This window comes from Amphiura filiformis, chromosome 10 (genome assembly GCF_039555335.1).
Source record: "Amphiura filiformis chromosome 10, Afil_fr2py, whole genome shotgun sequence".
NCBI lineage: Eukaryota > Metazoa > Echinodermata > Ophiuroidea > Amphilepidida > Amphiuridae > Amphiura > Amphiura filiformis.
In genome coordinates, this window is record NC_092637.1 from 22,727,621 (window position 1) to 22,780,936 (window position 53,316).

The 53,316-nt window shown below is 37.3% G+C and overlaps 1 protein-coding gene across 1 annotated transcript; it reads left to right on the forward strand.

The window, feature by feature from the left end:
* The first annotated feature begins 3,177 nt into the window (after positions 1-3,177).
* LOC140162160 (uncharacterized) lies at positions 3,178-29,539 on the forward strand. The gene is made up of 8 exons (XM_072185434.1): positions 3,178-3,475; positions 7,241-7,445; positions 9,839-10,000; positions 14,796-14,969; positions 19,289-19,391; positions 25,814-25,953; positions 26,787-27,027; positions 29,004-29,539. Exons 1-8 carry the CDS (start codon positions 3,301-3,303, stop codon positions 29,484-29,486), a joined length of 1,683 nt encoding a protein of 560 aa, XP_072041535.1. The 5' UTR covers positions 3,178-3,300; the 3' UTR covers positions 29,487-29,539.
* Positions 29,540-53,316: the final 23,777 nt, after the last annotated feature.

The following is a 53,316-nucleotide window of genomic DNA, read 5'->3' on the forward strand; positions in this document are numbered from 1 at the left end:
TGGGAAAAACCCACAGGAAGTGATGTAATGTTAAAGGTGAATGTCTATTATTAGAACATTGGGAAAATCCCAGATTGTTTGGTATAAAACATCTTGCTGGATTTAATTCTAGGCAGACCTGTATCGATATGATTGTAATGTGAATGGATGTAGCTACAGCTCTCAAAAAGAGAGTATTTAATGTTAACCAGTTATTCTGGATACTCAAGGAGTATTTCAAAGTGTAGCCATGGAGGATTCCTACAGTGCTACAAGTTCAGCCTTGCCTGAAATATGGTTATTTCAAAGCTACGAAAATGGACCAAAGTAAGACATCAGGGTCTACTGCGGATTGTAGAGGCGACTTTATGAAATTTTGTTACAATTATTATCATCTGGATACAGATCTGACAGGCTGCAATAGCCTTTATTATTGTCACAGTTGATAGTGTTGATCTGGGCTATGCTTACAGTCCAATTCCTTCAAAGAAAGGAAATTGCAAACCAGAAATATTTTATGTAGTCAAAGTACTACTATTTACCAGTGTTGTCGGAGAAGATCTAGAATACGTCAAAGAACGTTATTCTTCCAAGAAAGGAATATATATTCTTCTGTCGACTTGCTGAAGTCTGGTGTTTTGATTCAACACAACTGTCAAAATAAGTGGGGACAACTGCATCGCAATCCTGCTTCCTGAAGATATTGTGTGAAAGGTGGAAATAGCACCAAGTTTGGAGAAAGCAGCGCAAGGAGTTAAATTTGGAGAACTGCGCAAGGAGTTTAATATTGGAGAACGGCGCAACTGCGCAAAGAGTTACGAATGTGTTTGGAGAACGACGCAAGGAGTTTAGTACTTGGGAGAAAGTAACACCATTTTCGTATGAGGATTTTATACGCAAGGATTTATCAATGCAAGTGTACAAAGGAATTCGCTGATTTTTGCAGGACAAGTGAATAAGGATATATTACATCAGTAGTCCAGAACATTGCAAGAACTTTATGATCACCAAGAAGAAGAATGCTGGCTAAGTACTAAGTAGATAAAGAGTGATTATATTTGATTATTGTGTATGTGCATTGTTGTCATATCCTATTGTACCAATAATAACGTGCTTTCAATTAAAGACTTAGATTTTGTTAGCATAATCAAACAGTGTATTTGTGTTGTGCATTCGTGTGAGTTCGGGTAAAAGGTGATTTTGGCCTTGAGTCAAGTACGACTCGTAACAATATCATCAATGCCCTATGTACTGCTGATAGGAAGAAGATCATCAATGCCCTATCTACTGCTGATAGCAAGAAGATCATCAATGCCCTATCTACTGCTGATAGCAAGAAGATCATCAATGCCCTATATACTGCTGATAGCAAGAAGATCATCAATGCCCTATCTACTGCTGTATAGCAAGAAGATCATCAATGCCCTATCTACTGCTGATAGGAAGAAGATCATCAATGCCCTATCTACTGCATGCTAATAGCAAGAAGATCATCAATGCCCTATCTACTGCTGATAGCAAGAAGATCATCAATGCATTCCCTATCTACTGCTGATAGGAAGAAGATCATCAATGCCCTATCTACTGCTGATAGGAAGAAGATCATCAATGCCCTATCTACTGGTGATAGGAAGAAGACCATCAATGCCCTATCTACTGCTGATAGTAAGAAGATCATCAATACCCTATCTACTGCTGATAGCAAGAAGATCATCAATGCCCTATCTACTGCTGATAGGAAGAAGATCATCAATGCCCTATCTACTGCTGATAGGAAGAAGATCATCAATGCCCTATCTACTGCTGATAGCAAGAAGATCATCAATGCCCTATCTATACTGTTGATAGCAAGAAGATCATCAATGCCCTATCTACTGCTGATAGGCCTATAGCAAGAAGATCATCATGAATGAATGAATGAATGAATTAATCATTCATAATTCATTCATTCATTCATTCATCCATTCATTCATTCATTCATTCATTCATTCATTCATTCATTCATTCATTCATTCATTCATTCATTATATTTGTTCAAAATATCATTATAGGCCTACCTTTTTCCTTATTGAGAGGAATTTGATATTGACTATACTGTTTTACGGAGTTGCAGAATAAATCTCAATCTTTTTTTCTCGCAATGTTTACAAGTTTTCTTATTTTTTGCCAGCCCAAAATTAAATAGTCAGTGTTTTCTTTAAGCATTTTGCTGAAGGAGTATTTTGAAATTTTTGGACCCTTTCAATTGTCAAAAGGGGTAAAAAACATTGCCCAAGGGGTCACAGTATTTTTATAATATTATTTTTGAAGACATTTTTAATAGTGTGTGTGTTTTGGAGCAGTGACGGATCTAGATCAGTCAGAAGGGGAGGGGGGCAATTTTAGAAGCAAATAATAAAATGTAATTGGAAACTGAAGACCTAATTGAAGCGATTTGGTGGACCATTTTGACAATATTAATGTGTAAAATTTTAGTTGAAAAAAGCCGAACATTTGTGAAATGAGCAGTCCAAGAAGCCTTTCGTGAACGACAAGTTTTCCCTATTATGGTAGGCCTATAAATTGTGTTAAACATACATTGGCAAAAGTCGAAAGCAGAAGTGAAAGTGGCCATTTGTTTATCCACCACGCAGAAGGATGCCCCCCCTCAGAACTTTTGCAAAATGAAGACCTACCGGTATATAATTGAAGTGATTGGTGGACGAGTCCGCAATGTGCCTGAACGCGTAAATACGCGTGTTTGAAAGAGGTTGTCATTTGTAACAAAAATATTCACAACATTAATTATTTTCACACATTTATAAACACGTTTTTTTTTATAACAAATGATGTTGCTTATCAAATTAAAATTTGAATTTCGATACGCTTTTACAAATATAATTACATGCAAAATGTTTATCATCAGAAAAAAGAATATTAGCCAAAGAAAACGGCGTAAAATTAAAACTTGTCTAAAATTGAGTGATTGTACAAAGTTGGTAAAGCTAAATTTATACTCCATCGCTGAGCGACAAGCGACTGGTTTCTAGCCAATGAGCTAGCGCGCTTTTTGTTGCGTTGAGAAAAGCACGCAACCTCATTGGTGATGAAGTGATGAGTGGGAAAGTCAGCTTTAAAATTCTTGCGTAAACAGGTGCTTGCAGCTGGTGTTGCGGTTTTGATATTGCAGTGCAGTGATTTTGTAGAGACGCATGCATGCACATGAACTGTCAAATTTACAACCAATTTTGTGAAAAACTCTTAAATTTTGTGAATATTATCCTCGAACTGGTGATTTATGCTTGGATATAAGTTCCGTGGAGTTATGTGAAAAGGTCTGAAATGGATTCAGCGGGAAAAGAGGAGAGAAAAATAACCAAATGGTCGCGTTGGGCAGATAATCAAGATGATGATGAAGATGACGATTATGGAGAAGGAATGTGCTGCCGTATTGTCAACGAAGCTGCATTGCTTGGTACAGCAGTCCCCGTTAGGCCGTTCAGTAGACCTTACATAGGTGAGATTAAACCATATAGCAATTTAAAGATTTAGTCAATAGTCATATATTTAGCTGTGGGCTATTTAGTGGCTGTTCACAAACACTTGTTGGTGGGGGGGGGGGGTGGCTGATTATTTAGCTGTGGGCTATTTAGTGGCTGTTCACAAACACTTGTTGGGGGGGGGGCTGATGCAAAAAGGGGGCCCTTAAATTTGTGACCCTCCTAAGCTAAGGGGGCCCTGAAAAAAATGACCACAAATTTTCCTGGGAAAATTGAGTTTATATGCTTTTCTAGGGGCCCTCCCCCCTTAGGAGGGTCAAAACTTTTCAGGCCCCCTTTTTTTGCATCCCCCACCCAACAAGTGTTTGTGAATGGTCCCTTATACTGCCGTAGGTAGTCCCTGGTCCCGGGCAGACCATCATAAATTCATTACCGTATTGCAGGCGCGTAGCAAGGCGTCTAAAGGTGGGGCGCCCCATAGACGGATCCAATATGACACCGAAAAAAATGTTTTCAAAGTGGCCGCTGTTAAACATAGTGCCTAAACTGGCAAATGCTGAAAGCAGACGTGAAAATGGGCACTTGTTTACCCACTATGCAGGGGGTGTTTGAGGGGGATGTTCCCCCTCAGAACTTGTGAAATTGTGCAAAATAAAGGTCCAATTGAAGCCATTTTGGTGCATCATATTTACACTATTTAAGTTGAGACTCGCAATTAAAACATACATGGATCGATGTTGAAGTTGCTAAAAATAGGGGTGTTTTATCCTGAAAAGTTCGCGAAATGAGATTCAAAAGGTGGTGTTTTCAAAGTTCCCTGATGAGCATGAGTGACCCGCGGTATACACTGAGTGCTGGAACCGGGACCCGCCTTCAAGCAATGCCTAAAATAATTGCAGGCCTATAGCCTATATCATAAGACCTACTTCCGATCGACCCGACTGCATTGTTTTTGGGCATGTGCCTACTATCATGACTATACGCGCAATTTAACTTTTTTCTCTCCTCCTTTTCTCCCTTTGCTCTTCTCTTTTTCTACTTTTTTTTCCCTTTCTTTTTCTCTTCTCTTCTTTTCTTTGCAAAAAGACGCGCCTGATTTATTAGGCTCCTGACCTTATTAAAATGTTCCTGTGCTTTTGATGCTTGCAATTTCCAACCATGCAACAGTCTGAACAGAGCTCCTTGTTGACAAATAAAAGCTAATTATAAAAGTACTTACCTTGGGGGGGGGTCACTGCCATTGTGGCCTGGACACCATCCGCGATAATCAACTTTTGAAAAGCATCCTAAACAAGGATTTAACCCTTGGCTAAAACGATACCCTACGCGCCTGTTTTCACACCCTAAACAGGGAATTTATTCCTTGCATTAAATTTCATACCTTAAATACCATTTTCGCGTATTAGCAATTACAATTTTGCTACGTGGTCCTTTTTTCCATTTTTTCATGTTTTGACACCCTAACTACCCTTTTTACGCGTTTTTATTATCGCGGATGGTGTAAAGGCCACAATGGGAGTGACCCCGAGTACTTACAAACAAAGAAGCTCCACCACCAAATTCTAGATGTGAGGACCTGCCATAGTAGTCTATCAGCCATTGACATTGTCAGTGGCTGACTGGCACCATGACCAAGGTGGTGAGGACATTGTTTGGGGAGCCCTCCCATCTTTTGGGCTTCTTTTGTTCTGCTTCCAGTCCTCAGTCATATTATTTATTTAGCACATCATTTGCAATCCATGACATCTGGCATTTTTGTATTTATTATATTTTTTACTAGCAAATGACTCCAAAAATTCAGCAAAATTGGTAAAATATTGGCATTATTGCAATTTCTTCCAATTATTTCCCCTCACTTTATAGCTTGCAGTATAAAATCAATCAACTCTTTGCCCAAAACAGTATACCGTACAATCTCCTTTTAGCCAAATGGTGAAATTTTTGTACTTCAGGGGTACCTGTGTGGTAAAAAAAGGGAGGTTTACTCTCCCGTCCCCCAGCCCCTACTCAACACCCCAACATGAAAGTTGGTAGGGGAAGGTGGGGCATATAACGGACCCCCGGGGCAAAACGGACCCATAGGAAAAATAGGCCTTGGCAATACTGTCGTCTATGCAAATTATATTGAGGAACACAAGTATAGCCACATGAGATTTACAACAAAATTTGATCTGAAACAATCTACTGACATCCGAGCAAGATCGAGTCAAAAAATTACAACCTGTCTGACGTAAGATATGTAGATGTTTAATGTGCGGAAATTTTACTTCATTAATATCGGATTCCCAAATAATTGTGTATATTGTAAACACTAAGGTACCGGTACTAGCTTTGAGCTGTATGTACTGCATGGTCTATGCTACAATGTATTATGCATGCAACCTAGTCCTAAAAAATCGGGTATGGGACAAAACGGAACCCCTAGTGTGGGGCATAACGGACCAGGGTTCCGTTTTGCCCCGGGCGTTTTGCCCCACAGATGTGTTCCGTTTTGCCCCAATTGGACATAATATGTTTTCACTCAAGGAAATGTAGGCGTTATCTAGGGGCCTACTCGAGCATGGTAAACACTTTGCTGAAACATAGGCATATTAAACTAGGCCTACAGATAGAATTAATGATTAAAAGTTAGCTTACTCCACAGAGATGGGTAGGCCTACTTAATATTTCTTTCTAATCAAATATTGGTCATACATATTATAGGCCTACTAGGTCTATAAGAAGTTACTCACTCCACAGAGATGGTAGGCCCACTTTATTGTAACTGAATATAGGCCTACATATAACTAGGCCTAGGGCCTACCGATGGAACTGCTGATATAAGTTTACACCCAGGGTGCCGTTTTGCCCCATAGGGAGGTTCCATTTTGCCCGATAGTGGGGCAAAAGCAGATTTATTTTTTTGAAAATATTTCTTCATTTTTATAAAAAATTGTAAGATTCAAGTTATATTGGTTAATGGTATATTAAAGGTAAATACAATCTTCAACTGAACATATAATTTTTATAGTCATATTACTTATGGTGACGTCACAGAGCATCCTCGAAGTTAAGTGTTCCGTTATGCCCCACCTTCCCCTACTGGTATAAATCATGCATGCATGCTTTCATGTTTTCAAATAATTGCAGAAAAGGGGTATTTTTTTACCAGTAATAAGGGGCTATCATTTTCTTCGAGGGGGCTGGTCAAAATAATTATATAGGGGAAGATTGTCATAAATTTTTGGCACTTTCAAATTCTCAGCGGCACACCCCTAGTCCCCTACCAAAACCAAACTTGAGTAGGCCCCTACCCCCAGGCAAAAATTAAGTAAGCAAGCTGATAATGCTACAAATAAAAAATGTCTTACTGTCCAGCACTGCTCCAACCCCCTACAAGGATATTTGCCTTGTCATATTTCTCATGTTTTTATATTTTTCAACCCTATATCAACCCTCTATCATAGTCAGTACCATATTTAAAACATGAATCCTGTTTTTGACTTCTGATCCCAATCCTGTAAAAGTGATAAGATCTGATACACTCAGACCGAAGGAATCATAGCAATCAGTGAAGCCACCAAGAATTTGTTCGGGGGCACTGGGTAGAGGAGGAAAATAATTTGACATACTGTGGGGATACATCAGACAAATTTTTTGCCCCAAAAGTAGAATTGTTAATGATTTTTGGATTTTTGGGTTGACTGGGGGACCCATGTGGGCAGGTGGTGTAAAAAAATATAAAAAATTCTCTACATTTTTGACCAGGTAATTTTCTATTGTAACTTTAAATGAATTTCCAGTGCAAAACTCACCAATGCCTTCCACACTATCAACGCCTTCTCCACCACCACCAAGTGTGTCACCTAAACCAATCGCTGAAATACTCCGTCTAGTCGAAGACCCTCCACCCCCACCACCGATGGAAAACATAGATGAGGAGAGGAGGCCCGGAGGATGTTGTCCATCGATGGAGAAACCTTTGTCTGATCCTCCAAGGATTGAAAGGTAAGGGAAGGCGCAGTAACCATGGTAACTAATGCGATATTTAGTTCGAATGAAAAGCGACTATCTTTTCATGTTCATTCACCTGTGTAGTAACAACATTGTGCAAATAAAATAGGGAAAGATTTGATCAGAACCACAGATCAAGCTCCAAAATCCTGTGTAAAGTGTAAGACTTACTCTGCATAACACTTTACCCTTTATAGCAAGTTAATGTTCAGCTGGTTCCTCATGATAGGGAAATCAATTTCTGGTAGGGGGATAACTTGAACAAGCTGTTTTGTTGTTTTTTGCAATATTTTAAACTAATAAAACCTAATTATGCAACAGTACAAAAGTCATCAGTGTTAATATTAGTTTTTTCCTAATGTGTACGCACAATTGCTTCGTTCAACAAAGCTAAAAGGTTATTTCGATGAAGGAATACTTCGTTCGATGAAGCTAATTTTGTAATATGTACGCTCACTTCGTTCGACGAAGGAAACTGATCATGTGACAATTAAGTGACCTTCACCGGCTTTAATAATAGCCGGGCGTTAATAGCTTCGTTCGAGCTTCGTTATTTTTCATGAAATGTGTACAATGCAATGTCTTCATTTGATCTTCGTTCAGTTTAATGTGTACGCATGCTTAATTAGTTATTCAAGATTAACTTATCTTCGTCAAATGAAGAAATTTTCTAATGTGAACAGGGTCTATCTTGAGCTTTGTCCCACCAGTTCTTCATCCAAACCAGGCCTTCTCAACTGGCGGCGCGCGCGCCACTTGTGGCGCTTGGAGTTAGTCGAATTGGCGCATGAAGTGACGCACGGTAAATTTACTAGTTTTTTCCTCATAAATTGCTTACAAAAAAAGGGGTGAAAATACCACATCTGAGCCTTTAGATAGCCTTAAAATCTCTGAGCTTCCAGGGGCGCTGCCCCCTGGACCCCCGCAGCTGGGCCCTACAGGGGCCATAAGGCGTGCGGGCCTCCTGGACCCCATCCGCTATATATGCGTTCGATCGCGCGCACGCTCCTTCACAAAATGCTCCCTAAACATGTTGGCACTTCATTAAATGCTCCCTAAACATGTTGGCACTTCATTATCACTAAAATTTCCCAGTTGGCACTCCAAATAAACTAGTTGAGAAGGCCTGATCCAAACTCATTCACTCACCCCTCACCATTCCATTCATTCACTCACTAACTCTCAGCAGGCCGTGCTCAAGAACAAATTAACGTTATCCAGAAAATGCAATAGTAAATTGAAAACTCAGTTCTGGGAGAGAGATGTGTTTAGTTAAAATTAATAAATTATTCATTCCTTTATTTATTCATTCCTTTCTTTCACTTATTCTTTCTTAGGCCTACACTCTATCACTCTCAAGATTTCTCTCCTCATCTTTTCCCCTTCTCCCTCTCTCCCCTTTTACCCCCTCTCCTTCTCTGCCCCTCCCTTCCTTTCTTTTCACCCCTTCCTCCTTTCACTCCCTCATTTTCCCCTGGCTTTAAATGGAAATGAACTTTATTAAAGAGTCCTATATATAAAATCAAGATAAACTGTGAAATATTTAGTTGTTAGAAAGCAACAAAGATATGGACCTATACCTGGCAGCCACTCCACGTTGTTACGGGTAATCGATCAGCAACTCTATTCAATTTATTTGTGATGCACCTCAAATATGGTGGGCAGTAAATAACTATACATCAACGTCTAAAGTGTACATTTTTGCGCTTGTGGTGACCGTGGACTAATAAGAATGAAAGGTACCACTCGCTCAAGTAAGCGCTCAACCAGTGACATAACTTTCTTTTGATCACTTATTCGCATGTCTGGAAAGCATTAATACGCAAAAGTCAGTTACCAATTTAATGGCGGCACCCTTTTGTCCGAAACAAAAGATACCACGTACTGGATGAATAGCTTGTCTGCAAATCAAATTGGCATCAAAGGAACAATGTGTTATGTAATCTATGTGTACCAGTATCCCTGATTATTGAAACCTCCTTGATTGAGACATTCCCTGGTATGATCGATGAAGTCTGGATTGTGTGAATTATCGTTTTTTTTTGGGTACGTACCATGTTCATTGGTGTATCAGGGTCAATCACCTGAGGGGGCTACAACAACAAATTCCCTGTGGGTTTAGGCTCTAAGTGACTGTTGAAAGGTGAAATTCTGTGTTTACCATTCCAATTTTCAATTTTACACTATGTGTGTGTGTGGGGGGGGTGGTTTTAGGGAGTTGAGATAGCAAACCAAATCTTGGGGGGGGGGGGAGTAAACTTCCTCAACACCACACTGAATCGATCTCCCTGCTTTGACCCAAAATGAAGCTAGTGGCATATGTCATTGAGTAATTTTAATAGTTTTTATTTTGTGGCAACAAAGATACAAGATTTATCTTTCCACAGTGCTCCTACTGCCAGTGAACAAGCAGCAGATGTTCTCACTGTCTTCTGTGATGAAAGTGAAATACCAGATCTCAATACTGTAGACAATACTGTAGCTAGTAGACCAGAACAATCACCATCACCTGATATTGAGATCATTGCTGTCACCGCAGCTAGGCCAAGGTGAGCAACTTTTATCCTTTTATCCCCTTCCTTTCCTCCTTGATCTCTTTACCACCAAGCTTTGCTCCCCTTCCATTTCTCCAACCCATCCACCTACTCCTAAAACCGATCTCAATACAGCAGGCAGACAATACTGTAGCTAGTAGACCAGAACAATCACCATCACCTGATGTTGAGATCATTGCTGTCACCACAGCCAGGCCAAGGTGAGCAACTTTTCTCCCCTTCCCCTCCTTTCCGTTACCACCAAGCTCTGTTCCCATTTCATTCCTCCATTCCACCCACCCACCCCAGAAAAATCTCAATATTGTGGACACTGTCAGTAGACCAGAGAACAATCACCATCCCCTGATAAGATCATTGCTGTCACCACAGCTAGGCCAAGGTGAGCAACTTTTATCCTTTTATCCCCTTCCTTTCCTCCTTGATCTCTTTACCACCAAGCTCTGCTCCCCTTCCATTTCTCCACCCCATCCACCTACTCCTAAAACCGATCTCAATACAGTAGTCATAATGTCTGACACAGCTAGTAGACCAAAACAGTCGACATCCCCTGATATGAGATCATTGCTGTCACCAACGCTAGGCCAAGGTTTCTCTTGTTACCCCCTTTCCTTCCTCCCCGATCTCCTTTACTACCAAGCTCTGTTCCCCTTCCATTCCTCCACCCCATCAACCCTCTCCTTACCGATCTCAATCCTGCAGACATAGCTATGTGGACCAGAACAATCAGCACCCCCTGCATGATTATATTGAGATCATTGTGGTCACAGGGCATAATTTAGTGTCAGAATTTTGCATGGCAAAATTATGAAGTTTTATTTGTATAGCAATAATTATGTACAGCAATGCATTGTGTAGCAAAATATGATGCGATACCGGTTATATTATGCCCTGGATGGTCACCAAAGCTAGTCCAACGTGAGCAATTTTTTTCCTTTCATCCATCCCATCATTCTCTCCTTTACTGCCAAACTCTGTTCCCCTTCCATCAGGGGTGTCTATTCTTCCAGAAAATTGAAATTATTCCCTCACCCTACCGCACTGTGTCACATCCGTCCCCAGATTCTTCCCCAACTGAGATTCACAAAAATGGACCCAAAGGGAAAATTTTAGGCTGGTTGCTATCTACATGCACTTTTTCTTATTTTCTTATACCCTCCCTTCCCTGAATATTGGTGTGTTGTCAGACCCAGAAACTTCTTTATACAACTGTTAGGCTAAGTTGTGAGTTGTTCTATTCTGTCTTCCCTAAAAACATCAAATTCTTTCCTAGATGGTACAGTTTGGACACTGAAACATTGCAAGGACTAATGGTTCAAAGGGAAGACAGGCTGGCAAACACCTCTAGGCTCTTTATTATTTTCAGAGCTAGCTGTGATTTATTATTTACAGGGGTGTGAGAGTTCAGCTTTTTTGTTTTGATTTTCAGCTTTTTGTACCAGTACACTTGCTCTGTACAAAAGTATAGGATCTTCCCAAATTGCAGCTTTTTGCTAGGTGTTTTTAACTGTTTGCTAACTGTTTTTAGCATTTTAAGCTCTTGTATGTGGTGACTGGTGACTCATACAGACCTGCCAACTGTCCCGCATTTTGCGGGACAGTCCCCCATTCCGAAGTTTAAAACCCCGAAAATGCGGGACGTCCCGCATTCCCGCATTTCCGTCCATTGAAAAAAAATCATTAAAAAAACCAACAAATTGTCCGATATCGTCTGGCACGAAAGAATTGCGGCGGCGCTATACCTATTTAAATGCATTGAAAATGTGGTGGCGCTATTAAAAGCCTGATTAGCACGTGCTTGCGTGTTAAATTCACGTTGCCCATTGTAATCCATTGGATATGTATGAACGTTGCCATTAAAAGGAGGCTATAATTTTCGCCTCATCGCTCGGTGCATGGTTCATTGATGCAACATTGTATAACCGATGAATTGCGTATCTTTTTCGGATTGGTGAAGAGGTTATTTTCAGCTTTTCACTGTGTCAATGTTTCCGAATTCGGAAGGTTCGTCGTAATTTCGTTGGAATTTTGGAAGAAATTTTTAGTGTCCCGCATTTGGACTTTCAGAGGTTGGCAGGTCTGCATATGCCCCTGATTTATAAAGCCTTAGAATTAAAATTCTTCTGTAGCAGAGTTCGATCTATTGCATCCAGGCCTATGTGGAAGGATGATCAAGGATTTGGATCTGAAGCTGAGGTTTAAAGGGAAGATAAACTTGGACAATTAGAGCTGTTAACTAATTGATTGTTCTGTCTTCCCTTAGAATCCCAAATGCTTCCCTAGATAGGCAGATGTCCAAACAAAAAAGAAAATGGATTTTGTATGAAATATGTAAAGCAGAACCCCTTAATCTTTGTGTGCATATTACCTATGGTATGACCACTAGTCACTATTGCCCAGGCAGGGAAGAATTAATGACCCAACTTTTCCCTGTTTTATGTATAACAAGTCCATGGTTTCCCTTAAAATAGTTATTTTTGGGATGGGAATAGGTAAAAGCCAAGGGACCACTACATGTATGCTAATGCTATGTACGCATAATTCTTCCCTAAATGACACTTGATGAATTCACCAACCCTGTAGTGGTGTAGAGCAGTCACTCTGCCAGTGACCATCTGTTTCATTCAAAAAATAGCCACAAAACATAATAATACATGTTCCAGTTATACAATTTTTCCCAAATTAGTTAATTTTATTTTTAATCTTCCTTGAATCCTGTTGACTTTCTTCTGTTTTTCCCCTTCTATTTTTTTCTTTTTCAAAATGCAAAATTCTTCCCCAAAGGGGTAAAATGATTCCCTCCCCTTTGGGGGCGATTAACGGAAGAATAGACGCCCCTGCCTTCCATTTCCCCACCCCACCACCCACTCCAAAAACAGATCTCAATATCAGTACTGGGGACCTAGCCAGTAGACTAGAACAAATGGCCATACCCCGATATTGAGATTATTGCTGTCACTACCCAGCAAACACAAAATGTTAAAAAATACCCATTTAAATGTGGGGTTATAAAGCTAGCTATAGGCCAAGGCAAGCAACATTTCTCCTTGGATTATCTCGATATTCCCTCCTAGATCTCGTTTACTTAACTGTCTTTACTAATCCCCCTTCCTTCCAGTCCCCTTGCCCATCATACCCTCTCTAAAACATCTCTCAATACTGTTGATACAGCCATTAGGCCAAACCATTCACAACATGGATTTGAACAAAAACAAACAGTTTTTTAAATACCAATATCTCAAATCAGTATCGTTACCTTCTGTTTTCCTTTCAGATTTATTATCTATTATCTATTATTGTAGAGCCAAAAAAAACCTTTAAAAGCGTTGATCTGTTTTGACTTTTATCAACTGCGGTGATGTGAATTTATACTCAGTGTGCTGGCCATAGGCTTCAACATAAAAGTTTTGAGATATTAAGTTATCTTAACAACCACTGAACCAATACTAGGCTAGCTTATACTCATTTTAATGCATTTTTCATGCTGATTTCAAATATGGTCATGAAAATGTACAATTCTGAAATTTTTGAATTTTTGAAAGAAAAAAAAAATTGTCGTCTACAGTCGACACCCCTTGGAGAGAGTTAATAAATTTCCTTTCTTGTTTCTCATGATTGTGTGACCATAATGGGATCCATTCAACCATGGTTTGCTTTTGTCTTTGTTTAATTAGAGCCCCAGGGAAGATAAAAATAAATATATATATGCTCACAGGAGCAGAAAGCTAATAGCCTGTCACTATATGCCTTGGATTGGGCTATTTCAGTTGAAATCCATACATTCCAGTTGAAATCCATACACCCTCTATCTCTCATATGGAAGACATAACCTTACTCTCCCACACAGGCGGTGTAGATTTCAAATGGAGTCACCCATTCAGGTAACTCCATTTGATAGTCACACCCCTTGTGTGGGAGCTTAAGATCATGTCGTTCATAGGGGGTGTATGGATTTCAACTGGAATAGCCATCTAATGAAATCAAATCAAATATGGCCGTTGGAAGTTAATTAACTGAAATCAACTAAATATTACGATGGCTATTTCTTATGATATTTTTATGAAACTGGCTATAAACCAATAAATTTTTAAAATGTTTTAAATTACTGCATGCTGATAATGTTGGTTACTTTTACTATACCACGTTGTTCAGGAAGTTCAGAAATTTGGCCCAGAGAAAGTGGAGAAAAAACAAAAACAATTGTTTCCAAAATAGTGGCATTTAATCACTTTGGACCAATTTTAGTAGGTATTGCTATTGCTATAATAGGCCTAGCTAGAAATAATATGTAAATATATGGAGAGTAATTCAGATGAAAAAAAACAATCAATTTTTCTCAATTTGAGATATAGGCCTATAGGTAAATATAACTGGTCCAACATCAAAAAAAATAATAAGAAAATGTGTTCTATTTGAATTGGAATTATAACAGAAGGGTGTCAATAAGCCAGCATTACAGGGCATATTTATGTTAAATGACCTCAACTGAAAATGGCATATCGCTTTTTTACCTCTGAATTCTTCATTTGATCTTTAAAGTCAAACTCCAACTCATAAAATACATTTCCTCATTCAAACTATAGCAGAAATTAACCAATGCCTCAGGACAGTAAACCGCATATTACATGACAGATGAAAGTGGCCTCAACTGAAAATGACATACCACTTTTTTACCGCTGAACTCTTCATTTTATCTTTAAAGTCAAACTCGGAACTCATAAAGTACATTGACACATTCAAACTATAGCAGAAATTAACCATTGTCTTCTTTTCTTTTCATAACATTAAACAGGTCAACCACCAAGCCACCCGATCTGAGAGAAAGTTTGAACAAGCGAAGCAGTAGGCCTTGCAACACCTCAAGAGATAGGCCACGCATTCAAGTTACAGGGAGAGATTATGCGTCGGGAAGAGAGATTGTCCCACGTCGTCCGTCCCGGGAGAATCCAAACCGCGTCAGCAGCAGGTGGTATTGGTTATAGTGTCATTCAACTTGGCAACACCCTTTGCAACAAATCCTTTAGGCTGGCAACCCAGCCAATCTTTAATACTGGCAATCTATGTTATAGCCAGAAATCTCTGGGTGTTTGACTAATTTATTTTAAAATGTGATGTAAAATCAGTGTTTATCAATACAAAGTGGAGAGCATAATATTTGCAATCGAACATGCTGTAATGTAATTTGAGTGCAATATAATATTTTTGTTTGTTTCTTGGGAGAGTTAGACAGTTGCCTTGGTAACAGGAAGGCTTTAAATTTGGAACTTTTGGCAATCAGTTGTTTGACTTGATGTGACCATGATGTGATACTGAAGTGAAGAAATTAAAAATAGTCCATTGGAGGAGGTTAGAAAATCGATTACTAACAAATAAATCTGTGGATATCGACTAATCGAGAAAGTACAAATTTAACAAAGTTCTCACGACTTACATTGTGGAGGTTGGTGGCCTGCGACCAGCATCCACTGGTCTTCAATGCCGACTGATGATTTGGTTGGTAGCGGGAAATTGGGTCATCTGACCGGAAGTAGCAACTGATGTTGACCTCCGACGGTCAGATGAATGGATCTGAAATTAAACAATCTGTGGATGTTTGACTAATTTATTTTTTAATGTGTACCGGTACATGTAAAATCAGCGTCTATCAATATAAAGTGGAGAGTGTAATATTTGAAATCAAACATATATAACATAATTTGAGTGCAATATTTTTGTTCAACTTGTTTCTCATGAGAGGTTTACAGTTGTCATGGTTTTGGGTAATCTGAGGAGACTTGAGAAAGGCTTTAAATTTGGAAAAAAATTGCACCTGTATTGCTTGACTTGATGTGATATAAAGTGAAGGAATTAAGGTGGTATTATAAAGGTAGCTTGGAGGAGGTTAGAAACTTGATAACAACAATTAGGCTTAAAAAGGTTTGCTTTCTGTATTTGGCTGAAAACCAAAATGTGGTTTGACTTGATGTGATACTAAAGTGAAGAAATTTTAATTTCAATATTTTTATTGTTTAAAAACAATAGTCCATGGTGGGATTATAAAGGTAGCTTGGAGGAGGTTAGAAACTTGATTACAGCAATATGGCTAAAAAAATTTGCTTTCTGTACTTGGATGAAAACCAAAATGTGGTTTGACTCAGTTGGTGTGATACTAAAGTGCAGAAATGAAAAAAAAAATAGTATGGTAATATAATATTATAATTTTATTGGTAGTAGATAATGGCAGACCAATTTGAAGTTCTTGCTTCACAAATACAATTATGTTTTCAGATATGCCAAATGAAAATTAAGCTTTAAAATTAAAAAGGGTCTCTGGCAGTAGTTGGTCTATGGGAGCTATAGCAACAGAGAAGTGGTCAAGTGGTATCCATTGATTGAAATAATAATTTCATAGATAAAATCAACCTTTGATATTTAACCCTCTCCGCGTTGGTGTTGGCTGCAGATGACAAGTTTCAGTCATATTTTAAAAAAAATATCGGAATTGTACATTTTCCATGACCATATTTGGAATCAACATGGAAAATGCATTAAAATGAGTACAAACTCATTTTTATGTTGTCTATAGTCTATGGGGGAACATTTTGAGAGATAGCAAATATAATCACAATAATATGTTTAGTGTTGGCAATATGTTATATTCTTGGGTGACTATTTCAACCTTTGGCTACAGTTTGACTCTGTAACTTGAACCACTGATTTTTTGGTTGTTATTCTATCGTAGGTGAAGAAGAACTTGGGCTCAAGTCTAAGACCTTAGAATTTACCAGGTCTATAAAGTGGGTTGCTCTATCCTTGCTCAAATTTGAAGTAAGGATCAGTATGCTATATACTGTTTAAAATATTAATGGTTCAGCATGTTGTGTTGGTTTCAGCTATAAAACAACTGATTGTTTCAAATGTATATTTTCTTTAGAAACTAAGATCTAGGTATTCATAAAAAAAGTATAACATAAATAGACACTCGATAGTCGTTTCACAGTGCTCAATACCAATTTTTAACTAGGTAGAGCTAATTTTAAAATAAAACAATTTTTGCTAAATATTATTCAGCATAGTAACTAGTAGTTTTACGCCTATCGGCGATCGTCAGACTACACTAAAAAGTATATATATTATTATTGGGCTAAAATTTTGAGATACAACCTATTGAATGGAATCAATATTTTACAATTGCCCGGGCCTGAATTCCACATTCAATATTATCATGTTGTATCTCTAAAAAGCTGCAAAATGTTTCCAAAAATACCACAAAGAAGATAATTTCAACTCAAATAATCCTGGAATAGGCCTTATGATTTGATAACAAAATTGCACCAAAACACTAATTTTCATAGAATCTGATTTTTTCGCAATTTGACCAGGGCAACTGTTGCCAATTTCAACAGGTGGTGGTCGCCGTGCATTCTCTAAATTCAGTAAATTTTCATCATCATCCGTGTAATTGAATGGGATTATTTTGAAATTTTAAAACGCTTATCACAAACAAATAGGCCTATGTCAATAAATAATATAAATACAAGCTAAAACCGTTGGGGTTCGATAATGAACCCCACAAAACCAAGTGAGTACCGTATATGGAAAATATGGAAAAGGCAAAATTTTGCCCTAAAAATAGACCAAAAATGTCCATTAACTTTTTTAATATAGTCCAAATTAACTCGAATTTCTTTTTATTATATTTAGAAACATGGCAGTGTATTTAAAACTGCATAAAAATACCACATTGATGTACTCATACACTTCAAAAATGTAAATCAAAATATTTTTTCACCATATTTGTCTATGAACTCAATTATTCATGAGCTAATTTGCATAAAATTTACATAATTAATTATTACACTTGTTTTTCTAAAAGCTTAAGGTCCAAGCTTACCAATGGTATGCCACTTACTGGTTTTTACCCAACCGATAACACTCCACACCACTCAAATATACCCCTTTTGTGGGGGTAATAGAATATGGTTAAAACGGGACCTTCATCTAATCAATTGCTTGTAACTTTACTGTCACATTGGATTCAGTGGGGTGTCATAATGTGCAGGGTTATATAGTGCATCTATTGAAAAAATAAATTTACCCACATGTGGCTCAGGTTTAAAATTAGGATTTTGTTTCGAAGTGCAAGGACAATTTTTTGGCGCAGTGTAGATGTTACAATGGTAGGTGAATGACACTTCATACATCATTGGAGGAAGCTGTTTTGAAGCATGTCAAAAGAAATTTCTAAAACTGTGCTTGCTGTGATGCTGCTTTAGGCTACAAATCAGACTTGCGATATTTTTACCAAATCAAGGAGGTGATACTGCCTGGTGGTGGCTTATAATATATATTCAGGAAGAGTAAATGAATGAAATGTTGAAGTTTTGTCATGTGTGTGGTTTGTTTGTTGGAATGAATGATCACTTTTTTATGGATTTGATTTAGTTTTGAATTTGATATTATGAAAATGTATTGTTTGTGTTTTCAATCTATGTAAATTGAGTTTTGTGGGTGCGCTTCGGATGTTTCATTTTGTTTTGCTACATATTGTTTTGAAAACTAATATGCTTGGCAGGATAAAATGACATGGGGTTTATGATGATATGTTTGGTTAGTGGTGATGTCAAGTTAGCTCATTCGGTAAGGCATTAGACTGGGTCATTAGTGTGTGGCGATGCAAGTTCAATTCCTGGTGAAGTCTCTAATTTATTTATCATTGAGCTAATTATTTGAAATTCTTCTGGACAAGGAACTAACTAATCTTTACTGTCTTGGTGAACGGCACCAGAGCTCTGTAAGCTGAACCTGGGTGTGATATGATGTTTTTTGTGTGGGATGTGGTATGTTTTTGGTGGTATGTGCTTCTTAGCTGCAAGTCCCTCATTATTGCTACTGGTTTATATAGTATGTCTTGGGTATTACCACCAATTTGGCTTGAAATGTGGGGAGGGGGGACAATCGGCCTAAATTGTCAAAAAGTTGCTGAAAAGAACAAAAAATGGGTCATTTTGCTGAAAGGTGGGGGAGACCTGTACCCCTGATTAAATAACAGGCAAGGTTATCAGCATTTGGTTCTGATGTACCTGAGTGGTATCTTTCCCCCGGATCTTGCCCCCCCCCCTGCATCAATCCGTCTTCGAAATTGTTGTGGGCAGTTAGCCCGAACTAAAAGTGGCTCATTTGACCAAAAAGTGGCCGGGGGTAGGGGGGATGATGCCCTTTTCCCAGGATTGATGCCTCTCCCCCCTATGTGCTAAGTAAATTGTTGCACACCTTTTTATTACAAGTTTTCTCCTATCACACTAGTTCTGGCAGCTATCACCATGGTTACTCATCACATGGTAATAGGTTTGCTCCATACAATGGACCAGGGCGTGGTTTCAACAGGGACAGGGATTACATGCCGAAGGTAAGTGCAATCAAAGTCCATACAGCCTCTATGGAAGTCATAACCTTAATCTTCTACACATGGGGTGTGCATTTCAATTGGAGTTACCTGAATGGGTGACTCCATCTTTATTTAGATTATTTTTTTATCTACATTAGTATTCTCTAGTTTAGGTGACAAAAACGAAACAACCCAGATTTTGCATTTTAGGGATTCGTTTTCGTTTTTTGCAATGAACAACAGCTCTGTTTTGGCCAAAGTGGATTGATTGTAACTGAATTCTTTTGAAAAGGTTTTTCAAGCTTTTGGTGATTTTTCCAGAAACAAAAAAACAACCCCCCCCCAAAAAAAAACTCCACCAACCGACCCATCTTGACAAGTCTGTCTGCCTGCCACCCGCTGAACAGGTTTTTTCCACCGCCTTATCCCCTGTTGGCTGCAAATGTATATCTCTTAATGTAAATTGTGAGTGAATTATGAGTGACTGATCTTTTTTTGGGTGCTTAAGAATTTTGCAGTTGTCAAATTAAATAATGTAATGAATTTGCACTCAATTTAAATTAAACATTTCATTATAGAAAGTTAGTTGCTTATAAAGTAAATCTTTATTAGTGTTTTTCATTTGTTTACATTTTGAGAGTACACTTCAATAGATAGCAAGTTTTGATTAGTTTTCCGACCAATATTTACCGATATGATTTGTCAGCAGATGGTAATTTTTCTGACCAGTACTTCTATCTTCGGTATATAGCAAGTATTCTGATATGATTGTTTCCATTGGGATCTTCAGCAGATAGCAACTTTTCTGATCAGTGTGTACCAACAGCATTCAATTTAGCTGGTGCAACAGGGCAGCTATTGCACTTACTTCTGGCACTGAGCAGTCAATATCATAACATCACCTAAATAATGTTTTCTGTAAAAATTTTCTGCTATTTTTTCAAGTATATCAAACTCTGTGCTCCATCTGTTATCTCCTCTGTTATCTTCAGTAAATAACAATTTTCTGACAATGTTCTGAGAATTTTCTGACAATGTGTACTTCTTATCTTCTGTATGGCAAGTATTCTGGCATGTGTCCACTGCTATCTTCAGAAGATAGCAATGATCTGACTGTGTGTACTTCCTATCTTCAATAGATAACAAATATTCTGACATATGTCCACTGCTATCTTCAGTAGATAGCAATGATCTGACTGTGTACTTCCTATTTTCAGTAGATAGCAAGTATTCTGGCATGTGTGCACTGCTACCAGTATACCGGTAACAATTTTTCTGACCAATGTTTACTGCTATCTTCGGTAGATAGCAATTTTTCTGACTATTTTTTATTGTTATCCTAAGTAGATAGCAATATTTCTGACAAAGGTGTACTTACTTCTTCAGTAGATAGTAAGTATTCTGATGTGTCCACTGCAATCTTAAGTAGATGACAAATTTTTTGACAAATTTTTACTGCTATCCTAAGAAGATAGCAATTATTTCTGACCAATGTGCACCTCATCTTCAGTATGCAGCAGATATTCTGATGTGTCTACTGCTATCTTCAGTAGATAGCAACATTTCTGATCAACAACGTGTACTTTTATCTTTAGTAGATTATCTCCAGTAGATAGTGTTGATTAGTGCATATTCTGATATATGTTCTCTGCTATCTTCAGTAGATAGCAGGTTTTCTGGCCAACAGGTACATTGTTCTTCAGCAGATAGCAAGTATTCTGACCAATGAATAGCATCTTTTCATACTGTGTACTTCTATCTTCAGTAGATAACAAGTATTCTGACATATCCACTATTATCTTTAGTACACTTTCTTCAGTAGATAGTGTATATTCTGATATAGGTCCACTGCTATCTTAGAAGATAGTTTTCTGGCCAGTGCAGCTGATATTTCGTAGCAAAATGTTACAAATTAATACAGATATTGCAGGGTAGATGTTGTTTTGTTGATTCTCTTGTATTTCAAAACTGCATTTCACAATCCATTATTATGGCATGATGTGAAAGAGCATTATCACCATGGTGCTCTCCTTGAATATTTTAATATTTTGCTCTGAGTCTGACCATAATGGACGCTCTGCGCAAAGTTTCCACCGAGTATACAATTTTCCTCCACAATTGCATTCATTGTTAAATTCCTCCTTGATGTGTTTAGCTCTATCATAGCTACTGTTAGACAAACATGCTCTAACTCATACAGCAATCAAACATTTGATACTACATTTTGGTATCCTTGTGATGTGTCTTCTTCGTCTCGGTCAGATTGTGACTGGTGAGGTATGCCTGGGAAAGATCAAGCGTCCCACAGGCAGACATTTTTCCAATATATATCAGTGGCAAATCCACATAGGCGCATGCCACACAAACCCCCTGCTTCTCTTGTCTCCAAGCTAGGAGGATTTGTAAGTATGTTTTTGTATGTTTGTCACTGGGATGGTGACTTTTATCACTCTAGCAATGAGCAGATAAAATTACGGCAATTCTTAATCGTTTTTAAAACTAGCAGCGCCAAACTCGCTTCAATCATCTGCTGCCCGCCAGCAGCAAAAATTCTCCTGTTTTGCTAGTAGTCCGAATTAATCAAAAGCTTAGTTTCGAACAAGAATTACCTAACTCTTTCCTCTCCTATGACACCACTATTCGCCTTTGGACCTGCAGCAAATTCCTTGATAATATATTTCTGCAACTACAACTGCTTTGAATCTGAATTTACTCTCTAGTGGCTTGAAATATGGGCCTAAAAATGGGCTAATTTTTCATGTTTTTGGTATAAAATCCAGGGGCTCAAACCTCTATAAAGCCACCCGCCTGGGCATGTGCACACCTGCTCTAGATACTAGAACATTTGTCTTTGGATTTGTGGTTCCATACACAAATTATACTTTTCTTCTTCCCTATAAGAATGCTAGTTTCTTAATGGGAATGGGTGTAATTGTATAAATTCTGCAGCCATGGCAACAATACCAAAATATTCCGGTTTGCTGTTAAGTTGTTTTCATTATAAACTATCTGGTTGAGATACTACAGTAGTCTAGTATGCTAACAGGAAGCTGCTATCTTTGTAGTACCCCTCCCTCATTTGTTTTCTGGACTTTTCTGAAATTTTATCATGACACAGAAAGAAGTATGTGTTTTCATGTGTCTTTTGAATTGTATTTATATTGAAATGCAAGTGAGATGAACCACATGGGTGGAAAATGTTAAGACAATTTCTGAACTTCGGGAAATATCCTTGTTTGTTTCAGAAACCATTTTGATACAGATTTGTGTCCTAAATAGTGAATTGGGTAGCAGCTATATTCTGCCATATTGCAGATGACTATATTTCTCAATTCTATATTTTTCCCTTTTATCCCCCTGAGCACTACCTGCCGATCTAACATTGCCTCTGATTGGTCAATTAAATGATGTTTTCTCTTTAATCACCAATCAGAATGGAGCTTTGCAAATAATTCACCCACATTTTTGCATGGTGAAATTATTCTAACAATGTTGCTGATTGGACCAATTGATAATGAAAACTTCTTTTTGGCCAATCGGCAGGTAGTTCTCATGGATTAATCGTAACATCAATGCAAATAAGTATCTGATGCAAAGCATGCAGGTGTTCCACTGCGGCTTCATTCAAAGACTTTTCCAGAACTCTGAATGTCTTTAATGCATTGACATGAGATTTTAACCACAATATGTGGTGTGAGTCCTATAAAGAATGACGTAGAATTTATAATTATGTTGATATTGTTTTCAGGAGAGTGGAGAAGAGGGCATAACTCCACTTAGCAATGTGGTGGCCCCGTACAATGGACCAGGGCGATATAATGGTGGTAACAGAGAATTGCCTAGAGTAAGTTGACTTCATCCCTTCTTTGATGAGAAGATACTCTGAGGAGCAGGATTACACAAAACATGGACCTGTCTGTTTAATTCTTTTCCAATGATTGCTGCTGAGTTGATAAAGTTCGAAGCCAAGAAAGACCCCCTTTTTCTCGATACAAACATGGCGGCATACATGGACATTACCATTTGTGACTTCATATACAATTATCAGGACCAAAATTTTTGACGGGCAGTGGCGCGGCACCAGAGGGGGCATGGGGGGCGAATTCCCCCCTCCCCTCGAAAAAAATTCCTGGCAACACCACTGTTGACAGCATGCCAGCTTGATTGATTTTCAAAAATGTGGTTACCTATCATTCAGATTTTGATTTTGAGTATTACTACAAAATGACATCAGGCTTGCAATGGTCCATGTTTCCACTCCCAAATGATCTCTCAGATTTGTTGTTGGTTTTATTGTTGTTGGCCATCCTATTCCGATATTTATCATCATTTTGCACTCACATTTCACACCATCATGCTGCAATGTACACTTTAACTGTTAATAACTTAATACATTGCAGTGAACAAGCTTGTCTCTTCCCAACCTGCGCTCTGTTGTATGCTGGAGCATAGTCTGGCAATCTGCAGGTCCCAGTTATATATACAACTCTGGATGATTGCCGGCAATTGCTTGAATTGCTTCTACATTTAGTTTGAAGCACTGAAGTTGTAAATATGTGTTTTTGCTGGTGATGTTTTCATTACCATTTAAGTGGAACCAGGTTCCCTTCGTTTGACCTGGAGGCTGCTGAGAGCAAGGTGTTTTCTCATTTCATTTTGTGGAGTATCTGTGTCTTTACTTCTGTCAAGTTTGATCATCGGTATCACTCATTCTTATAGAGCTGCCAATCCTTCTTGATCCTGCAGAAGACTTCCTTGTTTGCTGAAAATCTTCTCTGTTTTCTGCAAAACATATTAAATCTTCTGCTTAAATTTGCAGCCATTTGGCTAAATCTTTTGCATTTACAGCCATCTGGCTAAAAATTAAAAACAAAATAAATTATACACCCACTGTCCTGTCCTTTGCAAAAAAAGGTTGAGTATAGCCTTGGAAAGGCATTTTTAAGATTCTCTAAAAGCTAACATCCAGGAGCTTTTGGGGGACTGAAGGGCCGCTGCCCTTGGCTGGAGAGCACCACATATCCTAAGCTTTTTTTACACTTCATAGAAATCTGCATTTACATATTCCAATGTTGGCAGCTCTGTTCTTATTTTGTTTTATTTTGCACTTGCACTTACCTACGATACCACCTTTATTATAGGTGAGGTATGGTCTGTACTTCCCTAGCTATATCCAGTATTCAGTAACCAGGAAAGCAACCAACTTTTTGTGTTTGTTAGACAAGCAAATGACCATCCAAAATGGGGGTGATTTCACAAAAAAATCTCACCTTTTTCTGTCTTGAGATTTAAACGAAATATTTTTTTGAGACTGGGCACATTTCTGTCCCCTTGCCCCTTGTCTGGGAGGTAGATATTATCATATTTTTGAACCAGTGTACTCTCTAATATTATGGGTTATATTCCAATCAAAATCCATACACCGCTATGGAATACATAACCGTAATCTTCCACATAGGAAATGTAAATTTCAAATGGGATTACCTGAATGGGTTATTTCATTAGAAATTCACACTCCCCGTGTGGCAGATTTAAAAGGTCATATTCTTCCATGGTTAGCCTAATGCAGTATCTGGAGCACTAGTAATTTGCAAAGCTGATACCGTGTTTTTACATACAGGTAGGTATGAACTCGTACTTGGCAAAACAAAAAATTTTTACACATTGGTAAAAAATCTTGTTTTAAAGAATTTGTTGGAAGAATTGTTTAGATTAACATTTTAAAGTAGTCAGAAATATTTCATACATGTGTTTGAAAATGTAACTTATAAACGCTTAAAGCAAGTTAAGAAATGAGGTACATTCTAGCTGTACCTCTTTTCTTATCATAAATGTACCGCTTGTCTTGAGTCACTGAATTTCCAGTGTAGTAACTGGATTCCTTGCCTATAAAACTATAATTTGTTACTAGTGTGTTATTATATATTTTTTTGAGAAAAATGCAAAAATAGTCACAAATTTATCAAGGGGTGTAGACGTACCACCTTCAGATGGAAAATTTTCAAATGTTTGTGTTTGACATCCTACTTACAAAATACTAGATATTTGACCAGTAATAATAATATGTGACACGATCTGGTCCATGGGGGCCAAAGGCGGCAAATTTGAAACTGAGATCAAGGTAAAAATATGGAGTTAAAAAACAATAAAATACATAAGAAAATAGACATCAAAAACTTCATAACTTTAGAACCAAGTATGCTAGACCTTTGGTGTTTTCAGTATATGCTAGCCTATTGCATGTATAATGTAATAATTACAGTAACTCAATTTTCAAAATGCCTCCTTTGGCCCCCATGGTCCAGATTGTGTCACATATACCTCAAATGGAGGAAATGGATATGGGTTTTGCACATTCTGAACTCTTCATAAATTTATAAACCTTTGGTCTGCTCCAAAGCTTTAAAGATGGCTGATCTTTTTACATTGTATTATTTTTTTAGCTTCAGATCAGCGATGTGTGTCGTGATTGGCGACGTGATGGTGAATGCCCCAGAGAAAACTGCCGTTTTGCCCACAGACTACCCTCTCCACCAAGAGAGGCCCAGCAAGCATTCAGATCTGTTCCATCTTCTAATCGGAGGTAAGATCTTATAGGATATAAAATGTTGGTGAAATGTTGTATTCCCATGTAAAGTAACTTTAGCCTAAGCCTTGATGGTTGCGGAGCTGTAGCCATGAGGTTTTTGGGGCGTGAAGCACCCCTCCCACCCCACACCCGCACCTACACCCAAAAAATAAAATGCCAATCTGAATGAAAAAGTCCACTTTTTTCTGTAAAAACATTGAAAGTCAGCCCTTTTTTGAAGGAAAAATTTACAAAAGGTGCAGGGTTGGTATAAATCCTTTTAGGGCGTCCTGAAGTGTTTTACATTTTCTGTGGTGTATCAGGATCAGTTTTCTGGTGAGGCGACAAAAAAAACCCTGTTCTATGGGTCCAAGCAACCCATAATTGGCATTTTGGAGATTTTTTGTTACTATCATGTAAAATCAGCCGTTTTGGGACCAGATTGATTAATTTTGGCTGAAAATGTTTAGAAATCTTTTTACAGATTTGTCAGATTTTGGTGAAAAAAAAACCCCAAAACACCCAAACCACTGACCCTACTACGACCGAAAGTTCCATCTGCCTGAAAAAGATGGGTTTTTTGGGTGTTTCAATTGCTCACTATTTTAGCTGTGAAATTTTGTGTTTACCAGTACAATTTTAAATTTATACTATTTTAGCCCAAAATATAGGTAGTATTCGTGTATACCAGGCCAATTTTCAATTTTACACTATTTTTTTTGGGTGGGTGGGGGGGGGAGAGCAGGGGTTGACATTTTCTTTGGGGTGGTTTTGAGGGGGGGGGGGTTGAAATTCATCCCCACAGACTACACTGCTTGAATGCAAAAATATTAATTGACTGATTTCAGGAGGTCACCTCCTCCACACCCACCACCACCACCGCCGCCACAATTGGAGTCACATAGAGCCCAAGGTTGCTATGGCAATGAGATGGAGAGTGACAATAACCAAGGACGTGACAGAGGGAGGGTGAGCGATGAACGGAATGTTGTTATAAGGTCACCCCCTGAATGTGAAGGAAGACCTCATTGGCAAGAGAGATCCAGATTTGAAAGACAGTCGGCTTCTGATCTTAACTCTAGAAGACAGGTGAGTGTATGTACACCCCAAACTCAGTGGTGGCACCATGGGGGGATGTCCCCAGTCAGAACTCCTGCCCCCTCTCCCTGTTGGCCCCCCCGTAAAAACTCAAAATTACGAAAATTTACACTTTTTGCGGCAATTTTACCCTAAATTTGTTCATTTTGCCCCCCTGAAATTCATGTTACCCCCAATGACTGCTGAAAAACTTCCTGGTGCTGCCACTGCCCACATTGTGTATGTCAATTTGACTGAGCACTCTCATTTTGTTTGATTGAATATTCAGTCAAAGGATCAGAATTTTCAATCTTTAATCAAAAGGAGTGATTCTCAAGATTACTTGCACATGGGTGGGGGGGTTGACACGATTGCTTACACATGTGGGTTACCAGAGATTACTTGCACATGGGGGGTTGACAGAGATTACTTGCACATGGGGGGGGTTGACAGATTACTTGCACATGGGGGGTTGACAGAGATTACTTGCACATGGGGGGTTGACAGAGATTACTTGCACATGGGGGTTGACAGAGATTACTTGCACATGGGGGTTGACAGAGATTACTTGCACATGGGGGTGGTTGGCAGAGATGACATGCACAGGGGGGGGGGGTTGACAGAGATGACTTGCACATGGGGTAGGGGGTTGTCTACTGGCTTAAAATAATGGAACAAAATTTGCACTGAAAATCTTTTGGACTGTTTCAGATCAGAAGTAACATTTTAAGTATTTGCAATCTAGTCCTACATGCATAAAACAAAGGCATTCTGAGACTAAAATAATTTCCTTTTGCCTGTTTCGCCGCTTCACTTGTAATGTGATGTAATGAAGTATGCATCCAACTAGAAGTGATGTGGTCAATGACATGTGACATGATCAAGGGCAATGAGTCACATGCGACCCTGGTCGAAAATAAAAGTTTTGCACAGTTTTCTAAAGAGGACATTTAGAGCTTTCAGAAACTGAAAACCCCATGTTGATATGACTTTTCTTTGCGAAGTTACGTCAATTTATCAATCGCTGAAAACAATTAAAACAAAAGAATTTTAACACTTTCTTTGCCAATATCTCAAAATCACTATTAGCGACATCCGACTCATTTCCCTTGATCGTGTCACATATTGCTGGGGGAAGTCATACAAAAGACAGTCATAGTGAAAAAATTTGTCTTTTCTTTTCAGCAATTGGTTTTATGAAAAAGTTTTTTAAAAATGTGATAGATTTTTGTAATACTCAAAAAACGTCTAAGAGTGAGTATGACATTTGATGCTTGATGACTACTCGGATCCCCCCCACACACACACACCCAGTCCCCACCCCTGTGTGTGTTTGCCGCCAACCGAGGACAGTGTGTATTGCTATCTAACCGCCGCCCCGTGTGTATCATGTTTTCATCGCTTAACCGTGGACTAAAATGGTGGACTTTTTTGTGTATAATACAAAACGGAATTTTATTTTTATCCATCAACTGCTGATGTAGTTTTTACACGTATGGTCCGCGGTTTTGACCAAATATCACTATAATGCATTTAGCATGCATTTGAGGTCTTTTGCAACAGTTTGAGACTGGACTGTCTTCGGTTGGAGGTAATTCCGCAGTTTAGGGTGAAAAATCTTGTGTGTGTCCTTGTTTGCTGGCAAACACGTATGCGCCCCAACCACACCCTGTTTTAGGGGCAGACAAGTAAAGTCAGGATTGTTTTGGCTGAAAGTAGCTTAATCACTGAAAACATGAAAAATCTGAAAAAATCTGATTTTTATTTACAAACATGTTTTGAAACCTTTCTGATATTTTGCAAAAAATATCAATTAAAATCAATCCAAGAAATCAAGAAACTATTGGTTTTAATTGAATACGGTAAAATAAAAGAAATACCCCGACATTAATTCTGGGTTGGTAGAGCCCATAGAACAATATTTTTTTTTTTGTCGCGCCTAACCTCAAATGGTCCCTTTGTAAAGTGTGACATTTTGTCATTAACAGGAGCAAGAATCCTACAAAACATGTATGCAAGAACTCGAAAAACAGAACAGGCATCTCCGTGACGATCTCGGCCATCTGGAACAAGAGCACTACAAACTAGAGATGAACACACTCGACCAGAACAAACACTTAAGCCGTCGCCTAGAACTTATGGCAGATTTCCAGCGCAACATAGTGATGCGACTGTGGCGTAATGAGCCAGCGATACGCAGTGCCATTGAAGACAGTGTGTCATTAGCGGGTCTATCAAGTATTTTACCGCGAAACCAACTTGGAATTTTGGGTAAACAGCCCGGTCAGCCAGACCTTTTTGCCGCTGGCCAGCAGCAGATGATTGAAGCACGTTTGGCACGGCAGTTGATGTTCCAAAACCGGCTACAAAGTGGCTTGAGGTTGACGGAAGAACAGCTGCTGTTGCGACACGGGGTGACGTACGATTACGATCACGGACTGATGATGGACAGATATTGGCGTTATCAATGAATTGGTTAGAAAAACGAAAACAGAAAGACAGAACTGAGAATGGGCTATTTCATTTAAAGTCCACACTATATCCCTGTGGGAGATTTTGGAAATATCTGCCACAGGGGGAGTATGAATTTCAAATGGAATGAGCACATTAGGCAGCTCCATTTGAATTTCATACACCTTTTGAGAACAGATTCAACCTGAATCTTCCACTGAGGGAGTATGACATTCAAATGGAGCTATAAATGTGTTAATTCCATTTGAAATTCATACTCCCTCTGTGGAGGGTATTTCCAAAATTTTCCACAGGGGTAGAGTGGATTTCAAATGGAATAGCCCAATGTTCCACAGTTATCAAAGATGTGATGGTTCTGTGTGATAGCTAGGCCACTTGTTTTCCAAAAAATTAGTTGGAAAAACTTCAAAATAAAATAAAGAGGTGTCAGATATTAAGCAACATTTTTTTCTGTTCGATAGGATACAAGGTAAAGTTTACTTGAATCCCCAACAGTAAATAGATAGACAAAAAAGTTTTAAATCAAAAATATATTTTTATTGTAATATTCACTTTTGAAACAAAATTACATTTTTATTATTTTATTCTTTACTGGTGATAAAGAGCTCACCAATTGTGTTAGATGAGATTTGTTGTACAGAAGCTAGTACTTAACTAAAACCATTTAGTTTTCAATTTTAAAAGTTATATATTATATAATTTAGATATATAGTATAATAGGATAATGTTATGCATAGTTTTCAATCATGTGTGTGCACAATGCCAATAGCTGGTATTTTTATAGAATTTTTGGATGTTTAATATTTGAAGTTTTATTGTGTTTTGCTATTCTTATTGTAAAGAAAAATATTAATGCATGTTTATTAATATATTGACTGTTTCTATTCAGTTTTGTATTTTTACTACAATTTCGATCCTTTGTCATTTTAATGAGGCATGGTCCGATTTTGCATGTTCTGTTTTCTATCTTAGATCAAGGACTACCATTAAAACAATTAATATTGATGTTATACTTTGTATTGAATTTTGATGTTATGATGCACAAATGTGTTGGAATATATACATGTACTTAGATCATGTATAGTATTTTTGTTGATTTGATATTATATTTTGTATTGAATTTTGATGTTATTATGCACAATTGTGTTTGAATATATATATGTGACATGATCAAGGGGAATTATGAGTCACATGTCGACCCTGGTCAAAAATGAGTTTTACATATATTTCTAAAGAGGACATTCAGAGCTTTCAGAAACTAAAAACCCTGACTTGATACGACTTTTCATTACGAAGTTACATCAATTGATCAGTCGCTGAAAACAATAAAAAACAAAAGAATTTCAACATTTTCTTTGCTAATATTGGCGACATCCGACTCATTTTCCTTGATCGTGTCACATATGTACTTACATGTATAATATTTTTGTTGATTCGGCTAAAAAATCCTTTCCGTTGGGCCGTGCATATGTTTTGTCCAACTATATATTTATCATAAAGTTTGGCGTTTTTCACATGCAACCTACTTGTGACTGATCTGGCAAAAAGTGATGACACACAAATGAAATGATAAAATATCATCTTTCAGGAAACATTTATTAAATATTTTATTTAGGCGACAGAAAAAACCCATTTCTACAGGTGCATGGTCTTTTCAAGTAGGGTTACTCGGTCAAGATTTTTCTTTTTTTGTGGAGGCTGAAATGACCCTAAAATATCACAAAAATTTGATAAATTTGTGCATTGCAAAAATTTTCAGTCAAAATCAACCAATTTTAGGCCAAAATTTAAAAAAGAAAATGCAAAATCTGGCAAATCAGGTTTTTTTTTGTTATTAAATAATTTTATGCTTTGTTGTGTTTTATCATGTTTATGGTTCATCATTTTGAATGTTATATATTTGCACCCAAAACTTTGTAGCTATTCCAGTTGAAACCATACACCCCTAGGCCCTATATGGGAGACATGTCCCTTGAATGTTCCTCAAATGACCCAGCAAACACCAAAATGTTCTTTAAACATTTATTGAATATGATTTAATAACATTTTTAAATGTAGGGTTATGAATACATTTCTAAAATGTTATTGTAAAATATTTTTGCAGGTGTGAATTGGGATATTTCTCTATATACGCTCGTACTACACTTCATTTATGTTTTAAAATAGCATACAAGTGTGAAGAATCTTTTTTAAAAAACCTTTCAGGGTGTCAAAAATTTCTGGAAAAACAACCCTTTTTCTGGATTAGGGGCGCTATTCTTTTATTTAGTATAAAGCAAAAAAAACATTTTTGTCCAGATTTTCCAGAATAGGGTTGGTCAGATAAGAAGAATCAAACAATTTGTTTTGCCTTAATGTACATTATGTAGATTATTTATTTTGTATAGTATCTATTATGCATACATGTATTGTTAACCCTAACCCGCCAGGGGCTTTTTGGCGACGGAAAGGGAAAGAAGGAAGGAATAAAGAGAGAAAAGAAAGAAAGAAGTTGTTTGCTCTGGCTGGGATTCGAACCCAAGACCGATTCGCATGCCAAGCAGATGATCGGCGACACGAACAGCGCATATATCAAGTAGTATTTTGTAGTACTCGGGCGGGTTAGGGTTAACTGAGCCTATACCGAGTTTCGATAGTGGTCACCTAACCCTAACCCGCCAGGGGCTTTTTGGCGACGGGAAGGGAATGAAGGAAGGAATAAAGAGAGAAAAGAAAGAAAGAAGTTGTTTGCTCTGGCTGGGATTTGAACCCAAGACCCTTCGCATGCCAAGCAGATGGTCGGCTACACTTTGCCACGGGTCTTGAACTTCGCTGACCAGCGAAACCGTGCCTATATATCACTTAGGGCGATTGCGTCATCACACCACGTGGGATGCACGCACGAACAGCGCATATATCAAGTAGTATTTTGTAGTACTCGGGCGGGTTAGGGTTAAGGTTTTATAATAGGAAATCAGTACTTGGGAATTTCAAGCTGTGATGAATAGTTTAAAACCCCATTTACACACAGAAGTTGCGAAAAAAAAGGGCGTCAAAAATTTCTGGAAAAACAACCCTTTTTCCGGAATTTCCAAAATTTGGGGCAGTATTCTTTTATAGAATAAAACAACATAAAACCCTCTTTGTCCAGATTGTCCAGAATAGGGTCGGTCGGATGTGGACAATCAAACAATTTGTTTTGCCTTCATGTAAATTATGTAGATTATTTATTTTGTATAGTATCTATTATTATGCATACATGTATTATTAAGGTTTTATAATAGGATATCAGTACTTGGGAATCGGTCAATATTTTAAGCTGTGCTAAATAGTTTAAAACCCTGTTTACACACAGAGAAGTCAACTTGCAAAGTTGAATGCAGATTACGATTAAGGATTAGTATAATTATTTGTTGATGGGGTTTTTACATAATTAGGGTAGTCGACTTCAAAACAAATTGTGCATTTGACTTTTCTGTCATCACTTGCTCATGCTTTAAGTAACCATGAACTCGACTTCTAATTGCATGTTTGTTTATACTGCAAAAGTCAAGTTTGAAGTTGTGTTTGAACTTGACAAATGTTGTTCTGGTCGTCATTAGATGTCTAGTTCCGAAGTTGAGTTCCAAAAGCAGCGACCCCGTTAAAACACAAATGAAGTTGTTCAAATTCAACTAAAGTCGACTTCAGGCTCTGTGTAAACGGGGTCTAAAATGAAATATTTGGAATAATTCTGGTATACCCTGCACACAAGTATAACCTAACCCCAACTAACCCTGAAAAATAGAGTGCACACTATTATAAACCAGAATTGTACCAAATATTTCATTTCTCCATCCCCTTGAATTTGATAAAGAAATTGGCATTTACCCTTAATCTTGCATTTCTACATGTTTATCATTTAGTATCACCCCATTTTCCTTAAGGGGGTACTACACACCTACCCAATCTGTGCCTATTTTTGCAGTTTTCTCCAAAATTGTAGCGCATTGGGGACAAGAAAGATAATATTATAGGGGCAAGGACTACAACTACTGCACTGGAAATTTTATTTCAGCACATACAGTAGTTGTGGAGTTAAGCGCTCCACAGACTCCGAGTATTGTACGTACAATATTGTATGTAACATATATATGTTATTTAATCTATTGCCATTCTATTTCCAGAAATGTTTAAGTTCTAACGAATGTTTGATGACGAAAAATCGATAATATGTTACATACAATATCTAGCAGAAATATATTATCGATTTTTCGTCATCAAACATTCGTTAGAACTTAAACATTTCTGGAAATAGAATGGCAATAGATTAAATAACGTATATATGTTACATACAATATTGTACGTACAATAAAAAGTGTGAATACTGCTTTACAGTCAAAAATGAGGGAAACCCAATATTTGATCAATAAATCAATAACTACTTGCTTTGAGTTGCTGAATTTTTTCAGTACAGTAGTTGTAGTCCTTGCCCCTATAATATACATATCTAACTTGTCACCAATGTGTACAATTTTTTAGAAAAATGCAAAAATAGGCACCAAATTAGCCAAGGGTGTAGTACCCCTTAAAATGTTTGTTTTCCTTTCTAATGAAAAATTTGAACTTTTTTATTGTATCAAATCTATTCATTACGATCCACTTTTTTTCTCCAGATAAATACAATTTATGTATTACACATTGTGCAGACTCATTGCCAGTAGTGCTAGTATATTTTCCTGTATTTGTGCATAATTAAAAATAGAAATCTATTTTTACACTTTAAAAGGGGTAGAATTCTCACTAGCTTACAACCTGTAAATATATAACCGGCTATTCCAGTTGAAATTCATACATCTGTGGAAGAGATGGAGTGTGAATTTCAAATGGGGTTACCTGAATATGGGCGATTCCATTAGAAGAGTACATCTCCATGCACCCCAACCCCTCCACATGTGGTGGATTAAGGTTATGTCTTCCATAGGGGGTTTATGGATTTCAACTGGCCTAACCAATGCACACTTTTGTCCAGTGAAAAGGTCATCAGACAACACCCATAGAAAAAAGGTTATAATTAGAACCTAAAAAGGTGTCCTATGTGGAACATTTCCTGTATATGGGACTTTGAATGGTTCTGCGGATATTATACCCCAAAAAAAATGATGCCAAATTAACGCTCCCATTTGCGAGCCTGTGTCCAAAAAAAATGGGGTTTTATGCTTTTTTGGTAAAAAAAGTCACTATTTCGGGAAGAAGGTCCACTTTTCACAAAAAGTCCACCTTATCAATATCAGCTGCACCTAGTGCCCCCTCCCAAAAGAAATCCTGCGTACGGGCCTGAAAGGGGACATGTACATGGAATTATCAGTACCGATAGAACTACTCTCCACCCCTTTGTCAGATATAGGGGAAAAGGTATATTTTTACTAGGCCTGTTATCGACAGATGATTTCTAATTCAACACTTAGTCGGGGGGAAAAAGTACGACAATCGACACATGTCGAAACTCGTAATGAGATTTAAAAATGCTGAAAAAAGTCTATAGATAGCTTAAAATCATGCTGATATGAGTTACGTTTGCTGACTTCCGGTGTAAACATACTTCCTGGTTCGTTCTACTCCCGAGTTTGGGTCAACTTTGGGAGGTAATTTTCAACTTTCCGATGATAACATGATCGTACGGTAAGCTTATTCGGACAAAATAGCATGGAAATTTTTTATGCCTCCACCGCGAGGCATACTGTTTTTGCAATTTCCGTGCTTCCGTCCGGACGCTATATCTCGGGCATGCATGGGCGGATTGACTTCAGATTTTCAGGATAGGTGGGTCATGGTCAAAAACTCTGGCTACTTTTTTTTTGGGTGAGGTTCAAGGTCATATACTGAGGTTAAAGGTCATTTGAGGTCAGGGGGCCCATTTTCCTTATTTACCTCTTTTCTCAGAGACTAGGGGTCGCACGTTCCTCAAACTTGGTGGGTGGGTGCATCTTGACCCCAGGCAGAACGAGTTTGTATTGGTTAGTGGGTCAAGGTCACCTGAGGTCACCCAGGGGTCAGCTGAGGTCAAATGAGCAAAAACTGTTGTATGGCCATGATACTTGGTACATACAATCAACATTTAGAGCCAAATTTTTGGAAGGTCATTTTGGGGTCACCCAGGGGTCATCTGAGGTCAAATTAGTAAAAACTGTTGTATGGGCATGAAACTTGGTGGGTACAGTCAACATTTAGAGCAAAATTTCTGAAGGTCATTTTGAGGTCATCCAGGGGTCATCTGAGGTCAAATTAGTAAAAACTAGCATATGGGCATGAAACTTGGTGGGGACTGGGTACAGTCAACATTTAGAGCCAAATTTTTGGGAGGTCATATTGGGGTCATCCAGGGGTCATCTGAGGTCAAATTAGTAAAAACTGTCACATGTGCATGAAACTTGGTGGGTACAGTCAACATTTAGAGCCAAATATTTGGAAGGTCATTTTGGGGTCATCCGGGGTCACCCAGAGATTATCTGAGGTCAAATTGATAAAACTGCTTTGTATCAACTGTTGAGTGCCACATCGCTCCCTTTGGTGGAGGCATCACGGTCGACGCAAAGGCCGAAAACCGCGACATCCGAGAACCGCAGTCCATCTAGTTTTTTCTTTTTTGATATGTGTCGAAAAAGGACAATTTATTTTGACATGTCGGATTTAGGGTCATATCGACGATAATACGACAGTCGATAACAGGCCTAATTATTACTGAGGTAATTTTTAATGTAGGGTGGCAGGATTATCAAATGGAATATATATTCCTACAGTAAAACTTCACTGGGATTTCATAATTCATAAGCATTTTCCGCTCTTGTGAAAGGTGAAAAAAGTTGTGCATTTCAATTTACTTTCTTGGTTATTTAAATTATTTTTTTGCATTAGGTATAGAATTTTGACTGCTATATTAAATTTAAAAGGTTTTGTCATTGCAAAGCTTGTTTGAATTTATTGTTGTCTTGGGTTTGTTCATACCGGGGGGGGGGGGTCTCAAGGATTTTCTGGGAACCCATGCTAGATCTGGGGTCCCTGGAGGTAGCCTCTACCAAGACTAGTTTGAAGTAAAAATACAGCAAGCCAAAAAATTAAGGTACCAGTTATGTTCACCCCTGTATATCCTAAACAATGCATATGTCATAATTGGAACCAGCAGCCAATATCTGCATCTTTTAGCTCGAATTTAAGACCTCATTTGTTGAAATTGTTCTGGAAATAAAAACATGACGATCCAACTACCCAAGAAAGATGGCAATTCAGAAGTTGCAGTTTGCTCCATTGCAAGCCATATTGATTTGTACACAAAGCGTTCGCGAACAAGAGAACTAGCGCAGTGTTTTCTATAAAAACACAGGCTACCCCTAACAGGAGTCCGGAGTCTCAAAACTATCACTAGAGTCTTGCTTTTTATCAAATCAAGCATTGGTCCTCCTGGGGTACTCTGCCAGAATGCAAGTACCCCCAGGTTCACATAGTATTCCAATATAAAAAAAGTGATTAAAATCCTACCCCAATATTTGCAACACTTGACATTTTGTGAATTAGCATTTTACTGATGACTTCCACTACATGCAAGGTTGAAAGACATAAAGTTAACTTCCCACACAGGGAGTGTGATCTACAAATGCGATAACCTGAATGGAGGAGTCTGTTCAAATCTACACTCCCTATGTGGGAGATTAAGGTGATGACCGTAATGTCTTCCATAGGGGATGTATAGAATAAAGTAGCAAGTCACAGAAAAACAGGAAAAATCCACAGAATTTACAAAAGAAAACATGTCTTTCCTTGTGAAAAATAAAAATGAAAAAATAATGAGAATATGAGGTAAAAATAATCAAAGATATCAACCTTAAAACAACTAAAAATATAATGCCAGTAACTTCTTTTTATCCTGATTTTTAGCGGTGCGCATCTTAGGCCTACCTAGCACAAGGGCATTCCATCTATTGTAATGAAATCACAGAAAATCATGGAATTTGGTGTTTTAAATCACAGAAAACTTTCCACTTTAGTATATAACTGGAATAGCCCATTAGGTGAGGGAGCGGAGTTTAATGATAATTACTATGATAACAAAGATAAAAAATTGAGTTTGATGGGCGGCATTTTCCCCCAAATCGTATTTGTCACATGAAGTGGACCAAAATAACGTCAAATTTAATCTTCGTTAATTAGCATTTTTTTGTGCAGATTTGTGTTACTTAGCCATTCACCACTAACTTTTTAGTCATTAAAGGGAAAAACGATTTTCACCTATTTTGCATATTTAATTGGTGACTATCTTGGATTTCAAGGTGTCAAATTTCAAAATAGTCTATGGACCCAGGGAAATGAGCTAAGAACTTGATTTTTATTATAGATGAAAGAGAAAAGTCATTGAAAAAATGTTGGAGTCAGTTTTTAAAAACCTTTATTGTGGTCAAAACAGCAAAAAACACCTTTTGGACAAAAAAAAAAAAAGACCCAAGATAAAAAAAATTGGGAGATGATCAGGAAATCGGACTCCAACATTTTTGACAAATGACCTGACATACATTCTGTGCAAATTTCATTTATATTTAGAGAATAACGATAGGAATTTTTATTTTGCCTATCCTCTCGATGATAGGCGACAGGCAGGTCCAATATTTTGAGTAGTGGATGCCGGCGCAGGCGTATCCACTACGATAAAAATATTGGACCTGCCTGTCGCCTATCATAGGTAGAGGATAGGCAAAATAAAAATTCCTATCGCTTATTCTCATTCTTAGTCAGTTAAATATTATTTTAATAACTGTAAACAATTTTTAAGCAAAACTAAGTTACCGTCATAAAAACTCCCTCATTATAAAATGAACGAAACTTGTTTACAACTTCACGTATTCTGTTGCGCGTACTGCTAGCGCGTTCGCACAGATTCCGCACTAGTCTACGCATCCAGCGCGATACATACGCAAGCACCTCTACACGCTGTTACGCATTATCAAGACGCATGATGACGTGGGGTCGTCTACGGCCTGATAGACGGCACCCGAAATCATGCGATTGTCCATCAGAAAAGTGTCTACGAACTAGACCACTCCCACTGACTAAGAATTAGAAATAGAAACACCTTTTCAATTTTTTATACAAATTAGATGGAAATATTATTACATGCAACATGTAAAAAAAGCAGGCACTTGATTCATTACAATTTGTTGTGAAGATAAATTTATGCTCATTTGTTCATAAATAATACATTTGATCACGCAAGATGCTCCACTTCAAATTGTAATTTCTTAGGAACTGTAATTGCCATTTTTGTGGAATAATAAGTACCTGAAAGAAAAAAGTCTGCTCTTTTACGGGGAATGATTATATCATGACTATAAATTGTTCAGCTCGAAAATAAAAGGAGACATAATTATGTAATTAAACAAAATAATAAGAATCTATTCTTTATGGAAAAGCAATACATTATTGCTTTAAAGAACTGCTTGTCCCCACCTTAAAGGGGCATTTCGTGATCCACAGCCTCATCCCCCACTTTTCTCAAAAAAAGTTGAGATTTTTATATCACTGGAAACCTCTGGCTACATAATGTTTATGTACAAAATATTTCTTGCAGATTAATTCGTTTAGCAAAGATATCGTGAAATTTGAATTTCGTTCTGGTGCACCAGAACGAAAATTACAACGTAATTGTCTATGGAGCAGTGTAATACACATAATCATGCATAACTCACAAACGCAATATCGGAATCAACTGAAATTTTGGGAATATCCTTTTTCGTGGATATGTACTGAAAATGTCATAAAAAGAGGATGCTAGGATCACGAAATACTCCTTTAAAATGGACACCTTACACATTAATTTGGGATGTAAAATATTGATTTACTTGATAATATTTATGTGATATATATGAAAAAGTCCTTATTATTTTCCATACATGTATTTTATTTATTATCTATAAATGTTTCTGACAGTGGCAGTGTTTCCATGCATATGATGGGTCACAAATGATAAAATAACATTTGCTATAAATTTCAGAATGGCTCCCATTGTATTTTTAGGAAAGTAATGAGGTAAATATACAAAATATGGGTCATATTCCTATGCTCATTAATTCAGCATATTAAATGGAAAATATTTTTATAAGGCCAAGTAAAATAAATACCACGTATATGTTCCCTTTGTTTCTGAAATTGTTGTAAAGCAAAAACATGTACAGAAGTTCTTGGTTATCATTTATAAACACATTGCAAACATTTTCATTAAGGTAGGGGTAGGGCCTTGAGAAAATAACAAAAATATTAAATATTAGGGGCCTCCCTGTTTCTATGATAATGTTACACGAAAAAGAATGGTTAATATCTAACAAAAAAATAAATAATAAGGGCCTCCCTCACCACATTTTGAGAAAGTTTGGAAGATATGCATGTTGCTTATTTTACTTGGCCTAATTGAAATCCAAAGTTTTTCAAAACATTGGAATTTGTAACAAATTACCCAAAGGCTTTCTTTTTCTCAGTTAATCCTAATTTGATTTCTGCACTGCAATCAAACAGGAATTTTGAAGAAAAATATTATGGGCCTGTGTTTGAGAGTGAATCTGACATGGATGATGTCTTTAACAAGTAGAATTTCAGTGGTATTTTTGTAACTTAAGAGCATTTCATGCATGTGATGCAAGATATTAAAAGCTTTTCTCTTTGCAAAGGTCGAGTGGAATCTTTGTAGTAGAGTATTATATAGAACCAATTTCAGTCTTAAGTGAAATATCTATAAAATTAACGAGTTAATTTAAAGCCATAATGTGTGATTTGCTTCACAGCGACGCCCTCAATTTTACTCCTCGGATTTCTACTTTTTGCATAATTATAATGCCCAGTGGTGTACTAAAATACCACGTAAAAGACTAAGCCTGAAGTGCTTTAATAACAGTAAAAATTTTATATTAAAACCAGGTCGACCTGGTTTTATTCAGAGTTCATCGATTGACTGCTTGCTAACATCTCCGGTGGATGTCAGATTATGTGTACACACGTCGAGCGCAATGCTCTATGTTACGATCGGCGAGCGTAGTACACGCATTGTAGGCGCTGGAATGAAATCGCAATTTTCTTCGTTATACCTCATTTGTTTGGCTCGAAATTATAAGGGGATAATGTGCATTGAAAACAAACATTTAAATAGGAATCTATTCTTTATGCAAATCACACATTATTGCTTTAACAAAAATTAAAGAGTTGATTTAAATCTCATCAACCAGACATACCTATATTTTGACAGACGAAATTGACGTTCAGTCCCGGGGGTCTCAAGTTTGGTTTTGGTAGGGGTGTGCTGCTGAGAATTTGAAAGTGGACCCATAAATATACCAATTTGCTTAGTTTTTACAAATTTTCCCAAAAATTTTGGGGAAATTCCATCCATATACCAAAATTGGCTTGGAAAAAGGGGTCATTGATATACCAAAAGGCCGAAAATGCTACCCATGTTTGCGGCACATCCCCGTATAGTCATTTGTACTGAGTACCCCCGCCCCCCGGGCGTTCAGTACAGTTTAATCTGATAGTATAGATTTATTATGTGTTACCTGGCAAAAGCAAGCAAATACTTCTAGGCTACCCTGTGCCCAGGGGGGAATGCCCCCCGTCGCAGAACTATTTCCCCAGTAAAAACCCAAAATTAGGAATTTTTCCACTTTTTGCTTCCCTAAAATTCACTTCCCCCCCAATAAAAAATTCTGGGCTGCCACTGAGTATAAATGCAGTTTAATCTGATAGTATAGATTTATTATAAGTTACCTGACAAAAGCAAGCAAATGCAGCTAGGCTGGATGTGCATGTGTAAATTGTGTAAAGTTGTTTTCTTTAAACTTCCGTGGTCCGGGTACGCGCTGGTGAATTGCGATCGCGTAGAAGTGACAAATCGCCTTTACGCTACCGCTACCGAAGACCAATGGGTCAGCCGGCTTGTTGTCAAGTGCATTGATCAGCCAATCAGCGTGATTGTTTATTGCTTTTGTGTTTACGCTCGTGTACGCGATACGCACAGGCACGACCACGGAAGTTTAAAGAAAACAACTTTAAATATCAAAATTTTACGTAAATTATGAGATAACTTTGTAATTGTGAACATCGATCAAGGCACTTATTATAGTGAACACAGTGGAAATTTAATGTCCATTCCAATAAGAAATATACTAAATTCTATTACCCTCACAGCCGGGAATTTGTCAAACCGTGTCATATAAAACCACATTCTACATTGTGTCAAGCGTAGATAGCCTTACGCTTGATTACATGTATAGTCCTTGATTTCAGGGAATTTAATGTCTTACGCCAGTGATAACTTAAATCAGTTGGCAAATGTGGTATTTATTTAAATTGCATACACCCCCTATGGAAGACTTCACCTTAAAGACATAATGTACAACCTTATATCGAATTGGTGAAGTTTTTTTCAAACCTGATTTTTGTTGTTGCATATTTGTAATGTATATACATGTCCCAACTTTCACCTAAATGGAATCTGCCAAATTTGTTGTGTTTGACCGATATTCAACATCATTATAACCAAAATTAATTAGTGGTAGGGCTTATTTGTGCAAATTTTCACACGCTTCAAGAATTTGGGCAGGGGGCGCCATTATGCCCATTAGCCCTGGGCTCCTAGCTACGCCACTATGTCCTCCATAGAACTGCATGTTAACTTGGCGGCCAAAATAACCAGTGGGATTTCTTTCATGTTACCTTGTTATTTCAGCTTAAAATGGACAGCAACCTATTACTTATATCAACATTATAGGTAAAGAATAACAAAATTAAAATTTGATGGAAATTGTACATAAAGCACACACAAAGTCCCCGACCATTTTTTTGAGCTATCCCATTCTGTTGTCAAAAACGTGTGCGATCGGTGTTGTTGTTTATTGTTGATCTGACCCTGATCTGACGAGTACCCATTATGACGTCACAGGTCATGTTGAGTCTATGTTGGCTCTGCGCCAGCAGACTCGATCGTTTCAAAAGTCGGGCTCAGAAGGGCATGTATTTTATTGCAAAAAATGATATTTTAAACAGTAAAATTGATCATACTCCAGTCTGTTCATCATTGATTTATGAAGCAAATTCTTTCATTTTCCGTCGGTGAAAAAACCCTCCATATGAGACCTTTAATCTTCCAAACACTGGGGGTGAAGATGCCAAATGGAATCACCTCATTCAGGTAACTCTATTTGAAATTTACACTAAGGAAGATTAAGGTCATGTCTTGCATAAGCTTCCATAGGGGGAATAGATTTCAACTGGAATAGCCCAATCAGCCACAGTAGAGTGAATTTGAATAAAAGCTTATTGATTTTTTATTTTATTTATAAAAAGGATTTATAGTAAAATATGCCTCAAATCACAGGGAAATTATCATTTATGATTGTCATAGGATTTTATTTGTAACCCAAATGTAGGGGAAGGTGGGGCATAACGGAACACTTAACTTTGAGGATGCTCTGTGACGTCACCATAAGTAATATGACTGTAAAAATTATATATTCAGTTGAAGTTTGTATTTACCTTTAATATACCATTAACCAATATAACTTGAATCTTACAATTTTTTATAAAAATGAAGAAATATTTTCAACAAAAAAAATCCGTTTTGCCCCACTATCGGGCAAACGGAACCCCCTATGGGGCAAAACGGCACCCTGGGTGCAAACTTATATTAGTTGTTCCATCGGTAGGCCCTAGTCCTAGTTATATGTAGGCCTATATTCAGTTACAATATTAAGTGGGCCTACAATCTCTGTGGAGTGAGTGGTTAACTTCTTATAGGCCTAGTAGGCCTGTAATATGTATGACCAATATTTGATTAGAAAGAAATATTCAGTAGGCCTACCATCTCTGTGGAGTAAGAGGTTAACTTTTAATCATTAATTCTATCTGTAGGTCTAGTTATATGTCTATGTTTCAGCGAAGTGTTTACCATGTTCGAGTAGGCCCCTAGATAACGCCTACATTTCCTTGAGTGAAGACAAGTTATGTCCAATTGGGGCAAACGGAACCCATCTGTGGGACAAAGCGCCGGGGCAAACGGAACCCTGTTCCGTTATGCCCCGCACCTAGGGTTCCGCTTTTGCCCCATACCCGATTTTTTAGAAATTGGTTGCATGCATAATACATCGTAGCATATAGGCCATGCACTTAATACAGCTCATGGCTAGTACCTTCGTGTTTACCATATACACAATTATTTGGGAATCCGATATTAATGAAGTAAAATTTCAGCGCATTAAACATCTACATATCTTACACCAGACGGGTAGTAATTTTTTGACTCGATCTTGCTCGAATGTCAGTGGATTGTTTCAGATAAAATTTTTGTTGTAAATCCTCGTAGCCATACTTGTGTTCCTCAATATAATTTGCATAGACGGCAGTATTGCCAAGGCCTATTTTTCCAGGTGGTTCCGTTTTGCCCCGGGGGTCCGTTATGCCCCACCTTCCCCTACTATGAGAAAAATATCTTTTGAATAATTTTTTTCTGGTTTTCTCAAATAAACTGAGCTCAAAAAGAAACTTATAATTTTTTACAACTTGTGAATCACAAGGTCATATCTTAAAATACTGTCAATCAAAATGAACCAAAATTACACACAGGATTACCTTAATACTCTACTCAAAACACATGTCAGTAACCAAGCAGTTGTCCAACTGACACAACAGCAAAATGCACTGTCATGGGACAGCTTCCTGGACTTCCTTCACTTTCACAGCCCAACATTTGGCACCCAGGACAAAAATTCTGTGAGAATGCACACAAGATCCTTGCACAGATGATAAAACGGTGCTGCTTTCTGCTTTTCATACACTTTTTTCATGAAACAGGGCTGGGCTGTGAATGTGGTCCAGGAAGCTGTCCCATGTCAGTGCATTTTGCTGTTGTGTCAGTTGGACAACTGTTTGGTTATTGACCAGTGTTTAGAGTAGAGTATTGAAGTAATCCTGTGTGAAATTTTTGTTCGCTTTTATGGAGAGGATTTTAAGATATGACCTTGTGCAAAATTATAAGTTTCTTTTTGAGGCCAGTTTAGAAAAACCACATGCAGCAAAACCAAAATGTGCAGGCTTGCAGGAAACTTTTTTTAAAATTTTTTTAAAGCCTTGCTGATTCTCATACCAATACAATGTTATACCCAGTGGCGTAACTACCGGGGGCAGAGGGGGGGGGCAACATGCCCCGGGCACCACCCTTAGGGGCGCCAAATTGACTAATTCAGCATCGATTCTGCGCCCCTCCAAGCGATGAAAGTCAAAATTTTCAGCACAAAATCAACTGAGAGAACATTTTAAGACCAATATTCAACATCCAGTAACCAAAATTAATTAGTGGTAGGCCTTATTTGTCCAAAATTTCGCGCGCAATTGTTTCAAGAAAGGATGGGCATATCCTTAGTCCTGGGCGCCACAATCCCTAGCTACGCCACTGTCCGCGTCTAAGATATTCTCGGGTGGGGGGGGGTAGGGGCGCCAATTTTGTTTCTTGCCCCGGGCGCTACCAACCCTAGTTACGCCACTGGTTATACCTATTCCTGAGTACATCTCTCACAAGTTGTGGACTTTACTCCCGGGGTACTCAGTACAAATGACCATACGGGACGTGCATAAACATGGGTAACATTTTCAGCCTTCTGGTATATCAATCAGAGATGCCAATGGGTTATGGAAAAAAATCTGAAAATTGCGAACGTGGGGAGCGAAGCGATCAAGTGTCGCCCACACGGCCGGGGTCCAGGGGCAAAGCCCGGTGAAGTTGAGGTGAAGCCCCCAAAGCCAGAAGGTTTCTACACATTTTACACTGCAGGAGACACCATTTCTGAGGGTAAAATTACATTCAAATGGATTAAAAAATAAGGTTATTTTGAGAAAACAAGCCTAGATAGCAGTATTGAAGACTATCTATTAGACATGTAATATTCTTCAAGGCTTGTTTTCTCAAAATTATACCATAAAATATGCAAATTAGATACCTAAGCCCAGGCAATTTTAGCAGAATTAGCACCCCAAAATAGGCCATTTTTAACATAAAAACCAGTTTTAGACTTTTTTGAAAAAATGCTTCCTTCATCCCAAAAAAGTGGTTTTAAATGTTCAGTTTCCTATACTTTTGTACATGAGAGACCATTTTCCAAAGTATTTTTTGGCCTAATAACATGGCCTACATGGCTGAAATGGATATATATAATGCGTAATATAAAAACGATGATTCATCAAATTTTGACCCCCCTATTTTTTTTTGTTAAATTTTCAAAAAAATATTTTTGGTTAAAAAAGCCAGTTATATGCCCTAAATTACTTTGTTATTTATCGTTGGAAACCATAGAAATACTGTTACTTCAAAAAAAAAAAAATGCCAATTTCATTTTACAAAGTTGGATAAAGTTGTACATTTTAATTACTTTTACTTCTACTGAACAGCTAGCAATGTATATTAATTCAATGTGTTCCTGACTGTTCAATAGAAGCAAAAGTAATCAAAATGTACAACTTTATCCAACTTTGTAAAATAAAATTGGCAATTTTTTTTTTTAAATAGCAGTTTTTCTATGGTTTCCAACCTTGAATAACAAGTAATTTAGGGTCTATAACTTGCTTTTTTGGCCAAAAATATTTTTTGAAAATTAAAAAAAATGAAAAATACAAAAAAATCGGAATTCCGATTTAAATCGGAAGATTGGCATCTCTGATCAATGGCCCCTTTTTCAAAGCCTATTTTGGTATATGAATGGGTCCTTTTTTCAAAATTTTCTCAATTTTTTCGGAAAAAAGCCCAATTTTTCCTTAATCTAGACAAAATTTTCAAAATTGTGGGAAAATTTGTAAAAACGCAGACAATTTTGGGTAAATTCGGCCGAAAATTTTGACTTTTGGTATATCAATGGGTCCAAATTTCTTGAAAAATTGGTATATTTATGGGTCTACTTCCAAAATCTCAGCAGCACGTCCCTACCAAAACCAAACTTGAGTACCCCCCCCCCCGGGTTTACTCCACAAATATTATGTTCTCATATTTGATGTTAAGCTCCCATATTTGGCACAATTGTGCACTTTCTGATTAAGCATCATAATTTGCATACATGCTTGGTCCAAAGTTATTTTAAGATGTGGAGGCATTTTGGATTTGACCCCTAGTGGCCACCGGAGGTCACGAAAGGGGTACAGGGTAAAAAGTAAAAATTTCTCATAAATTGTAAACTGATATCCAAATTATTCGTCTGATCACAAGGATTTCAAAAATGTATAGTTTGTGCTATCTACGACCGATCGTTACCGAATACCAAGTTATTATACAAAAACCAGTTGTACAGGGGTAAAAGTTTCAACTTGCTCCAATTTTGGTGAAAATGGTGGCAATTAAACTGTTTTTCTTGACATGCAAATCAAGAAAAGGTATAGTACTTGCCATCTAAATAAATTATGTACTCTTTAGTTGTTTGAGCAAATATGTTAACAATCAACAGTAGCCTATGATCAGCCAATGGCCTATGACTTTTTTACCCTGTACCTTATTGTTAGGTTAATAGTGTAGATATGCAAAACTATTCCTTTTCTGGTTCCATTCAGCTAAAGACACAATTTGCCACCATTTTCAACAAAATCAGAGCAATTTGAAATGTGATGTTTTTGTATAATAACTCGGTAACGATAGGTCGTAGCAACACAATCTATACATTCTTGAAATCCTTAGGATCAAACAAATAATTTGATATATTATTTAACATGATTGGAGAAATTTTTAACCCCTGTATGACCTTTCGTGACCTCTTGCAGTCACTGGGGTCAAATCCAAAATGCCTCCACATCTTAAAATAATGCATGTGGTCATGTTTTTTATACTGGGACCCTAAAAAAGGTGGTGCTGTCACATTTTGCTAAATCATTTTGTCTACTTATTCCTATATTTTTGCTAAAATTCATCATGAACAAATGGTTTTGGTCTTATTTTGAAGATAAATTATTAATCTAATGAATTAATAACAAATACAAGTAAACAAATGTATTAATTAATAACAACAGCTTAATTAAGTTAATTAGACAGGGGTGGTGCCGGAAATGGAGGAGCTCTGTGCAATTCCAATGGGAAGTTGGTGTTCATTAATAAAATTTATGCACTTTGTTGCCTAGTAGAAATAAAAATGCATTTGCATAATGTTAATTTTATTTTTTGACTTTCTATAACTATAACGGCATAGTTAATCTTAATAAACTTATTAATTAAGGATTTAACAAGCTTTTAATTAATGCAGTGGAATGTGGGTCATGCAATACAATGGGCTTTAAATTTTGCATGCATAAATTTCAATATTGATTTACATATTGCAAATATAATGCCTTTTTTTCTCATTGGTACGTCGTAGAACTTACCACAGTCTATGCATGCAAGAGTCAAATTACACGCACAGTGAGTGGAAAGTGACCAAGCACACAGGCAACGCACACTGGAATACCAAAGTCGATCTAATTCAGAAATTTAACTTTTGCTTCTCCTAAATGATGATTGATCACCAAAGTTCTGTGTTATTCCCAAAGCTAACATATTATATCTGTAAATACAAACCGAACCAGGTCAATACCCCATTTCTTTGCCAAGTTCTGACCTTGTAAAGAGTGAAAAATGAGTAAAATCATGACTTTTGACTCCTTCCTCCATAGAAAGTATTTCACACATGCTGTGTTTAAATCCAAATTTGCTACTCTTGAACTTTTGAGTATTTTTATCTAGCTAAAAGTACTGAATGTAAACATAATAAATTATCATTTATCGAGCAAACCAGATTGTTACCTCAAGATTTAAGAAAGATACGGCAGTTTTGGCACAGTATGAACGTGTTTTGGAGTGTCTGGTACCGTGCTAAGTAGGCGCTGGAAAAAGTCTAAGAGGCAAATGAGAAGGTATTTGCAATATGCTTTGAAATATAAAATAAATCTTCTCAAAGGAGATTATTACAGTCAAAGGATTTAATCTGATGACATATTGATCTCTGGTTATTGTTAAATAGTTTATTGATGTAGGCTAATTGTGCATGTATAATTATGCCTACATGTACATGTACCTTTGTTACTAATTATTCACTGTATATTGATTTTTGGAACACCCTATATAGAAATTGGATATTTAAATTTGATATAGCAATTCTTTAAACTATTTTGAATATGTTTTCCAAATTTAATGGCACTTAAGGAAATTTTACATAAATAAAAAAATTTAAAATACAACTTTTTTCACACCCTGTATAACACAATGGGCTTGACAAATATAGTGCAAACAATATATTTAATGAAAGGACTAACTGTGTACATTCCAAATATCAAGTTAATTTTCCAATTTAAGGGCTGGGGTATGAACGTTTGGACAGTATTTATTTTGGGACATTAGAGCACATCAGACATATCGAATTGCATTCTGAATACGAAGAATGTCATTCTGATATCAAATAATTTTGATTTTTTGAAATTCACAATTTAATACACATTTTATGGCAAATCATTAAAAATTGATATTTTTGATATTTAACAATAACAGTACTTGAAGTAAACTTTATAAATCTGATGATTTATACTTAAAGTGTCTGTAGGTGGGATGAAAATCCGACGATCAATTGAAAATTTTGACCTTTCGTATTGAAGATATGGATTTTTTTTTCCCGAAACACAAAACAAAAATTAGGTCTTTTTGGGAAAAAATCCATATCTTCAATATGAAAGGTCAAAATTTTCAATTGACCGTCGGCTTTTCCTTCCTGCTACATACACTTTAAGAATATATCATTAGATTTATATAATTTACTTCGAGGACTGTTATATATCAAAAATTTGAAAATATCAAATTTTATAATTTGTCATAAAATTTAGTATTATATTGTAATTTTCAAAAAATGAAAATTATTTGATATCAGAAAGACATGCTTCGTATTCAGAATGCAATTCGATAGGTCTGAGGTGCTCTCATTTCCCACAAAAAATACTGTCAAAACACAATAAACGCTCATTTTAGATCCCTTAATATACTGTGTAGAAATATTGGAGCGGTAAAGAAATTTAATTTTTTTTTTTTTTTCAATGGAATCACCCTGTATATTTTTTGGTACACCCTGTATATCCACTCAAACTTTACAGATTTGAATATATGCTTTCTAAAAATGTATACTTTTACTAGTTTGAGTGAAAACCTTTTGAAATATAATCAGAAATACAAAAAAGGAGTTGATTTTTGACAACTTGCAAGATGTGACACAATTGGGTCCCACCTCAAAAAACATGACCATGTGTGCAAATTATGATGCTTGTATCAGAAAGAGCACAATTATTTGGCTCAGCAGCTTAACTAGCTTTAACTATCAGGCCTGCAGCCAGAATTTTTATTGTGGGGGTGCAGATTTTCCAAATGCACACCTTTTCAAGAGAAATCTTTAATCTGGCCAAAAGTAGACCTTAGTATCCCCTCTGCAATTGATTTTTGGATCCTATTGTTTAACATATTTCACAGAAAGTTGATGATTTGATTTATATTTATCAAAATGTTTTATATTTTTGGCCCAATTTATTTTACAGACAAAGCATACTTTGCAGATTTATGAGGTGCATCACCCCTCCCCCCGGCCAGTCTACGGGCCTGCATGTTCTAAGTTGATATTGTTACTTACAACATCCTATTTTGCTTTAAACATGTTAAAACATCTTATCAGTTGTGTTCTATAAATACTTTGATGTATGCAATAAATTGAATTTAATGAAGCAAATGTCTATTGATTTTTCTTTTGGGTTGACTGAGACAGCACACATGCATCAACATAAAATGTGATGAAATCAAGAACACTGATGGTTGGATGTCTACAACTTTCAAATTTTTACTCTACGGTATTCCAGGGACTGCTTTTGAAAATGAGAAAAGAGCTGTAGAATGTTCTTCTGGTCTCTGTAGAGGAGCGATTGCTCTCACTCTCAAAAGGCAGTCCCTGGTATTCTGGTTTGTCCCTGTTAAGATTTGTCATGAAAAATATCAGTCGTTGCCAGAAATTTTAGGGAGGGGGGTCAGGATGAGCATAATTTGTAACTAAATAGTGCTACCAATAGATACATTTTATATCCAAAAAAGCTTTAAAAAAATGCTGTGAAAGTGAGTTATTTTGTAAATAAGGGGAAATAAATTAAATTTTAATGACTCAAAAGCCTCTAGCATGATACTGATTTTGGCTGTTGAAGCCTAAAATTGGGTTGTTAAAAGTTTTGTTTGACAATCTGGCTTGAAATGTGGGGGGACAGAATTGTCAAATTGTGGCTGAAAAGAACAAAAAAATTGGTCATATTGCCGAAAGGTGGGAGGGACATGATCTCCCTGTCTGCCCCGTGTTTGATGCCCACATCAAACAAACATGTTTAGCAGTGAAATTATTGAATGACATGTGCGACTATACCAACACAAAGGCTAACACAACCCATTTTCACATTTTACAACATATTTATTATGCATGATTTTCCAACATCACTTGTGCTGGGTTTTTTTAACAGCATTTGCTGTGTTAACATTATACAAAACAATCATGTTTTTTTTCACAACAAAATAAAAAAAGCTTCATATAATAATAAACTCATAATTGAATGCATTAAACTATACACATCCTTTGTTTTTTATGAACTAGAGCAGTTATCTATCGTTGGACCCATTGTCAACCTTTATGGGTTATTCCAGTTGAAATCCATACACCCCCTGTGGAAGACATGACCTTAATCTTCCACACAGGGAGTGTGAATTTCAAATGGAGTAATCCATTCAGGTAACCACATTTGAAATTCACACTTCCTGGTCAATGTCATCCACAACTGGAAATGCCCCATGTATGTTTGGCTCTTTGCGGCTCCTTCAGACTTATCAGTAAAATTGCTTACAACACCCATTACCCATTCCACATTCATTTGTGACACAATCTGATCCATGGAGGCCAAAGGTGGTAAATTTGAAATTGAGATAAAGACAGAAATATGGAGGAAAAAAACCCAATAAAGAACATAGGCATAAATCCCCCCCCAATATTTTGCCAGGGAGGTGGTCCATATAATCAACCCCCAATGTTGACACCTGAATATGGGTTTCCGACCAAATTAACCTCAAATTTGCCCATTTTAGCCCCAAAAGTGCACATTTATGCGCGCTTCGCATGCTTAGCTTCAAAATAGCAATTTCGTGCGCATTTGTACCATAAACGTATTCTGTCGGCAAAAGGTGCTGGATTCACTATATTTCAAGAATTTTTTCCCAACCCCATCCCCCCATGTCAAAAAGAAATCTACGCCACTGATAAAGAAATACATCACAAAACTTCATAACTTTAGATCTTTGGTATTTTCAGTATATGATAGCCTAATGTTTGTATAAGGTTTCAAAAATGCCTCCTTTGGCCTCCATGGAACATATTGTGTCACATTTGGAGTACCTACCTGTATTATTACTAAAATTGTAAAAGGAATAAAGTGAGGGGCTTATGACTGGGATGAAATTCCTTTTACAAATTCAGTCCAGCATGTATTATTCTGCACACATAACGCACGTATGTACGATCTCTATGGGGAAAATATCAAAATCCGAGTCGAGTCATTCCACTTTTGAAAAGTCGAGTCTCGAGTCATGACTCGTTACAAGTCTGGAACAAACGCTTAAATAGGATTTGGCAAAACATGTCGTTGCTGAAAGGAATTCCTTCACAGCTTTTTCATCACCCCTCTTGATTCTACATGATGCAAACCTCTTTTCCAGTGCTACCATCAACAGGGGGCAGTGTGCTTGTGCATACACCAGAGAGGGTTTTTGTTTTGTTTTTGATGAAGTTGCAATCCTGATGAAATGTGTTTGATACAAATTATGATACAAAGCTCAAGCTGCTTAATTTTACTTCAAATGATATACTTGTCTCACAGTGAATGTGTTGAAGCCCTTCAACTTTTATTATCCCTGCTATAGATGTGACAAATGTGACAGACTGCTGACAACTGCCAGGCAACCTTACCAGCTTGTGTTTGTGTAACTCGCACCAAATAAATATGGTATTGAACCCCGATGATACTCAGTACAAATGGCCATACAGGGACGTGACGGTGTTGCAAACGTGGGTAAACATGCCTTTACATGCAAGTACCGTATTTGTTCCAATAAGCGCCCATGCCCCAATAAGCGCCAACCCAGGGTATTGTCAATTTGCTAAAGGGGACTATTAACGTTGAAGTGACGGATAGACATTGATACAGTGGAATAGCTGGGAGATTAGAAGTCTTGTGTAAACTTACATTTTCTGCATCAGAAAAGCTACTACAACGTCTCGGGACCCTTTTATAACGTACATAAATTTGTCTCTTAATCAACACCCCTTACGAAAAAATTAGGTAAAAAATTAAGCGCCAACCCAAAATGACTGGTAAGCGCACTGGGCACTTATTGGAATGAATACAGTATAGACCACTTGGCATGTGACGTCATTGCCCGGCAGCAGTGTCCGAAATAAGGAAAATATGGAGGTTGTCCCGAGGACAACTAAAGCATAAATTCTGCTTGTCCTCAAAACATTTTGGTTGTCCCCAAAATGTGTCATATTTAAGAGGTAAAATATAGTGGTTGTCCAGAGGATAAGTACATATCTCAATATGGTTGTCCCCAGTGATTTTTGGACAAGAGGATAAGTGCTTATTTCGAACACTGCCCGGCAGTATGCGCGCGCATTATGACAATTTACATTGTTCTTTGCCCTGCAGTGTGAGTACGCATCGTTGTCTGCTAAGGGCATGTGCCATTTTAATCGCCCGCCACATTTCATACGATACAAGAAAGCC

Coding starts and splice junctions, on each gene's coding strand:
- LOC140162160 (XM_072185434.1), top strand. CDS start 3,301: ATGGATTCAGCGGGAAAAGAGGAGAGAAAAATAACCAAATGGTCGCGT. Junction 19,392..25,813: donor ACAGGGATTACATGCCGAAG/GTAAGTGCAATC, acceptor TTATTTTTTTAG/CTTCAGATCAGCGATGTGTG. Junction 27,028..29,003: donor ATCTTAACTCTAGAAGACAG/GTGAGTGTATGT, acceptor TGTCATTAACAG/GAGCAAGAATCCTACAAAAC.